Here is a 72089-nt window from a genome sequence, read left to right as displayed (position 1 = left end):
TCTAATTTCATACTTTTACATGTACCTGTCCAGTTTTCCCTGCACCACTTATTGAAGAGGCTGTCTTTTCTCCACTGTATATGCTTGCCTCCTTTATCAAAGATAAGGTGACCATATATGCATGGGTTTATCTCTGGGCTTTCTATCCTGTTCCATTGATCTATGTTTCTATTTTTGTGTCAGTACCAAACTGTCTTGATTACTGTAGCTTTGTGATATAGTCTGAAGTTAGGGAGCCTGATTCCTCCAGCTCCATTTTTCGTCCTCAAGATTGCTTTGGCTATTCGGGGTCCTTTGTGTTTCCATACAAATTGTGAAATTTTTTGTTCTAGTTCTATGAAAAATGCCAGTGGTAGTTTGATAGAGATTGCACTGAATCTGTAGATTGCTTTGGGTAGTAGAGTCATTTTCAAAATGTTGATTCTTCCAATCCAAGGACATGGTATATCTCTCCATCTATTTGTATCATCTTTAATTTCTTTCATCAGTGTCTTATAATTTTCTGCATACAGGTGTTTTCTCTCCTTAGATAGGTTTATTCCTAGATATTTTATTCTTTTTGTTGCAATGGTAAACGGGAGTGTTTTCTTAATTTCACTTTCAGATTTTTCATCCTTAGTGTATAGGAATGCAAGAGATTTCTGTGCATTAATTTTGTATCCTGCTACTTTACCAAATTCATTGATTAGCTCTAGGAGTTTTCTCGTAGCATCTTTAGGATTCTCTATGTATAGTATCATGTCATCTGCAAAGAGTGACAGCTTTACTTCTTCTTTTCCGATTTGGATTCCTTTTATTTCTTTTTCTTCTCTGATTGCTGTGGCTAACACTTCCAAAACTATGTTGAATAATAGTGGTGAGAGTGTGCAACCTTGTCTTGTTCCTGATATTAGTGGAAATGGTTTCAGTTTTTCACCATTGAGGACAATGTTGCCTGTGGGTTTGTCATATATGGCCTTTATTATGTTGAGAAAAGTTTCCTCTATGCCTACTTTCTGCAGGGCTTTTATCATAAATTGGTGTTGAATTTTGTCAAAAGCTTTCTCTACATCTATTGAGATGATCATATGGTTTTTCTCCTTCAATTTGTTAATATGGCATATCACGTTGTTTGATTTGTGTATATTGAAGAATCCTTGCATTCCTGGAATGAACCCCACTTGATCATGGTGTATGATCCTTTTAATGTGCTGTTGGATTCTGTTTGCTAGGATTTTTTTGAGAATTTTTGCATCTATGTTCATCAGTGTTATTGGCCTGTAGTTTTCTTTCTTTGTGACATCTTTGTCTGGTTTTGGGATCAGGGTAATGGTGGCCTCATAGTATGAGTTTGGGAGTGTTCCTCCCCCTCCTATATTTTGGAAGAGTTTGAGAAGGATAGGTGTTAGCTCTTCTCTAAATGTTGGATAGAATTCACCTGTGAAGCCATCTGGTCCTGGGCTTTGGTTTGTTGGAAGATTTTTAATCAGGGTTTCAATTTCAGTGCTTGTGATTGGTCTGTTCATATTTTCTATTTCTTCCTGGTTCAGCCTCGGCAGGTTGTGCATTTCTAAGAATTTGTCCATTTCTTCCAGGTTGTCCATTTTATTGGCATAGAGTTGCTTGTAGTAATCTCTCATGATCGTTTGTATTTCTGCAGTGTCAGTGGTTACTTCTCCTTTTTCATTTCTAATTCTATTGATTTGAGTCTTCTCCCTTTTTCTCTTGATGAGTCTGGCTAATGGTTTATCAATTTTGTTTATCTTCTCAAAAAACCAGCTTTAGTTTTATTGATGTTTGTTATTGTCTCCTTCATTTCTTTTTCATTTATTTCTGATCTGATCTTTATGATTTATTTCCTTCTGTTAGCTTTGGGGTTTTTTTGTTCTTCTTTCTCTAATTGATTACTGTGCAAGGTTAGGTTGTTTATTCGAGATGTTTCCTGTTTCTTGATGTAGGCTTGTATTGCTATAAACTTCCCTCTTAGCACTGCTTTTGCTGCATCCCATAGGTTTAGGGTCGTCGTGTCTCCATTGTCATTTGTTTCTAGGTATTTTTGATTTCCCCTTTGATTTCTTCTGTGATCACTTCGTTATTAAGTAGTGTATTGTGTAGCCTCCTTGTGTTTGTATTTTTTAGAGATCTTTTCCTGTAATTGATATCTAGTCTCATAACATTGTGGTTGGAAAAGATACTTGACATGATTTCAATGTTCTTAAATTTACCAAGGCTTGATTTGTAACCCAAGATATGATCTATCCTGGAGAATGTTCCATGAGCACTTGAGAAAAATGTGTATTCTGTTGTTTCTGGGTGGAATGTCTTATAAATATCAATTAAGTCCATCATGTTTAATGTATTGTTTAAAGCTTGTGTTTCCTTATTTATTTTCATTTTGGATGATCTGTCCATTGATGAAAGTGAGTTGTTAAAGTCCCCTACTATGACAGTTTTAATGTCGATTTCCCCTTTTATGGCTGTTAGTATTTGCCTTATGTATTGAGGTGCTCCTATGTTGGGTGCATAAATATTTACAATTGTTATACCTTCTTCTTGGGTCAATCCCTTGATCATTATATAGTGTCCTTCTTTGTCTCTTGTAATAGTCTTTGTTTTAAAGTGTATTTTGTCTGATATGAGAATTGCTACTCCAGCTTTCTTTTGATCTCCATTTGCATGGAATATCTTTTTCCATCCCCTCACTTTCAGTCTGTATGTGTCCCTAGGTCTGAAGTGGCTCTCTTGTAGACAGCATATATATAGGTCTTGTTTTTGTATCCATTCAGCCAGTCTGTGTCTTTTGGTGGGAGCATTTAATCCATTTACATTTAAGGTAATTATCGATATGTATGTTCCTATTCCCATTTTCTTAAATGTTTTGGGTTTGTTATTGTAGGTGTTTTCCTTCTCTTGTGTTTCTTGCCTAGAGAAGTTGCTTTAGCATTTGTTGTAAAGCTGGTTTGTTGGTGCTGAACTCTCTCAGCTTTTGCTTGTCTGTAAAGGTTTTAATTTCTCCATCAAATCTGAATGAAATCCTTGCTGGCTAGAGTAATCTTGGTTGTAGGTTTTTCTGCTTCATCACTTTAAGTATATCCTGCCATATCCCTTCTGGCTTGCAGAGTTTCTGCTGAAAGATCAGCTGTTAACCTTATGGGTATTCCCTTGTGTGTTATTTGTTGTTTTTCCCATGCTGCTTTTAATATGTTTTCTTTATATTTAATTTTTGATAGTTTGATTAATATGTGTTTTGGCGTGTTTCTCCTTGGATTTATCCTGTATGGGACTCTCTGTGCTTCCAGGACTTGATTAACTATTTCCTTTCCCATATTAGGGAAGTTTTCAACTATAATCTCTTCAAATATTTTCTCAGTCCCTTTCTTTTTCTCTTCTTCTTCTGGGACCCCTATAATTCGAATGTTGGTGCATTTAATGTTGTCCCAGAGGTCTCTGAGACTGTCCTCAGTTCTTTTCATTCTTTTTTGTTTATTCTGCTCTGCAGTAGTTATTTCCACTATTTTATCTTCCAGGTCACTTACCTGTTCTTCTGCCTCAGTTATTCTGCTATTGATCCATTCTAGAGTATTTTTAATTTCATTTATTGTGTTTTTCATCATTGCTTGGTTCCTCTTTAGTTCTTCTACATCCTTGTTAAATGTTTCTTGCATTTTGTCTATTCTATTTCCAAGATTTTGGATCATCTTTACTATCATTATTCTGAATTCTTTTTCAGGTAGACTGCCTATTTCCTCTTCATTTGTTAGGTCTGGTGTGTTTTGACCCTGCTCCTTCATCTGCTGTGTGTTTTTCTGTCTTCTCATTTTGCTTATCTTACTGTGTTTGGGGTCTCCTCTTCACAGCCTGGAGGTTCGTAGTTCCCATTGTTTTTAGTATCTGTCCCCAGTGGCTAAGGTTGTGTCAGTGGGTTGTGTAGGCTTCCTGGTGGAGGGGACTAGTGCCTGTGTTCTGGTGGATGAGGCTGGATCTTGTCTTTCTGGTGGGCACATCCACGTCTGGTGGTGTGTTTTGGGGTGTCTGTGGCCTTATTATGATTTTAGGCAGCCTCTCTGCTAATGGACGGGGCTGTGTTCCTGTCTTGCTAGTTGTTTGGCATAGGGTGTCCAGCACTCTAGCTTGCTGGTCATTGAGTGAAGCTGGGTCTTGATGTTGAGATGGAGATCTCTGAGGAATTTTTACCGTTTGGTATTACGTGGAGCTGGGAGGTCTCTTGTGGACCAGTGTCTTGAAGTTGGCTCTCCCACTTCAGAGGCACAGCCCTGATGCCTGGCTGGAGCACCAAGAGCCTTTCATCCACACGGCTCAGAATAAAAGGGAGAAAAAATAGAAAACAGAAAGAAAGAGGATAAAATAAAATAAAATAAAGCTGTTATAATAAAAAATAAGAAAAAAAAATATTAAGAAAATATGTATTAAGAAAAAAAATTTTTTTAATTTTAAATAAAAAAATTATTAAGAAAAAAATTCTTTAATTTTTTAAAATAAAAAAATAAGGAAAAAATTATTAAGAAAAAATTTATTAGGAAAAAAATTGTTTAAGTAAAAAAACAAACAAACAAAAAAACCGGACGGACTGAACCCTAGGACAAATGGTGAAAGCAAAGCTATACAGAAAAAATCTCACCCAGAAGCATACACCTATACACTCACAAAAAAAGGAAAAGGGGAAAAATTAATATATCTTGCTCCCAAAGTCCACCTCCTGAATTTGGGATGATTCGTTGTCTATTCAGGTATTCAACAGATGCAGGTACATCAAGTTGTTTGTGGAGCTTTAATCTGCTGCTTATGAGGCTGTTGGGAGAAATTTCCCTTTCTCTTTGTTCATACAGCTCCCAGGGTTCAGCTTTGGATTTGGCCCTGCCTCTGCGTTTAGGTCGCCTGAGGACGTCTACTCTTCACTCAGACAGGGCAGGGTTAAAGGAGCAGCTGCTTCGGGGGCTCTGGCTCACTCAGGCGGTGGGGAGGGGGAGGGAAGGGTACGGATTTGGGGCGAGCCTGCGGCGGCGGAGGCCAGTGTAACGTTGCCGCAGCCTGAGGCGCACTGTGCATTCTCCCGGGGAAGTTGTCCCTGGATCACGGGAGCCTGGCAGTGGAGGGCTGCACAGGCTCCTGGGAGGGGAGGTGTGGATAGTGACCTGTGCTTGCACACAGGCTTCTCGGTGGCGGTAGCAGCAGCCTTAGTGTCTCATGCCCATCTCTGGGGTCCGCGCTGATAACCGCGGCTCGTGCCCGTCTCTGGAGCTCGTTTAGGCGGCGCTCTGAATCCCCTCTCCCTGCGCACCGTGAAACAAAGAGGCAAGAAAAAGTCTCTTGCCTCTTCAGCAGCTGCAGACTTTTCCCCGGACTCCCTCCCGGCTAGCTGTGGTGCGCTAACCCCTTCAGGCTGTGTTCACGCCGCCAACCTCAGTCCTCTCCCTGCAATCCGACCAAGCCCGAGCCTTAGCTCTCAGCCCCCGCCCGCCCTAGCGGGTGAGCAGACAAGCCTCTCGGGCTGGTGAGTGCTGCTCGGCAAGGATCCTCTGTGTGGGAATCTCTCCGCTTTGCCCTCCGCACTCCTGTGGCTGTGCTCTCCTCCGTGGTTCTGAAACTCCCCCCTCTGCTACCCGCAGTCTCCGCCCACAAAAGGGCTTCCTAGTGTGTGGAAACCTTTCCTCCTTCACAGCTCCCTCCCACTGGTGCAGGTCTCGTCCCAATTCCAGATATCTATATTCAGACCACATTCTATGCTTCCAAGCAGCACTGCACTTCATTCTGAAAAACATATTCATCCTACCTTCTCAGAAAAAAAAGTCTCCTTTCTATCTTTATTCACAACATGACCCTTTGGGTCTTCAACAATTTGTTACTAACTTCACACTCACCTCCACTAATGTTCTCCTCTACCCCCTTCCCACCTGAGCAGGTTCTCTAGCCATCTACTGGATACATCTAAAGCATTATTTTGATTTTAGAAGTTGATTCTAGTCTTTTATATCATTTCTTGTCTCTGATTTTCTAATATAATAGCCAGATTAAATTGTTCTAATGATTATAAAATTTCCATTATGAGTTTCACCTTTACGTGGAAACTCTTTATTTAATTCCCATATCTTTAAATAATTGTAGGCAGATTCCTCTTTTCAAAGGCTATATATTAAAATTAATATATTTTTGTTTTAAAAAAAATTTGGTTGTGCTATCAGTTACTGAAAGAGGGATTATGGATTTGTCAATTTCTCCCTTTATTTCTCATGAGTTTTGTTTTATATATTTGGAGGCTACATTATTATTTGCATGCAAATTTAGAATTGTTGTAACTTTTTTTTTAACATCTTTATTGGAGTATAATTGCTTTACAATGGTGTGTTAGTTTCTGCTTTATAATAAAGTGAATCAGTTATACATATACATATGTTCCCATATCTCTTCCCTCTTGCATCTCCCTATCCCACCCCTCTAGGTGTTCACAAAGCACAGAGCTGATCTCCCTGTGCTATGCGGTTGCTAGCCACTAGCTATTTTACGTTTGGTAGTGTATATATGTCCATGCCACTCTCTCACTTTGTCACAGCTTCCCCTTCCCCCTCCCCATATCCTCAAGTCCATTCTCCAGTAGGTCTGTGTCTTTATTCTCGTCTTGCCACTAGGTTCTTCATGACATTTTTTTTTTTCCTTAGATTCCATATATATGTGTTAGCATACTGTATTTGTTTTTCTCTTTCTGAGTTACTTCACTCTGTATGACAGACTCTAACTCCATCCACCTCACTACAAATAACTCAATTTCGTTTATTTTTATGGCTCAGTAATATTCCATTGTATATATGTGTCACATTTTCTTTATCCATTCATCCGATGATGGACACTTAGGTTGCTTCCATGTCCTGGCTATTGTAAATAGAGCTGCAATGAACATTTTGGTACATGACTCTTTTTGAATTATGGTTTTCTCAGGGTAAATGCCCAGTAGTGGGATTGCTGGGTCGTATAGTAGTTCTATTTTTAGTTTTTTAAGGAGCCTCCATACTGTTCTCCATAGTGGCTGTATCAATTTACAATCCCACCAACAGTGCAAGAGTGTTCCCTTTTCTCCACACCCTCTCCAGCATTTATTGTTTCTAGATTTTTTGATGATGGCCATTCTGACCGGTGTGAGGGGATACCTCATTGTAGTTTTGATTTGCGTTTCTCTAATGATTAGTGATTTTGAGCATCCTTTCATGTGTTTGTTGGCAATCTGTATATCTTCTTTGGAGAAATGTCTTTTTAGGTCTTCTGCCCATTTCTGGATTGGGTTGTTTGTTTTTTTTTTGATATTGAGTTGCATGAGTTGCTTGTATCATTTGGAGATTAATTCTTTGGCAGTTGCTTCATTTGCAAATATTTCTCCCATTCTGAGGTTTGTCTTTTCATCTTGTTTATGGTTTCCTTTGCTGTGCAAAAGCTTTTAAGTTTCATTAGGTCCCATTTGTTTATTTTGGTTTTTCTTTCCATTTCTCTAGGAGGTGGGTCAAAAAGGATCTTGCTGTTATTTATGTCATAGAGTGTTCTGCATATGTTTTCCTCTAAGAGTTTTATAGGGTATGGCCTTACATTTAGGTCTTTAATCCATTTTCAGTTTATTTTTGTGTATGATGTTAGGGAGTGTTCTAATTTCATTCTTTTACATGTAGTTATCCACTTTTCCCAGTACCACTTATTGAAGAGCAAGTCTTTTCTCCATTGTATATTCTTGCCTCCTTTATCAAAGATAGGATGACCATACGTGCATGGGTTTGTCTCTGGGCTTTCTATCCTGTTCCATTGATTGATATTTCTGTTTCTGTTCCAGTACCATATTATCTTATCTTGATTACTGTAGCTTTGTAGTATAGTCTGAAGTCAGGGAGCCTGATTCCTCCAGCTCGGTTTTTGTTTCTCAAGATTGCTTTGGCTCTTTGGGGTCTTTTCTGTTTCCATACAAATAGTGAAATTTTTTGTTCTAGTTCTGTGAAAAATGCCATTGGTTGTTTGATAGGGATTGCCTTGAATCTGTAGATTACTTTCAGTATTATAGTCATTTTCACAATGTTGATTCTTCCAATTCAAGGACATGGTATATCTCTCCATCTGTTTGTATCATCTTTAATTTCTTTCATCCGTGTCTGATAGACTTCTGCATACAAGTCTTTGGTCACCTTACGTTGGTTTATTCCTAGGTATTTTATTATTTTTGTTGCAATGGTAAATGGAGTATTTACTTAATTTCTCTTTCAGATATTTCATCGCTATTGTATAGGAATGCAAGAGATTTCTGTGCATTAATTTTGTATCCTACTACTTTACCAAATTCGTTGATTAGCTCTAGTAGTTTTCTAGTAACATCTTTAGGATTCTCTATGTATAGTATCATGTCATCTACAAACAGTGACAGCTTTACTTCTTCTTTTCCGATTTGGATTCCTTTTATTTCTTTTTGTTCTCTGATTGCTGTGACTAAAACGTCCAAAACTATGTTGAATAATAGCGGTGATAGTGGGCAAACTTGACTTGTTCCTGATCTTAGAGGAAATGGTTTCAGTTTTTCACCATTGAGAATGATGTTGGCTGTGGGTTTGTCATATATGGCCTCTGTTACATTGAAGTAGGTTCCTTCTATGCCTACTTTCTGGAGGGTTTTTATCATAAATGGGTGTTGAATTTTGTCAATAGCTTTCTCTGCATCTATTGAGATGATCATATGGTTTTTCTCCTTCAGTTTGTTAATATGGTTTATCACATTGATTGATTTGCATATGTTGAAGAATCCTTGCATTCCTGGGATAAACCCCAATTGATCTTAGTGTATGATCCTTTTAATGTGCTGTTGGATTCTGTTTGCTAGTATTTTGTTGAGGATTTCTGCATCTATGTTCATCAGTGATATTGGTCTGTAGTTTTCTTTTTTTTGACATCTTTGGTTTTGGTATCAGGGAGATGGTGACCTCATTGAATGACTTTGGGAGTGTTCCTTCCTCTGCTATATTTTGGAAGAGTTTGAGGACAGGTGTTAGCTCTTCTCTAAATGTTTGATAGAATTCTCTTGTGAAGCCATCTGGTCCTGGGCTTTTATTTGTTGGAAGACTTTTAATCAAGTCTCAATTTCAGTGCTTGTGATTGGTCTGCTCATATTTTCTTTTTTTTCCTGGTTCAGTCTCAAAAGGTTGTGCTTTTCTAGCAATTTGTCCATTTCTTCCAGGTTGTCCATTTTATTGGCATAGAGTTGCTTGTAATAATCTCTCTTGGTCCTTTGTATTTCTGCAGTGTCAGATGTTACTTCTCCTTTTTCATTTCTAATACTGGTGATTTGTGTGTTCTCCCTTTTTTTCTTGTTGAGTGTGGATAATGGTTTATCAATTTGTTTATCTTCTCAAAGAACCACCTTTTAGTTTTATTTTTCTTTGCTATTGTTTCCTTCATTTCTTTTTCACTTATTTCTGAGCTGATCCTTTCGATTTCTTTCCTTCTTCTAACTTTGAGATTTTTTTGTTCTTCTTTCTCTAATTGCTTTAAGTGTATGATTAGGTTGTTTATTTGAGATTTTTCTTGTTTTTTGAGCTGGGATTGTATTGCTATAAACTTCCCTCTTAGAAATGCTTTTGCTGCACCGCATAGGTTTTGGGTCATCGTGTTTTCATTGTCATTTTTTCTAGGTATTTTTTGATTTCCGATTTGATTTCTTTAGTGGTCTCTTGGTTATTTAGTAGTGTATTGTTTAGCCTCCATGTGTTTGTATTTTTTACTCTTTTTTTCCTATAATTGATATCTAGTCTCATAACATTGTGGTCGGAAAAGATACTTGATATGATTTAAATTTTCTTAAATTTACCAAGGCTTGATTTGTGACCCAAGATATGATCTATCCTAGAGAATGTTCCATGAGCACTTGAGAAGAAAGTGTATTCTGTTTTTTTTTTTTGGATGGAATGTCTTATAAACATCAATTAAGTCCATCTTGTCTAATGTGTCATTTAAAGCTTGTGTTTCCTTATTTATTTTCATTTTGGATGATTTGTCCATTGATGAAAGTGGGGTGTTAAAGTCCCCTGCTATGACTGTGTTACTGTCGATTTCCCCTTTTATGGCTGTTAGTATTTGCCTTATGTATTGAGGTGCTCCTATGTTGGGTGCATAAATATTTACAATTGTTATATCTTCTTCTCGGATTGATCCCTCGATCATTATGAATAGTCCTTCTTTGTCTCCTGTAATAATCTTTATTTTAAAGTCTATTTTTTCTAATATGAGAATTGCTCCTCCAGCTTTCTTTTGCTTTCCATTTGCATGGAATATCTTTGTCCATCCCCTCACTTTCAGTCTATGTGTGTCCTTAGGTCTGAAGTGGGTCTCTTGTGGACAGCATATGTATGAGTCTTGTTTTTGTATCCATTCAGCCATTCTATGTCTTTTGGTTGGAGCATTTAATCCCTTTACATTGATCCATTATTGATATGTATGTTCCTATTCCCATTTTATTAATTGTTTTGGATTTGTTTTTGTATGTCTTTTCCTTCTTTTGTGTTTCCTGCCTAGAGAAGTTCCTTTAACATTTGCTGTAAAGCTGGTTTGGTGGTGCTGATTTATCTTAACCTTTGCCTGTCTGTAAAGGTTTTAATTTCTCTGTCGAATCTGAATGAGATCCTTGTTGGGTAGAGTAATCTTTGTTGTAGGTTTTTCCCTTTCATCACTTTAAATTTGTCTTACCACTCACTTCTGGCTTGCAGAATTTCTGCTGAAAGATCAGCTGTTAACCTTATGGGGATTCCCTTGTATGTTATTTGTTGCTCTTCCCTTGCTGCTTTTAATATATTTTCTTTGTATTTAATTTCTGATAGTTTGATTGATATGTGTCTTGGCATGTTTCTTCTTGGATTTTTTCTGTATGGGACTCTCTGTGCTTCCTGGAGTTGATTGACTATTTCTTTTCCCATGTTTGGGAAGTTTTCAACTATAATCTTTCCAAATATTTTCTCATACCCTTTCTTTTCTCTTCTTCTTCTGGGGCCCCTATATTTCAAATATTGGTGCATTTAATGTTATCCCAGAGGTCTCTGAGACTGTCCTCATTCTTTTCATTCTTTTTTCTTTATCCTGCTCTGTGGTAGTTATTTCCACTATTTTATCTTCCATGTCACTTATCCATTCTTCTGCCTCAGTTATTCTGCTATTGATTCCGTCTAGAGAACTTTTAATTTCATTTATTGTGTTGTTCATCATTGTTTGTTTGCTCTTTAGTTCTTCTAGGTCCTTGTTAAGCATTTCTTGCATTTTCTCCATTCTACTTCCAAGATTTTGGATCATCTTTACTACCATTACTCTGAATTCTTTTTCAGGTAGACTGCCTATTTCCTCTTCATTTGTTTGGTCTGGTGGGTTTTTACCTTGCTACTTCATCTGCTGTGTATTTCTCTGTCTTCTCATTTTGTTTAAATTACTGTGTTTGGGGTCTCCTTTTCCCAGGCTGCAGGTCCTGTTGTTTTTGGAGTCTGCCCCCAGGGGGTGAAGTTGGTTCACTGGGTTGTGTAGTCTTCCTGGTGGAGGTGACTGGTGCCTGTATTCTCATGGATGGGACTGGATCTTGCCTTTCTAGTGTGCAGGGCCACATCTGGTGGTGTTTTGTGTGGTGTCTGTGACCTTATTATGATTTTAGGCAGCCTCTCTGCTAATGGGTCAATTGTGTTTCTGTATTGCTAGTTTTTGGCATGGGGCCTCCAGTACTGGAGGTTTCTGGCCATTGGGTGGATCTGTGTCTAAGAGATGATATGGAGATCTCTGGGAGAGCTCTTGCTGATTGATATTACATGGGGCTGGGAGTTCTCTGGTGGTCCAATGTCCTCAACTTGGCTCTCCCACCTCTGAGGCTCAGGCCTGACACCAGGTTGAAGCACCAAGACCTTGCCAGCCACACGGCTCAGAAGAAAAGTGAGAAAAAAAGAAAGAAAAAAAATTTTTATAGAAAATTAAAATAAAAATAAAAGTTATTACAATAAAAAAATTAAAAATTAAAAAATTAATAAAATAAAATTTAAAAAAAGAGAAGAGAGCAATCAAACCAATAAACAAAACCATCAATGATAACAAAGAGTAAACACTAAACTAAGATAAACATAAAAGTCAGAGACAAATCAGTCACAGACAGCAAACCCCAAGTGCACAGTTGGTCCCAAAGTCCACAGCCTCAATTTTGGGATGATTCATTGTCTATTCAGGTATTCCACAGATGCAGGGTACATCAAGTTGATTGTGAGGACTTAATCCACTGCTCCTGATGCTGCATGGAGGTATTTCCCTTTCTTTTCTTTGTTCCCACAGCTCCTTGGGTTCAGCTTTGGTTTTGGCCCCACCTCAGGCATCTGTTCCCCACCCAGACAGGAGGGAGTTAAAGCAGCGGCTGATTTGAGCACTCTTGCTCACTCAGGCAGGGGGGGAGGGAGGGGTACGGTAGTCATAATTCGAATGCAGGGTGAGCCTGCAGTGGCAGAGGCTCTCATGGTATTGCAACAGCCTGAGGCGCACTGTGTGTTCTCTCAGGGAAGTTGTCCCTGGATCATGGGACCCTGGCAGTGGCGGGCTGCACAGGCTCCCGTGGGGGCTGTGGATAGTGACCTGTGCTCGCACACAAGATTCTTGGTGGCAGCAGCAGCAGTGTTAGCATTCATGCCTGTCTCTGTGGTCTGAGCTGATAGACGCTGCTCACTCCCGTCTCTGGAGCTTGCTTAGGTGGTGCTCTGCCTTCTGCGGGCAGATGGGGAAGGAATCCCCTCTCTTCCTGCACCCCAAAACAATGGTCTCTTGCCTCTTTGGCAGGTCCATACTTTTTCTCGGACTCCCTCCCAGCTAACTGTGGCTCACTAGTCCCCTCAGGCTGTCTTCACACAGCCAACTCCATTTGTCTCCCTGGGATCTGACCTCCGGAGCTGAGCCTCAGCTCCCAGCCCACACCCACCCTGGTAGGTGAGCAGACAAGCCTCTCCGGCTGGTGAGTGCTGGTTGGCACCATTCCTCTGTGAGGGAATCTCTCTGCTTTGCCCTCTGCACCCTTGTTGCTGTGCTCTCCTCTGTGGCTCTGAAGCTTCACCCCCACCAACCCCCTGTCTCCACCAGTGAAGGGGCTTCTTAGTGTGTGGAAGGTTTTCCTCCTTCACAGCTCCCTCCCAGAGGTGCAGGTCCCATACCTATTCTTTTGTCTCTGTTTTTTCTTTTCTTTTTTCTTTTTTTGCTCTACCCAGGTACATGGGGATTTTCTTGCCTTTTGGAAAGTCTGAGGTCTTCTGCCAGCGTTCAGTAGGTGTTCTGCAGGAGCTGTTCCACATGTAGATGTATTTTTGATGTATTTGTGGGGAGGAAGGTGATCTCCACATCTTACTCCTCTGCCTCTTGAAGGTCCTCCAGGATAGGCTTTCTATTTTCTGTGATTGTGGGGGCTTGGTGAATCCAAAATCTGATGTAGTAAGCCAGCAGGCAGGAGACTCTGAGAAGAGTTGCAGACCAAATGAAGGCTGCTGGCAGAATCCCCTCCCTTATAGTTTCTTTGTATTTTGTTGCTCAAGAAGACATTTGTCCAGGTGCAAACACTGCAGCAAAATGTCCCAGGTCCCAAGTCCAGCCTTTCTCAATTCTATGATGACACATGAGCCCATGTGTTCCCACTAGAGTGACTGAATTGACCACACCCTTTGGTATCCTGCTCTATGTTACTCCCCTAACAATCACTGACCTCACTAAGTAGAACAGTGCCTCTGGTCCTCATGAGCTCTCTCCCAAGAAACTCTACTGGCACTCTGCAATTTTTTTTCAGTCCTTATACTTAGGTCATATGTTCCCAGGCCCTGTAGACCCTGTATTTGCTATGGCATTAGCTCATGGCCCTAACTATTGCTGAGACCTAATTTTAGTAATTACTAACACTTGCAATAAAAAAACACTCACAGATTATAAGAAAACTTAACTAAGGCTGCCATGTTGCATAACTCCATGGCATGTATGTACTAGAGGAATCAGTCCCTGTGGAGTTAGACAACGTTGTAGCCCTGCCAAAGCAGTGGCCAGAATATGTTATTTTTAACTGTTTGAATTCTCAGTTAAGTCTGGATGAAGCCCTTAACAAATTCTTTTTTTTTTTCTTTCTTTGCATATGGCCAGGCTCAACTAACTAGCCAGGCTTTTCCAACTGTCTACTTAGTTATCCCTTCAACTTGACTAGGAAAGTAAAGTCTCAACTAATGTTTCTGTCCACAGATTAAGAAAATATATTAATTTATTAATAAAGGAGCTGATCTAGTTATATACAGTTAAATGAAATTGATGATTGAGGGTTGATTATTTTCATAATCTGGATGCATTCATGGTAACAAAGAAAATTAAATTCTATGCCATTACTACGTATAAACTTTCATATATATACCATTTCATATGTTTCTTAGTCTCACAAATACATAGGATGCCAAATCTAAAGTTGCTGGACTCCATTACCTCTTTTTTCTGAAATGAATAGCTTTTCAGAAAGAGAAAAAAAGTTGGCTCCTATGTGAATCTTGTGTAGTATTTTGTCCCCATAGTAACAGAGATTTGGATCCTGACATCAGGCTCTAACAGACCACAGAGCTATAGAGCATTTCAATTTGTGTTAAGAAAAAAAAAAAAAAAAAAAGACAAATGCTCAGTCCTGAAAAGATACCATAAAAATGACTGAGGTCCTATGGGTGTAGATAAGAAATACAGTAATAATCTATACTGGTATGCTTTCACATTTCACTTATTGGCCTTTCCATGTGGGCTAATATATTCTTGTAGATCAAGTGACCATCTGTATGTCTTCTATTGAACTGTACTGTTCAAAAAACATCATATCAATACATTTTAGCATGCTTTGAGAATAATTGTAAAATGTGTGATTTCAAGATTTACTGAACAATTTCTCTAATGGATACTTAATTTTGTTCCAAGTTAGTGGAAGGAAAGGGTAGCCAGAGCAAGAATGTAAGGTTGACACCAGGAATCTAGTCTCTACTTTCTTTTTAATGACTGTGTTTTGAGTAGAAACATATTTTTTCCCTCATTATGGTGTCCATGAGGAAGAATTTGTCTTTAAACCCATTTCAGGCCAGTCTCTTCATCCTTTTTCTTATGTGGTTGATGAAGAGGTAGGTTAACTTTAACTAGCAAATTTGGAAAAGAATAACTTAGACTGCAAAGCTGAATTCTACCCTGCTCATTCTTATGTGCAGCATAAATTCTTAGTTTCCCTATGCTGCAAATTATGCAAGGGACTATCTTACAATACTCTCCAGGGTGTCCAAAGTAACGTAGTATAGAAGTGATGAGAATAGGCATCTTGTCATGTTCTGGACTTTAAAGTGAGTATTTTAAGCATTTTTAATTGAATTTGATACTTGCTATAGGTCTTTGGTGGATACATGAAAGTCCCTTTCTATTTATAACTTGCTAAGAGGTAATTTTAAATAATAAAATAATACTGATTTTTTTATCAAGTGATTTTCTGCATCTAATTAGATCATCATCTTTTTTTTTCCATTTTTCAATATAAACTAACATGTCTACATTCATAGATTTTTTTTTTTTTTTTACTTAATTTAAAACTTACATAACATGCTTGGAATAATCCCGGATTTGTCATGATATCCTCCATTTTGGGGGATTTGCATTGATAGCTTACATTATTTTAGTAAATTTTCAATTTATTTTGTGAGTAAGATTAGTCTATTATTTTCTTTCTCATTTGTTTTGGCTGTTTTTTAGATTATCTATTCCTTTAAAGGTATCTTATTATTCTTGTCTAAATACATGATATTTTCCATTAGAATTTATTCTTACATATATAGATAAGATATTAATAAAAATATATACATATATAATCTGTTTATTATAAACTTTACTTACTATGTCTTATTGGTAAGACATAGACATTCGTATTGAATCCTTTTATCAATATGTGATCATTCTCTTTTTCTCTGGTTTTAACTTATTTCTTAAAGTGTATTGCTTCTCTTGCTATTACTACAACCTTTTGTTTTTGTTTGTATTTGCCTAAGAAATTTTATAAATTTGCTTTTTGTGCATGTGTGTAATTGTGTTTCACTTAGAAATATTTTTTTAAAAGTTGGATTGTGTTTTAATTGAGTCTAAAAAACTTTACCTCTGGAAAAGTTTACCATTTTCACTGAATGTGACTGCTAATATATTTAGACTCATTTTATCTTTGCTTTATGCTTCTCAGAATTCGTTTTTTTTTTTTGTATGTGGTCAGCATCATTCTTCTTTTTGAATATTTTTCAGAAGTTCCTGTAGTAAAGTTTTAATTGTAGTACATTCTCTGTTTTTAACTTTTGAAAAAAAAAAATTTTGTCCTCTTTTTTTTTTTAATTAATTTATTTATTTTTGGCTGTGTTGGGTCTTCGTTTCTGTGCGAAGGCTTTCTCTAGTTGCGGCGAGCGGGGGCCTCTCACTATCGCGGCCTCTCTTGTTGCGGAGCACAGGCTCCAGATGCACAGGCTCAGTAGTTGTGGCTCACGGGCCCAGTTGCTCCGCGGCATGTGGGATCTTCCCAGACCAGGGCTCGAACCCGTGTCCCCTGCATTGGCAGGCGGATTCTCAACCACTGCACCACCAGGGAAGCCCTTGTCCTCTTTTTAATGCAGACTTTGCCCTGCATATACTTTTTGGTTGATAATTATGTTATAATAGTAATTTGAAGTTTTATTTCACTGTCTTATGGCTTTTGTAATTTTTATAATTTTTTCTACATACTTATAATTTTTTGGTAGTTACATCATTCTATGTTGACTAAAGGATTTCTCTTTATGGTTACTGCTCTGCAATGTCATAAGCAGTGATTGAAATTCATTGTGATATCCAAGGATCTACATCTTTCATCCTTCTGTTTTTATATCTAGAAGTTATATTTTTTTCATATTTATACAATCCTTTCATTCTCTGGTTACCTTATTATATTTTGTTACCATTTTTCATAATTTTAAACCTATTAATATGTTAGTTTATATCCTCTTGTTATTTAATATTTACTAATGATGTGGGCTTCTGGGATCTGATTCTTGTTGATTCTGCTGACTCTAGTTCACAGAGTGAGGATTTTTTCTGCATGTGTTTCTCATAATGGTTTACTACAAATCTGTATTTATTGGAATTTTATCTATAGAAAGTTATGAAGTTTGGTTCTAAAGTGCATTCCGGCAGAGAGGATTCATGTTTTCCTTCTCTTAGATATTTGGGGACATAACCAATCTGGACCACGTTGTTTTCTCTTATGGGGGTATGTGGCAAATATGGAGTGAAATGTTGCCAACATCAGGTGAATGCATATGGTTAGAAATTTTCTGAGTTTTTTTCTTCTCCTTTTATTTGCTCTATCCATAGCCAAACTTGAGACAGTCAAGTAACCACCCCTCATCACCCTAAGGGATGTTTTATTCTTTTTCCTTCATCTAGAGAGCTTCAGATCAGATTTTCTATCCTGCTTGTTACTCAACCTTCACATTGTCATTTGAATCTATTTAAACCTGGAATCTAAGATAACAGACATCTCCAGAGACCGCTGAGGACACTAGAGCTTCAGTGATTGCCTTGTTTCTGGATTCTTGCTTTATTTTTGTCCCTCACCCCCAATAATTTTCTTTAATTTCTCCCCAAGTCAATTGCACATTTAATTTTTATTTTATCTTTTCATCATACATTTTATGTATCCCATAATGGGAAGTTTTGCTTGGACAATAATCTGACAAGTTATTAGAAAGAATCTAGTCAATAATATTCATTCTCCTGGAAATCTTGTGTGTGGGGTCTCACTAGATCAGTGTTTGTGCAGAACTTGTGGCCTTTAAAAAATCTGCATGAGTTATCATAATATTTAGTTTGAATGATATGGAATTGGCATTTTTGAGTTCACAAAAAGTTGAATATCGGCATTTTGTATCATTTAATTAAATACAAATTTTTATATATACTAAATGCAATAGCATTCAATCAGTTGTATTAGACAGTGTTAAAATAATAAATCTATTGTTTGTTCTGTTATGCATTGTAGTGTATTTAAAAAGTCAGACAGAGAGAGATGAATATGCTGTGGTGTCACTTATGTGTGGGTCTAAAAGAATGATCCAAATAAACTTATTTACAAGGCAGAGGTAGACTCACAGAGGTAGAGAACAAACTTGTGGTTGCCAGGGGTGGGCGGGAGGAAGGAGCAGAGGGAGAGATAAATTAGGAGTGAATTTAACTGAACCACTTTGCTGTACACCTGAAACTATCACAACATTGTAAATCAACTATACTTCAATTTTTTAAAACTACATAAATTTATTAATGTGATCTAATTAGATTATAGATTTTTTTTCAACATGTTCCTCTTTTACTACTGTCTCTCCTTTTAAACACTGTTACCCCAGGAGATGTATGTTGACTACTTAACAGGCATGCCTCCATTTTTCTCTGTGCTCATAGAATCATACATATATACACTCATACATGTGTATGCAGGTACACACATATGTAACATATTTTTGACTAAGTCACAGAAAGCATATATGATTTTCTACATTTTCTTATTTAATACTTCATAACTATCTATACAAGTCACCAATATAGTTTCACTTCTGTACTGTGGAACCTAATTTTCCATAGTATTAAAGTAACATACTGTGTTCAATTATTATGTTAATCATGGGTATTTCTTGATAAATTACTGTGTTTCAAACATAGTTTTGTTGAGGACAACCACCATTATATACTGGGATTAAGAGAATTAAAGCTACAATAATATAACCCCAAATATAGTTCTCTAAGATATTTGTCAAAGTCTGAAGTTTTGAAAATAAAGTTCCTGTTATTTATTGTCATTTCAAAATTTGGCTCGAGTATGTTTTCTATAGCTTCTGAGGCAAGAACAACCACCCAACTCACATGGATTTATGATTTCTTGATATTGTTACTTAGAGGATTTTCAAAATCACTTCTAAAATTGTCTGAACAAATACTTTTTTTATTTCTTTCTTCCTCTTTTTTGTTTTTTTTGGTTAAATCAGACTATGTTTTTCAAGGTATAATTTTATAAGTTTGAAATGTGTCTTATCTCTGTAGTAATATCCCGATCGGCACACAGTACAAAAATTGGAGATTTATTTATGATTTAAAAAATCTATTAATAGATTTATTGAAGTACAATTAACATTCAAATAATTATGTATGTTTAAAGTATATAATTAGATAAACTTTGACATATTTATGCACTTGTAAAAACATCAGCATAATCAAAATCGTGGACATATTCTTCATCCCCAAAAGTTTTCTTACACTCTTACGTAATCTCTCTATTCTGCCCTTTTGACCTACTCTCTTCTCTCTCTCCCAGGCAACCAATGATCTGCTTTGGATCACTGTAGATTAACATACATATACTGAATTCTTCAAGTAAATTCTAAGGTATGTATTTTTTTTTTGTCTAGCTTCTTCCACTCAGCATAATAATTTTGAGGTTTATCTATATTGTTGAATTCATCAATAGTTCATTCCTTTTTATAGCTCATTAGCTTTCCATTGTATAGATATACCACAATGTTCTTAGCACTTTACTTCCTGGTGAACATTTGGGTTGTTTCCAGTTTAGTGATATTACAAATCAAACAGCTGTAAATAGTTGCATATATGTCTTGATATGGGTATAAGTTCTCTTTTTTTGTTTTGTTTTTAGCCCCACTGTGCAGTATGTGGGATTTTAGTTCCCTGACCAGGGATTGAACCCACACCCCCTGCAGTGGAAGCATGGAATCTTAACCAATGGACTGCTAGGAAAGTGCCTTTTTTAAAATTTATTTTTATTTTTTGGTATAAGTTCTCCTTTGTCTTAGGTAAATACCTAGGAATGGAATGACTGGGCCCTATGTTCATGCTATTTACCTTTTTAAGAAACTATAAAGTTGATTGCCGAAGTGACTGTGCCATATTGCATTCCCACATGCAATTTAGAGAGCTCAAGTTGTACCATATCCTAATCAACACTTGGTATGGTCAACATTTTTACTTTAGCCGTTCTAATAGGTATGCTTTATCACACTATGGTTTTCATTTGCATTTCTCTAATGACTCATCATGTTGCATGTTTTTTTAATATCTTCATTTGGATAAAGAATATTATCTTTGGTAAAGTGTCTTCCAAACTTTGGCTCATTTTTTTATTAGATTATTTTCTTTCTTAATGTTGCATTATAGGAGCTCTTCATGCATTCTATATATAAATCCTTTATCAGATATATGATTTGCAAATAATTTCTCCCTGTTACGGTTTGTCTTTTTCTGTCTTAGCAGTATCTTTCTTAATTTCGATAACATCAAATTAATGGATTTGTGTCTTTTATGGATTTTGCTTTTAGTATATTTATGAAATGTTTGCATTACCAAGGTCAAAAAATGTTCTTCTAAGTATTATTTAGAAGTTTTATAGTTTTGTGAAACACATTATGTTTAAAGTTCATTTTGAGTTAATTTTTGTATGTGGAAAAAAGCATGGGTTTAAGTTCATTTTGTGCAATTGTTCCAACAAAATTTGTTGAAAAGATTTACAGATTCTCCACTGAATTGTCTTTGCATATTTGTTTAAAATCAATTGAATAAATGTAAGTGGGCCTTGATTGTCACTTTCTATTCTATTTCAGTGATCCTTGACATAAATATTATTCAGGCATGATTACTGAAGCTTTACAATAAGTCTTAATGTTAGGTGATATGTCTTTTAAGTTTGTTCTTCTTTTTCCAAAGTTGTTATTACTACTCTAGGTCCTTTGATTTATATATCAGTTTTAGAATCATCTTGTCAATAACTAATAACAAAAAACCTGCTGAGATTTTGATAGAAATCATATGGAATTTATAGATCAATTTAGGGAGAATTGCCATCTTAGCTGTACTGAGCCTTCTAAGCCCTAAAAGAAATAAAATTCTCCACTTTTTCAGGTCTTCTTTAATGCCTTTCAGCACTGATTTGAGTGTACAAGTGTTGCATATCTTTAGTTGGATTTATTCCTAATATTCCAAACTTTGGGTGGTATTGTATTTTAATTTTAATTTCTTTATTTTTTATGTATAGAAATATAGTTGATATTTCTATAATAAACTGGCACCCTACAAAAATGCTGAACCTAACTTCTTTGTTTTGAGTTATTTCTTTTTTTATTTATTTTTTAGATTCAGCAGATTTTTCTACTTAGAAAATCATGCAAATTCTAAATGCCTTTGCTTCTCCGGTCTCCAATCTCCACCTCCTCAACTCAGAAAGTTCACCAGTCTGTGCCCTTCTATTCCCTCACTGTGTTGTTCCTGAAATATTTCTCTGCTTAGTAACATGGGACAGCAGAAAATTCTCTTGTCTGTTTCACTTCTCTCAAAAAATACTGTCCTTTTTGCATAATATTTAAAGTCATCTTCAGAATTGTTGTTTCATATATTTTGCCCAGTTTCTTAGTTGTTTGAGGGAAGATAAATCTGTCCCCTGTTATTCCAGTCTAGCCAGAATCAGAAATATGTAAAGTGTGTCTCAATCTATACAAGTATCGACCTCTTGTCCTCACATTTTTTTTATTAATATATGATTCATATACCATAAAATCCACTGTATCAAAGTGTACAGTTGAATGATTTTTAGAATATTCACTTAATTATTCAATAACCACCATTATCTAATTCCAGAACATTTTATCAACTCAAAAAAGAAGCCCTTCCAACCCCTAATCTACTTTCTATCTTTATGGAGTTTTCTATACTGGGCATTTCATGTAGATAAAATTATGCACTATGTGGCCTTTGTGTCTGACTTCTTTCAATAGGCAGAATATTTTCAAGGCTTATCAATGTTATAGGATGAATTGGTAACATTTTTATGGCTAAATAATGTTGTGTTATATGGATATACCACATTTTATTTATTCTTTAATCAATTGATGGATATTTGGGTGGTTTGCACTTTTTGGTTATTACAAGTAATGCTGCTGTTAACATTCATGTACATATTTTTGGGTTGATATAACTTTTCAGTTAGTTTGAATATATGCCTGGGATGGTAACTGCTGAATCATATGTTTAATTTTGGATAAACTGCCAAACTATTTTACAAAGTGACCTTGTTTTCCCTCTGCATTGTAGCCTAAAATCTTCCTTCACTCAGTAAGCTGGAGCCAAGTTTTGTAGCAAACAATAACACAAGGTTCACATGGCTATATACAGATGGCACTCCACAGTGTGCATGGAAATAGGAGAAAAAAGAAAACAGTGACACTAAATAAATTTCAGATTTTTGTAAAAAAAGGAAAATCTTTGCCAGCACAAAGTAGAGCATACTCTGGCATTGCACGGCTTTGCCTTGGTACTCAGGTGGAAAAAAGCAATGTGAACACTTAGCTGGTGAGTTTAGTTTGTAATAATATTCTTCTCTAGAGACAAAGAAACTAATAAAATATCTTCTTTGTAAACTACATGAAAGCTTTTCTGTGGTAAAATGATTCAGTTGGGCCTATAGTTAGGATAATAGATTTTAAGTATCCTCACCAATAAATAAATAGTAACTATCTGAGGTGATAGATATGTCAGTTAGTTGTATTATGGTAATCATTTCATATGTATACATCAAAAGAGCATGTTGTACACCATAAATATACGAATCTTCCTCAACTTATCAACTTATGATGGGGTTACATCCCAATAAACCCATCATAAATTGAAAATATCAAAATGCATTTAATACACCTAACCTACCAAACATCATAACTTAGCCTAATTGACCTTAAACATGCTCAGAATACTTACATTAGCCTACAGTTGGGAAAAATCATCTAATACAAAACCTATTTTATACTAAATTGTTAAATATCTCATGTAATTTATTGAATTCTGCACTCAAAGTGAAAACAGGATGATTGTATGGATACAGAGTGGTTGTAAGTGTATTGGTTGTTCACCCTTGTGATCACCTGGCTGATTGGGAGCTGCAGCTCTGTGCCACTGCTCAGCTGTGGCTCTGTGCCTGCTGCATTTCGTTAGTCTTGGGATATTCAAAATTTGGAGTACACTTTGCACTGAATGCATGTTACTTTTGCACCATTGTAAATTTGAAAAATTATGAGTGGGACCATTCTAAGTCAGGGACTGTCTGTATACAATTTTTATTTATCAGTCATACCTCGATGAAACTGGAAAAAAAGGGGGATGGGCCTAGAACCTCTTGTTGCAAGAAATCAAGGGCACTTTAAAAAATGCCTGGGTTAAGCCTTTGAAAAGGAAAAGAAAATCTCATTGGCTTAATTGTGATTAATAAAACAGTGATTATACTATTTTGTTGAAACAAGTTGAGTAAATTAAAAGAATCATACACCATTGACATTGACAGTGAAACTCCTTCAAATAGAAAGAGTGCTAAAAAGTGGTGGTAAAACATATATAATTTTCCCAAAATTTCATCAATAATGCTATACGTTGATCAGTGCAGGTTTGTGAGTCTTATGTTGAAGTTAATCTAATTATAAACCATGGGTTAGCTTTTTGTTATACTCCAACGTAATATCTGGAAGAACATATGTGTTTGTAGAATGTTAAATTGTTAGAATATTCAGAAGGAAAATATTTGTTCTTGAAGAGGGAAAGGGATCCATGTTATATTGTTGAAATAGAATGTGAAATTCAGTGGATTCAAGGTAATTTCAGGGAATTTCCCTGGTTTGCAAAGAAATGGAAAATGCTGAAAATTTTTCAGAATTAAAAAGAATGAGCTAACACAAGAATATAGTAAGAGTTTATTGAAGCAGAATTATGATCTCACTAAAGGTAGAAACTGCTTGTCCATTCCCTTAATAAGAAGTCCCCCTTTATGGTAATAGCATTGTAATGGGAAAACCCATGTGCAATGGAAAAATGCATTCATTCTAGAGGCACTCATTTGGTTTGGATAGCCTCACATTCAGGAACGGTTCAAGGAGAAAACTGGGAGAGGTTGTAACATAAAAAAAAAAAAAAAAGGGAAAAAATGCCTTGAGGAAAATATATTGAATTTTTATATAAAAGAATTTAACATCACCAATACACTAAAAGGAATTTGGGGGTATGTTGTATATATCAGTCAGAATCTTTGCAAGTATAAATCATTTGATTGTGTGTTCACATTATAATCACTTGTTTGTACTTCATTATCTCCATCTTTTGACTTAGAAAGAGTAGAAGCCTATGCCATCAACACAGAGTATTTTACATTGGAAATCTTCTCCAAATCGAGCTATTATGGCATGAATTCCTTGAATGCAGACACCAATTTTGTACAATTACTTATGGTATACATAATGTTGCACAAGGCAATGTACTAAGTGTATTATTTTACACATAGGAAGTGTAAAATAATAATTTCTGAAGGATAAAAAAATAGATAAATTTTCGGGACATTTAAATTTTACATGCAGAAAGCTGAATTTCATACTAACGCAAGTAACATTAATATACATATTATCACATTTTATAATCAGACAAATTAATTAAAATAATGCAGTGTAGCTTGAATCAAAAATATATCTTCTTACAAGTTACCATATCAATTTGAGCATAGAGCTTGCCAATGTCATATTCAAACCACTTTAAAAATCAGTTTTTCTCTTTTTTTTTTTTCAAAATACAATATATAGAATTTTACATTGAAGGGGAAAAAAAATAGCTGACACATAGGGGAAAGAAATGATTGGCTTTCTCCACCTAATGTCTGTCTGGATGGGCAGAGAAAAGCATGACATTTCTGGACAGGTGACGACATCTAAAATGATGTGTCAGAGTGCTTACTTTGGAAGCACATATACTAAAATTGGACTGATACAGAGAAGATTAACATGGTCCCTGCACAGGATGACTTGCAAATTTGTGAAGCGTTCCATATTTTTAAAGCAGTTCAAAGAGGGAAGATTATAGCAATACAACTCTACCTCAAGAAACAAGTAAACTCTCAAATAAACAGTCTAACCATACACCTAAAGGAACTAGAGAAAGAAGAACAAACAAAACTCAAAGTTAGTAGAAGGAAAGAAATCATAAACATCAGAGCAGAAATAAATGAAACAGAAACAAAGAAAACAATAGCAAAGATCAATAAAACTAAAAGTTGCTTCTTTGAGAAAATAAACAAAATTGAGAAACCTTTACCCAGATTCATCAAGAAAAAGAGAGGACTCAAATCAATAAAATTAGAAAAAAAAAAAAAAGGAGAAGTTACAAGAGAAATGGCAGAAATACAAAGCATCCTAAGAGACTACTACAAGCAACTCTATGCCAATAAAATGGACAACCTGGAAGAAACAGAGAAATTTTTAGAAAGGTATAACCTTCCAAAACTGAACCAGGAAGAAAGAGAAAATATGAACAGACCAATCACAAGTAATGAAATTGAAACTGTGATTAAAAATCTTCCAACAAACAAAAGTCCAGGACCAGAGGGATTCACAGGTGAATTCTATCAAACATTTAGAGAAGAGCTAACACCCATCCTTCTCAAACTCTTCAGAAAAATTGCAGAGGAAGGAACACTCCCAAACTCATTCTATGAGGCCATGATCACCCTGATACCAAAACCAGACAAAGATACTACAAAAAAAGAAAATTACAGACCAATATCACTAATGAACATAGATGCAAAAATCCTCAACAAAATACTAGCAAACAGAATCCAACAACACATTAAAAGGATCATACACCATGATCAAGTGGGACTTATCCCAGGGATGCAAGGATTCTTCAATATACGCAAATCAATCAATGCGATACACCATATTAAGAAGAAGAAAAACCATATGATCATCTCAATAGATGCAGAAAAATCTTTTGACAAAATTCAACACCCATTAATGATAAAAACTCTCCAGAAAGTGGGCACAGAGGGAAACACCCTCAACATAATAAAGGCCATATACGACAAACCCACAGCAAACATCATCCTCAATGGTGAAAAACTGAAAGCATTTCATCTAAGATCAGGAACAAGACAAGGATGTCCACTCTCACGACTATTATTCAACATAGTTTTGGAAGTCCTAGCCACAGCAATCAGAGAAGAAAAATAAATAAAAGGAATACAAATTGGAAAAGAAGAAGTAAAATTGTCACTGTTTGCAGATGACATGATACTATACATAAAGAATCCTAAAGATGCCACCAGAAAACTACTAGAGCTAATCAATGAATTTGGTAAAGTTGCAGGATACAAAATTAATGCACAGAAATCTCTTGCATTCCTATACACTAATGATGAAAAATCTGAAAGAGAAATTAAGGAAACACTCCCATTTACCATTGCAACAAAAAGAATAAAATACCTAGGAATAAACCTACCTAAGGAGACAAAATACCTGTATGTGGAAAACTATAAGACACTGATGAAAGAAATTAAAGATGGTACAAACAGGTGGAGAGATATACCATGTGCTTGGATTGGAAGAATCAGTATTGTGAAAATGACTACACTACTCAAAGCAATCTACAGATTCAATGCAATCCCTGTCAAATTACCAATGGCATTTTTTTTTTACAGAACTAGAACAAAAAAAATCGTAAAATTTGTATGGAGACACTAAAGACCCTGAATAACAAAAACCATGTTGAGGGAACAAAACAGAGCTGGAGGAATCTGACTCCCTGACTTCAGAGTATACTACAAAGCTACAGTAATCAAACCAATATGGTACTGGCACAAAAACAGAAATATAGATCAATGGAACAGGATAGTAAACTCAGAGATAAACCCATGCACCTGTGGTCAACTAATCTATGACAAAGGAGGCAAGGATATACAATGGAGAAAAGACAGTGTCTTCAATAAGTGGTGCTGTCTGGATGGGCAGAGAAAAGCATGACATTCCTGGACAGGTGATGACATCTAAAATGATGTCTCAAAGTGCTTGTTTGGCAGCACATATACTAAAACTGGACTGATACAGAGAAGATTAGCATGGTCTATGGTAATCAGTTATACTCAAATGAGGAAAACTGGACAGCTACATGTAAAAGAATGAAATTCGAACACTTCCTAACACCATACACAAAAATAAACACAAAATGGATTAGAGACCTAAATGTAAGACTGGACGCTATAAAACTCTTAGGGGGAAACATAGGAAGAACACTCTGACATAAATCACAGCAAGATCTTTTTTGATCCCCCTCCTAGAGTAATGGAAATAAAAACAAAAATAAACAAATGGGACCTAATGAAACTTAAAAGTGTTTGCAAAGCAAAGGAAACTACAAACAAGACGAAAAGACAACCCTCAGAATGGGAAAAAATATTTGCAAACAAACCAACGGACAAAGGATTAATCTCCAAAATATATAAACAGCTCATGCAGCTCACTATTTAAAAAAACAAATAACTCAATCCAAAAATGGGCAGAAGACTTAATTAGATATTTCTCCAAAGAAGACATACAGAAGGCCACGAAGCACATGAAAAGCTGCTCAACATCAGTAATTATTAGAGAAATGCAAATCAAAACTACAATGAAGTATCACCTTTCACCAGTTAGAATGGGCATCATCAGAAAATCTACAAACAACAAATGCTGGAGAGGGTGTGGAGAAAAGGGAACCCTCTTGCACTGTTGGTGGGAATGTAAATTGATACAGCCACTATGGAGAACAGTATGGAGGTTCCTTAAAAAACTAAAAATATAAATACCATATGACCCAGCAATCCCAGTACTGGGCATATACCCAGAGAAAACCATAATTCAAACAGACACATGCACCCCAATGTTCATTGCAGCACTATTTACAATAGCCAGGTCATGGAAACAAACTAAATGCCCATCAGCAGACAAATGGATAAAGAAGTTGTGGTACATATATACAATGGAACATTTCTCAGCCATAAAAAGGAACGAAATTGGGTCATTTGCAGAGTCATGGATGGATCTAGAGACTGCCATACAGAGTGAAGTAAGTCAGAAAGAGAAAAACAAATATTGTATATTAACGCACATATGTGGAACCTAGAAAAATGGTACAGATTAACCGGTTTGCAGGGTAGAAATAGAGACACAGATGTAGAGAATTAACATATGGACACCAAGGGGGGAAAGTGGTGGGGGTGGAGGGTGGTGGTGGGATGAATTGGAGATTGGGATTGACTTATATACACTAATGTGTATGAAATGGATAACTAATAAGAACCTGCTGTATAAAAAATAAATAAAATAAAATTCAAAATTTCAAAAATAAAATAAAATAAAATGATGTGTCACAGCGTTCAAACAAATGAGAAATGAATATGCGATTCAATTTTCTTCTAAATACATGCAATAAAATATTTCATTTAAATATATTTCATTGCTTCTATAATTCATTTATTGTTTCTTTTTCATTTTTTCTTTCTTTTTCTTTTTTAGTATCAGTATTTTGTGCTCTCTATATTAAATCATAACCGTAGCAATACCTGAGATATCTCATAGATGGATAGGAAATTGCTAACAATGCAAGGCAACTTAAAAAGGAAATAATAGGATAGGCCATGACCATGACTGTCACAGCATATGTTGCCCAGGGCTTTGTCCTGCCATCTCAAGAAACTTCTGCTAATAGGAGAAGAGCTGTCAGGGAAGGCCGTGGTATCAATTGTCTCATTTTACTTTAATGCTACTGTCTCAGAACTTCTGCTTTATAAAGGATATTTCAGGATTGACTCAGGTATGTTTATAATATTAGCAGATGTGAAGGTAAATATGTCGACTAGGAAATTAGTCCTACAAATTGTTTGAGAAACAAGAGTTAAGGTTTCAGATCATGGCAGTTTTTCATAATAAATTTACATTCTGTGATAAAAGTGTAGTCTAAAGAACCAAGGAGAAAATAACTCCATTAGACAGGTTCATTTTGAATAGGGATTCCACATAATTATAGTAGAATATATAACCTCATTTGAGTATAACTGATTACAAGTATTCATGCTGATGGGAATCAGGAATATTGTGTTAATCATGGTAATGCTTTTCTAACTCACTGATGGTTACTCACTTATCTATCAGGAACAGTCTTTAGATCTGCTAATCACTTTCTTTTTATCTTTTTTTAAATGGAAGTATAATTGCCTTACAACGTTATACCAGTTTCAGGTGTACAACACAGAGATTTGATATTTTTGTATATTTCAAAATGACCACAACAATGTCTAGTTATCATTTGTCACCCATACAAAGATATTAAAATATTATTGAATATATTCTCTATGCAGTACATTAAATCCCTGTGACTTATTTCTTTCATAACTGAAATAATCTCCCTCACCTAGTTCACTCATCTCCCCATTCTCCTCTCCTCTGTCAACCACCTGTTTGTCCGCTGCATTTATGAGTCTGCTTCAATTTTGTTATGTTTGTTCATTTGTTTTGGTTTTTAGATTCCACATATAAGTTAAATCATATGGTATTTGTTTTTCTCTATATGACTTAATTTCACTTAGCATAATATCCTCTAGGCCCAGACATGTCGTTGCAAATGGAAAGATTTCATTTTTCATGGCTTAATAATGTTCCATTGTGTGTGCCTGTGTGTGTGTGTGTGTACATATATACATATATAAATATATCACATATATATGTATATGTAGATATGTGTGTGTATATATATGTATGTGTATATATATATATATACACATCACATCTTCTTTAGCCATTCAGCTGTTGGTGGACACTTAGGATGCTTCCATATCTTGGCTATTGTAAATAATGCTACAATGAACCTATATAGATAGGGGTGCAAATGTCTTTTCAAATTACTATTTTTTGTTTTCTTTGGGAAAAAACCTAGAAGTGGAATTGTTGAATCATATGGTTGTTCTATTTTTAAATTTTTGAGGAACCTCCATACTATTTTCCATTGTGCCTGTCCCAGTTTACATTCTCACCAAATATGCACAAATGTCCCCTTTTTTCCACATCCTTGCCAACACTTATTTGTTGCCTTTGTGATAATAGTCATTCTGACAGATATGAGGTGATATCTCACTGTGGTTTTGATTTGCATTTCCCTGAGTGTTGGTGAAGTTGAGCATTTTTTCATGTGTCTATTGGCTCTGTGTATGTCTTATTTGGAAAAAAAATGTCTATTCATGTCTTCTGCCCATGTATTAATTGAGGTGTTTGGTCTTTTTGATATTGAGTTGTTTGAGTTCCTCGTATGTTTTGGATATTAGCACATTATCAGGTATATCTTTTCCAAATACGTTCTTCCATTCAGTAGGCTACCTTTTCCTTTAGTTGACAGTTTCCTTCATTGTGCAAAAACTGTTTAGTTTGATGTATTCCCATTTGTTTTCACAGATGAAGTTTATATAGATAGGTATAAATTAGTAAAACATGTGTTAGAAACCCCAGATAAAAGGTAAGAGTGGAGATTAGGAATTTTTTAAATTATTTAACAAATATGTATTGAGTTCATTCTATGTTCAGACACTGTTATAGGCACTTGAAATACATTAAATGATGTCTGTCCTCATAGAGATTACATTCAAGTAAGTCATGTCCACCATATAGTTAGTTCCCTTGCTTATGAATTTAGATAATAATTGTTCTTGTGGTTGAAAACTATAAGATTTTATTAGTTTTCTAACAACATATTTATATTTAAGGTATTCACAAGAAGAAACAATATTTTGTTTAGGCTATCCGTCTATTGACTGGTAACATACATTTATTTGAGCAGCATAATGGCAGCAAGCCCAGCGATGATATTTATCTTTGCCAAACATTTTTCATTCTGTTTAATTCTAAGAATAATTTAAAAATCTCAAATGAAATAAAGAATTAGGGAACAAACCTAAGTTCATATTCATATGTAGTTGTGGTTAATTCCTAAGTTTTTCTTTAGCTGTTAAAATCAAAGTCAAAATCAAAATTAGTATTTATTTTTCAGTATCTACCAGTAGAGGTGCATTAATTTTGCTTAATTTTAGTTATTTTCAGGGAAATGAATTTAGTCTTCGAAAGAGGAAAACATACCACAGGTAGCATTTTCCACTGACTAGAGTCAATGTTTCTTCACGGCCAACCAAATATTTTATTATTATTTTCTATATTTTCATTGCTTAGCTCTTAACTTAAAATACATTATTGGTAGTGGTTGATCTATTTTCACCATATATTATGGTCCTGCAAGGTTTTCTTTCATTTTTTCTGGTTATTATTTTCATAATCAGTCTCAAGTTTTCTTCCAAGAAAAATATGCATATTCATTTATTTTACTCTCAATTTAAAAACAAATGAAAAATAGGAGAAGACAATTTTGTAATAAAAAACGATCGTTGCTCTTTTCTGCTGACAATGCATTCCTAGGAAAGGTTAAGCTTTACTCTAATAAATGCAAGAGTTTATTCAGATCCAGCACATGCACATACATTATGAAGATATGTAAAATATTTGTCAAAATGTATTTTCCTGCTTGACTTTCTTCACCTCTGCTCTCAGCTACAGTTTACCGTTACTTATTCTTCTTGCAGGTCCATCTGAGGTATATTTTGACAATCAGTCAAACTTGTTAGTTTGCAAAAGCCTGTTTTCTTAATGTGGGTAAGATAATAATGCAGAAGGATGATACACTCAGCTTTGTGGCACACAAAGCATAGTATTGCACGAGATTAATAATCTGGAAACTAATAATTGGGAGATATAATGCAGTAATTTATAATCATGAATTGATGCTCTAGTTCAGATTAGTTTACTTAATTACCATCCCTTAGAATCTGAACAAATGGACCATGTGACAGATGAACTTCTATAGGGATAGAAGGGGGAAATTTTTTTTAATCAGCTAGAGGACAGCATAAATCCCTGAAAATCTGAGTTGAGAATATTAAGAAATCTGAATATGGAAACCATGACATGAGAAATGATAGAATATGAAGACAAGCTCCACCTGCTTAAAAATTTGATCTGGATCAAGTTTAATTTGTATGGTTTGACAGGCAGTGCAAGTGCCTGTTTGCTGATCATATTCTTAGGCATAATTGTCAAAAATTTTGATCAAAGAAAAATGGAAAGGGGCAAACATTTCTAGAACTTTATTTTGAAATAATGACCCCCTTTCCTCTTCTCATTAATTTTAAACCATCACCACCACAAAGAAGCAGAGACTCCATTTATCTGTAGTCTGGTGGCTGGTAATTTATATTTCTCTGTATGTTCATCAATTTTAAGCCTTCGCAGTAAACAAAGGACCTCTGCTTGACTTTAGTAGATAGTCTTGACATATATTAAGTTACTCCAATTACCAAAATAAGGTATTCTGACAATATCTTCACTCCTACAAATACCTTTCCTGTATTCTCACCTAGCAAACTGCACCCAGTAGGTATTAAAACTATTGATTCAAACAGTGACTGAATTAAAAAATTAATAGAATATGTTAAATGTGACACAAAAGTATGAGTTTATGTAATTTCTTTTGAAAAAAAGTAACAATAGCTATTTAAGAAGTCTAGATACTATCTACTTGACCCAGAAATTCCATTACTGGACATCTGTTTTCCAGATACACTTGTACATGTGTGCAAAGACAAATGTAGTAGGATGCACAATCGAATTTCTTGTAATACCAAACGATTAAACACATTGTAAATGTCCTTCAGTAAGAGACAGGTTAAAAACATGTTACATCCACAAAATGGAAACCGTGCAGCCATTTAAAAGAAATATGTTTATATTACAGTGTGTATATATGTGTGTGTAAGTGTGTGTACACACACACATATATATATATAATCTATGTATGTATCATGTTTATTTATGTGTATATAGTACAGATATATACCATACACATATATTTATTGTACATATAACATATATACAACACACACAAATATGAAAAGATCTCCAAGATATGTAAATTTTAAAATAGAACATAAAGAACAGCACTATATACTATACACAAGTGCCAATCCTAGAAACAATTCAAATTTCTGTCCACCAAGAAATGGATAAAGAAATTGTATTCTGTTGATATAATAGAACACCATACATCAAAGAAAATTAATGAGCTATAGCTACACACAATATGTTTGAATCTGAAATACATAATATTGAACTAACAAAAGTTAGACACCAAAGAATACCTTTAATAAAATTAGAAAACAGGCAACACTAAGCTATAGATTTTAGTTATCATATAATGATGATAAGATAAAGGAAAAAATAAAGGAGAAAATATCTTAAAATTCAGCTTTGTTTTACCAATAGAGAGAGGAGAATTACCATTTATTTGCAAGCACTCTGTGTGTGTGTTTGTGTGTGTGTATTGGCAATGTTGTATTTATTAAACTTGGAGGTGATTATATTGTAGCACAGGTTATAATAATTCATTACATCTACATTAATGTTTTATACACATTTTATTTATGGTATATTTAATGAATAACAAGATATTAATATGAAATGTAAGATGCTAATCAATATGTACCTTATGTTTATATTTGTGGTAAGAGGTGAGTGTGGTATATTTACAAATGTGTATATATATGTATATATATAATTTTCTGATGGACAACCAAAAAGTTGAAAGGGTAGTTACATTGGAGAAAAGACGTAATAAAGTAAAAATTGTGCCCAGAATGTCATCAGGAAAAATACTAGCTTGTTGAGTTTTTTTTCCTTGAAGAACTGCTTTTTAGCTGTTTGACAGAAGGGCTAAGCTTTTGAAAATAATGTTTTTCTTTTTTTGTTAGAGCAGCAAAATGCCAGGTATGCCTGGCTTTTCTCAATTGTGTTAAATTCCAACAATTTTAGCTTGTGCAAAATATCTGAAGTCTAGTCTAAAGAAATTTTCATTTAGCGCCTTTGAAATATAGTATTTGTTATTAGCCAAGTTCTACTACATAAACTTTTGTAATGTGTTGCCTCACTGAAAATAGCAAATTGACCTAAGAGCACAATAAGATGGATTAACCAAATAAATTGAATTTATTCATGTCTAATTGTATCCAAGTTACATTTATTAGTTTATTAAGGGGAAATGATAGCAGAACAAATAGCAAAAAAAAATTGTAAAAAATAAAATACTGTTTTTCTAATAAACATATACAGTTACTTGTAAACTGGACACATTTTTGCAGCTACAGAAGACATTTGTAAATACAATGACAGTATTATAAATATACTTTTTTGGCATTAGAGAGGATAATCCACCTTCTCTCTTACTTGGCTGTAACTTCTGTATTGCTTCAGTACAAGGTGAGAGGTGATCCACCTGAATTTTCATCCCTGCTTTCAGATTTCAGTGAAATCGGAAGATGTCTCCTGAAATCCAAAGTCTGTTCTAAACTTGTTTTATGAGAGCTACACACACTAAGTAATGATGAATGAGTTTCTCCTTGTGGTCATGAACTTTTGCAGGAATACTCCATTAAGTTTAAATCTTTTGAAAATATGTGCCTCAAAGAGGTGCCAGCGAAGATTGAAAGTAATCCTGTATTTCTTAAGGTGATGCTTCAGCCTTACAGTATGTGGTAAGAATTTGAAAACTTTCTTTAGCTTTAATCTGTATAGCTATATCTTCCTTAAGAATGCAATGTGATGAAGAGTCAATATTCTGCAATGATTCCACCTAAAAATGCAACAGCAAAAATCAATACAGGGATATTTTACTCTGAATAAATGAGGACTATTCTACTACCTCCAGTCTCACAGAAATATTTTAATTTGCAAGATATGCTGTAAATTATGTTTAAAGTGATTTACCATGGTCCACATTGCTGATTAAGATTGAATAAGCAGTTGAAGTAAAAGAAACAAGAAGAGGGGATGAAAATATGGCTTAGATACAAACCCAAGATTGCTGCAAGTGGTCCAATTGTTTTCATAGTCAAATGTTTTTTATAAAGCTTCAGTAGAATAATCAATTCTTTCACCTTTGAAATTGCACTCCTTTGGTTCTCTGGTCATTTGATTCTAGACTCCCCAGGAATGGAGCCTGGGAGAAGAAAAATGACAACAAGGGAGTGTATGCCTGTGTCCTTCTCCTTTTTGTTTTGTTTTGTTTTGTTTTAATACCTTACTCTGCATAAAAGAGAGATTCCCATTTTGTTTAATACTCTTTTAGAGGTTGTAGATGGAGGTTATGAACTTAGGAAAACTTGTATATAAATCCTAAAAGAACCCCTTTGTACTTTGTGACCTTGGACATTGTTTTAAATTTTTTATTGCCTCATTTTCTATAAAATGGAGATGATCATACTTACAAGTTTGATTTTTTAATTAAAACAATTTATGTGCTACAGCATATAGTCAAATGCTATAAGAATGTTCCTCTTTAAATATTGATCTAAAGGCAAAACATTTGTGAAAAAGTTGTGTAGTAATTATTATGGTCAAATATTAAGAACTATTTTTCCATAGAGTTTAGCAAAAGAGCAAGATATACCTTAGTTCTCACATTAAAACAATCAACATTTTTCCTATTCAACAGACATACAGATTTTAATTATAATATTAAACATAAAAGCAACATGCCTATATGTACAAAGCAAAATACCTATATGTACCAAAGTGCAAGCTAAGTAAGAAATGTGCAGTATTCTTACTAATAAAACTATAAATTTTTGATGTACATGAAGGAAATCTGAATAAATGGAAAGCTACAAAGGTGTATGAATGAAACAAGTCAATCATGTAAAACTTTCAATTCTTTCCCCCCAACAAATTTAATGTAATCTCCAAATTCTGGAGCTTGACAAAATCATCCTAAAATTTCTAAAATTCAAGAGGAATTTTACATGAGGAAGAATAAGCATAAGCAAAAAAATATTGAAATATAATTATAAAGAAGGGAAAGGCTCATCTTACCAGATAATACAATATAAAGACCTAATTTAAAAATAGCATAATATTCCTATTGGCATAACTAGACCTATGGACCAATGGAACAGAGATTTCTAAAACAGAGCCATATATATACTTGAATTTGAATTTGAAAAATGTGATGTCTTTAATAAACGGGTTTGGAATTCCAGTATCAAATCACTGACATACACACATGTGCAAAAAATATCCAAGTTAGTGAAAAACCTAAATGAAAAAAGATACAACTAAAATTATAGTTATAGAAGAATTTGTTTATGTATTTGGAGTATTAAAAGTGTATTGAACAAATCATGAAGAAATAAACTGGTAAATTTGACTGAACAAAATTTTAAACTATTTAAAAATAATGCTATAATTATATTTAAAATGTGCACAAAAGCATGTAATAAAATATTTGCAACATGAATAACATATAATCAATAACATTAGTCCCAAGCATATATAAAGCCAAATTTAGCCATATCTGCTATGTTTCAACTTGTATAAAGAAAATATACTCAAATTGTATACTAAAAAATTAATAAAATAATAAAATTTGGCGTAAGACAGATCAGGCCAGGTCAGGTGTGCATCGTGAAGGATTTCAGAACAAGCCACCCCAAATGTTACCATTTTGCCATATGGATTATTCTGAGCTATAGGCAAATGAGACTCTGTGGTCTCAATAGAAAGTTCTGCCCTTCTTTTAACTACCTGGAAGAATTGAAATGGGGAGCCTTTCCCAGTATGAGAATTATTACCAGAGATAAATTTCATCTGAGTGAACCATCTATATGGCAGGGCAAATATCTAGTCACCCAAAATTTGCTCTTCTTCTTATTGTCCTGTGAATTAACCTCCTGTCCTTGGGAGCCCCAGGCCCCTATCACATTCCTTAGCTCAAAATGGCATATATACCTCATTTTTCCTTTCTGTCTTTGAACCTCTCATGTATGCGGTGCTCCCAAAAGTACAAAATTAAATGTGGGTGCGTTTTTTTTTTTTTTCCTGTTAATCTGTCTCATGTTGATTTGATTAGTAGACAGCTGAAAGAACCTTTGAAGGGTAAAGGAAAATTCTTTCTCTACAACAATTGTATGACAGACTTAACTCTAACTATAATGAGAAGTTATGAACAATTTCAAACAAAGAAGCAAATAATCTGATTAACATTTTAGGATAAAAGACCTTGGGTGTTCTTTGTTTTGTTTTGGTTTGTTTTTTTTTGAGAATATTTTAGAATGTCTAGTGTAGAAACTTGAAGACTAGTTAGGAGACAAGTTATTGCCCTAATGCAGGTAAAAGATGATGGTGATTTGGACTTTCGAGGTGACAAGGAAAAAAAATGACAAACCGATAATGATACCTAGGTTTTTTTGTCTTGAGCAACTGGATAGTTGCATCTGACACTTACTAAAATGGAGAATCCTGGTAGGGGGACCATGTGGAATAAACTGCATTAGAGGGAAGTTATTGTAACAGAGAAGAACAAACCTGACTCCATATTGGAAATATTCCTTTAGATCTAAGGTTTTGTGCTCTGTTGCCTATGCTTAGTCATGTTGGCTCTGCACCTTTGTCTAGTCAATCAGTGAAAGAATGTTGCCTATAGTCTGAAATATACATAGTAGCCCTTTCTCAAGGCTCTGCCTCCCAGGCTTAACCTTTAAAGCCATAACACTTTTCATTCATATAGAGATAAAAGGTTGCAGAAGAGAAAATAACATTTGTCTTGTTGAGGTTTATAGAAACATTCTGACCAGACCTACATGGACAGCTGCAAGAACAAAAGATTACCACATCCCCTATGGGATCTGGTTGGCACCAAGAAGTCTGCAACATCTAGCCAAAACCCCTTCCCTTTTAGTGTAAAAAGAAGCCTGAATTCTAACTTGGTTAAGATGGTTCTTTGGGACACTAGTCCACCATCTTCTGCCCCAACACCTCATCTCCTGATTTCATTGTGCGATGAGCATATGAGTTTGGACGCTGTAACATTATTACTTCCTAAAGTAATCTATTTCATCAGTAATCCTGTAACTGAAACTTAATCTAAATATTTGCTGTTTATAAAAATATATATTTTACCTTAGTACCAAAAATGTAAAAATTCTTATTAAAAGGATGACAGAGTTGATTAGATATTGCATACACTTGTTTGTCACAGATACTGAGAAATAAACTAAATTAAAATGTTATATATAATGAACAAGCAGTGTCCTGTTTATGCATCTTGCCTCCCATTCTAGATTGAAAGTTTTTTGTAAAGATTAAGACATAGACTCACATCATCCTGTAAATCTTCTAATATATGGCAGAATAGACTTTGTCAATGTATATTTGATGAATGTATAGATGATTGCCTATGATATGTACATGTATATGTTGTACTAGAGTGATAGTGTATAAAGAAATAACTCCAGGGATGTAAAATAACACATTTGAAACTGAATTACTAATTAGTAAGTTACTACATTTCAGAAATTATTAAAAGTTTCCTAAACTTGCACTCTACCAGGACCAACATATACAACACAAACTATTTTTTTTTTAAATTTGTACGTATTAGGTGTACCAATGTATTAGGAAATGGAAGAAGCCCTATCCTAGCTGTTATTATTTTTTTATAGACAAAAATTTTATTCTAGCTCTATTTTCATATGCATCTTCTTCAACTTCCATGGAGCCCACAACCTGTGGATTTAGAAATTGACATCTTTTGCACAATTTTATTTCCTCTCCAAAGATGGCTTAGGCTTTTTATCTACATTTGGCTCTTAGGCGTCTCTTCTAATATATTATTCTAATCAGCTCAGAAATTATAAGATGTGTTAAATTAAGGAAAGGCAATTGCTGTTTATTTTTAGTCTCTGCGCTTCAGTTTCCTTATTTTAAATAATTATTATTAAACAAGGAAAAATTCCCAGAAACAGACATGTGCATACATATGTACATAGATTAGGCACTCAAAGCAGTGGCAATTATTATAAAGTTTAAATTCTAAAAAATTGGGGAGTGCTCGGTCTTTATACATTTATGAATTGAACAATGAAAATTTGAGAAGCAAAGAACCCTCATTTCCTCATTACTGTTCTCTTCGTGCTGCAGAACTAGGCTGCACAGTTTATTCTATCTTGTGGAAACAGTATTTGGCTTTACTCTTAATTTCAATCTTTTATTTCTCAGAATTGGCCTCCACATTCATAGCTGCCATGTTCATGTTTCACTTTGACATTGAAAAAATTTCAGAGGCTATACACTTCTTGTTTTACAAATGAAGTTGTTTTATGAAAAACAATCCTGCTCTTTCTTGGAATTTAGTTACGATTTACACTTCTGAAATTTTTTTTTAATGTTTTGACCCCCTTCATCCATTTCTCCCACCTCCTCTCCCCACTTTCTGCCTCTGGAAACCACCAATCTGTTTTATCTATGAACTTGTATTTTGTTGCTGTTGTTTGTTTATGGCTTTGTTTTGTTTTTAGATTCCACATATAAGAGAAATCATATGGTATTTATCTTTTCCTACCTGACTTATTTCAGTCAGCATAATGCCCTCAAGGTTCAGCCATGTTGTTGCAAATGGCAAGAGTTTATTCTTTTTTATGGCTCAGTGATATTCCATTATATATATATATATATCACATGCTTAGTTGATTAGACAGTAGGTTTTCATGTCAGACAACAAGTTATACAATCCACTTCCATTATTGACAATTTTGGCAATTTGGGCAAGTTACTTAATTTTCTGAGCTTCATCATAGGTTTGTTAATAGTTATTTTATTACAGACTTTAAAGAAACTTAAAGGATTTAAAGAGGTAGTATATACAAATAATTTTGACAATATTTAGCCCATAGTAGGCACTTGATAAATATTATTGGTTTTTAGTATTAATCTATACTCTCTTTGTGTTTTTTTATCAGTGGTAAATGAATTTGGCAAGAGTAATAGAAAACATGATAAACATTGATCTAAATAAATCCTGTATTTATCCCACCCAAAAAAATCCTGAGATAGATTCTAAAGAGATGGCAGAGAAATTCAGTAAAATACTCAGGGACTCATGTTCATTCCACTTTTCCCTTCAATAACTCTTATGTGTAGGCCTACAGCTGCTTTCTTGTGGCTTCATTGGTTTAAAGGTGGATACTGCATCTTCAGTATCATGGTCTCTTCTTAATCAGGGGAAGAATGATGGATGAAAACCTTTATACTTGAGTAAAGTTTCCTTTTAATTTGGGAAATGATATCTTCCCCAGGGATTTTTATCTAGATGACGTTGGACAGTACTATGTCATATATCCAACCTTAGCAGCAGGGGATGTTGGACAACTGAGCTTTCTATCTGTAATATAAGAAGGCCAGTAATAAGGGGGAAGTCAGTGGCCATTGTGCAGCTGTTGTATGGTGACTGCCATGTCTTCCATGACAAAGGGTAACTCTGGCTTTATTTCTTGCTCTCCAAGTGCAGCTTCTCTGAATCTTTTGCTCTATCTTCACTCATCTTGAGTTCTTCTGAAATCTGATTACAGTTATTTTGAACAGTAATTAAAGATCTATAAAACCTAGTTTATAAATTAATAATCAACTTATATTTTAGACAATTGCATTGCAAATGGTAAACTCACTTCATCTCTCACCACTCTTTATATGGCTTGATGCTCCAGGGGTTCATAATTTTCTAGTTCCTCTCCCAGATCAAACCTCAACAGTAATGAATGATATGAGAAATATTTAGGGCATACATCTTTAGGAAAATAACACAGCCTAATCTAGCTAAGGCGAACACAGGAAACAGACCTATATGAAAGTGAGAGTTACTTCTTTAGAAAACTAGGCCATGCTAGTTCTCTGGTTGTCAGTTGATGCTAGTTTTCTGGTTTTCATTTATTCTTGCTTTCTCTTTTATGTTCTGGTTCCCAGAACATCATCTCTGGGTACCATTAATGATTGAAAATGTGTATCTATTTTGATAATGGAGAGAATATGATATTTGTGGTCAGAAGTTTTAGTTTTGGGCTTCACCTTCACCAAATTTGAGTACCATGGCCTTGACTCATTTTCTTATCTTTGAATGACAGCTTCTTCACCTATAAAGTTATGAGGAGGGTGAGGTCACTCATGGAGTTAGTGCAGATAACAAAAGTGGTAAAACCTTGCACATAGAAGGGACTAAACAAATCTTCATTGGTGTTACATCAATCAAATAATACATTGTTTCTATAAACAGAATTTTAGCATGTAGATTTTAAAGCAATATATAATACACTTGAACTAGAACTTTGAATTTTTATTATTTCTATAAAAACATTAGTAAGTTATCATGTTCATCTTTTACAAAATGACAAATGATTTTAACTTATTGGAACACTGTGTTTCAAAATTTCAAAATTTTACATTTTCCATGCTCAACAGAGGGAAGATGTTTCCTATACCGAGTTGGTAATAGAGAGGAAAGCAGAAAAATGATATGTGGCCTCCTCAAAGATGAATAAAACATTTATTCCAGATCCTACTATCATCAATTATGACTCTGTTTTGGAAGTATGTTAATTAGTTCAGTTGTTTTACTTAATTTATTACCATGTTCTGTGTGTTTGTGATTCTTAATTGTATGATGTGGTTTATATTCACTGCTTTTATGTGATGGGAATGCCACAATGTGCCTTTGGTATTTTTATGCTTAAAAAATAAAAAAGTAAAATCACGAGGAAAAAAATATATATAACTGATTATACTACGCTGGAGTACTATCACACCTGTTGAGATGTTAACAAATGATATCTCGTATGAAGACAAAAGGAAATTGTAGGCAATGTAGCAATCTTTAAGATGAACACGAAGAAAACTGCTGTGAATTTTGAGAGAATGATGAAGAAATAAGTTGTTTTCTCATTCAAGCTCACCCCCAGCAGCATCCGCAAATAACTTAATTTCTTAAAACCTGAGCCTATGACTGATGGTTTAACACTTTTATTTTTTCAAATATACTGCTGTTAAAAAGTCAGGCAAATTACTCTTTGGTTCTTTTATAATGTAGAAAGTGTGGACAATAAAAAAATATTTCACCCTCTGTATTTTGCTTAATATTCCTCATCTGAAATGTTCTCCTGCTTTCTTTTTAACACATTTTTTTTTTTCTAGGCTCATATAAAGCCATGCCTCTTCTGTTGAGTATGGCATGCTTCCTTTTGAAATCAAGTACTTTCAACTCTTCTCTGATATTTGGAATTGCACTGACCAAATTAGCACCTAGAACATGCCAGCTTAGATTTTTCACTGATGTTTTGAAACTGTTAATCTTATCTATTTTCATCTCACATTCTGCACAATTCTGCTAACCTTATTCCTTTTAATAATCAGTGTTCTCTCTTACTAACTGGTATTTGTTCACGTGGTTCACTTCTAACTGGAATGGTCTTTTCCTCCTGTTGGCATAGCTAACACCTATTCAGTCTTTACATTTTAGTCAAAAGGTTATAGTTTCCAGAAGGTATTCTTTGACCTTCCACACTACTTAGGTCTCCTGAAATATGTGTTCCTGAAGCTCTATGCACTTCATCTATCATAATACTAATCAAAAGTGGTCATAAGTATGAATTTAAATATCTGTCCTTTCCACAAGTTCAGTGGAGGCAGAGACTGGCTCTGTGTTATTCGTTGTTTCAAATATGCCATTGTACTGTGTCTGGCAGAGAGATGATTCTTAACACTTATTGAACCAAACATAATTGGATTTTTTAAATTTAAGCATAGTTTTTATTTTATATCACTCTGGATCATACACAAAAGGGAAATATAAGTGAAAATAATTGGTTAAGCAATTCCTAAATCCTCTTTAGATTCATAGACTAACTCTTTTAATAAATTTTCCAACACAATATCATCATAAACATAATTGGATGATTAAGCTCCTTAGGAGCATAGATTACAGACTCTACTTCCTCTACACCCTCCATATGGCATTGCGCAAAATTTTGGAGTATATTAGAAGTCTTCAACACTTATTAAGTGCATTCTAAGAATCCTAGAGCTAGAGGGTGTTTTATAAACAGTCTGATGTAAAATCTTCAACTTAATAATAAGTTGCAGAAACAAAGGACCAAAGGCCAAAAAGCTGATGATTTTAATAAATACCACACTGAGACCCAGATCTTCTAACTTCTGGATAAAAATGTTGGCAACATACCAGGTTACCATATTGTTAGATCTAATTTCAGAGTTGAGCTGAATTTTGTAACCACCAAAAGGTTACCACACCTATCATAAACAAATGTCATTTACACGTTCTTATTTCCTTAGCTGTCAGGAATAATGAATCATATTGGATACAAAGCCATTGTATAAACTCTTATAGAAGATTGCTAGATTTTAGAAGTTTGTGAAGATTTTCTCTGTTCTGATGTCATTGGCACATGCTAAAACACTTTCAAAAATCTAATTTCTTGTTTCCATCTACTCCACATAAACACGCATGTACATGCGCAGACACATATACATGTAAACATCCCTCTACCTTTCAACTATGCTTGTTTCAATTTAGAGAAAAAATTTGAGACAGTAAGATTTGGATAATTTTCTAGTACACATAGTAATGGTCAATTTCCTGTAATGCCTAGTTATTCCCTTGGCTTTCAGTTAAATATTGAGAGCAATGAATTTAACCTTTGAGGGAACAGAGGATCTATAAGGCACTCTTATCTCTCATCTATGAAAGTTATCTGAAAACGTTAAAGTTTCCTTAAAGGATTTACATACCAAAATGTTTAATTGGATTCATTACATAAGAAAAACAGATATTTGCCATATACACTTTCTTCTTTAAGAATGAAACCACAGAACTTGACATTTCCTATGTTAATTAAAATTTTGACTATTTTTCCTAAGTTAAAATGCTGAATTCTTTCACAGAAGCATAGTGCAATTTCACACATCCCTTTGTTATTTTATGCCAGACAAATGATATGAGGTAAATGCTAAGGAGAAAACAAGTCCTCTGCTTTTTTGTTATGCCAAAAGTGGCCTATATATGTATTTTTCTAATGTTTTCAAACCCACAATTGTGGTCATAGTAAGAAGTTAACTCACCAGGATACCTCATATTAGGCATAAACCTTATTGCAATATGTTGGTAAACAGATAAATATTACCATAAGATATATGCCAACTTCAAGACTGAAGAAGTTGTAGGCATATAAAAGGAGTGATATATTTCTTCCATTCATGAGCAGAGAGGTAACTCAGTTTCCAAGTTACTGTTCTCGAGTTTGTAAAAAATGATGACAAAATGTGACTTTGCATAATTAATAATTTTATCAGCAATTACAATTTAGACATGTTTAGGACCTAAAAAAGGCAAATGATTTGTTTTAATACTGGATAGCTCATGGCAATTAAAAAAGTCATTGGTAGATATCTGAATTTGACATTTTATGCTGATCGCACTTCAAAAAGTATATCTAAATGTAACATGACTTTCCAATTGTATGTTTACGTATTTGTGTGTTTGTGTGTTTAGTCAAGAAATAATAGATCTTCTCCTTCCAAAATCCGGAACATCTCCATCACAAAAGCATTAAATTGGAGGAAGAGAGGTTAGATCAGCAGCAGAAAAAGAATGGCATAATTTTTAAAATAAATGTGTAGTTTTTAATCCTTTACACTCACTTAATGAACTTGTGATGGTAAGGTAGGTATAATTAGAGCTGTCAAAATTGAATTCCAAATGTTCACTGCATGATGAATTTAATTTAAATTTCTCTATCCCTACCTTTCCCTTCCCATCACCACTGGGAGAAAATGAAGCGCTTGACTGCTGCTGTGGCAAATTGGATCCTAATAAGTAGGATGCTTTACTGCTTCTTGTTTTTGCTAAGATACAACTGCACTATTTCAGAAGAACTCACCTGGGCATTAATTCAGCAAGAAATGTTGGTAGGAGCATTATATTTTCCACGTTTTGATATCTCAGTGAATGACTTGCATATTAAGAGGTCTGGCAGCTGGTTTATCATTCACTGATGTGCTTGTCATTTTAGCCTCAGGTTCAGCTGACTCATCTCTGGGGGCTTGGAAATTATATCCCTCTCAGTGTTTCATATTATGTGAGATTACCATTTTTTTTCAATCTGAAAGTAAAGCATAATGTAACCGATTAATATGCTTAAATATTAAGGAGTTGATTTAAGAAGGTATCTTAAAAACTATCAGCAATATCACAAGTCATGATGAGACAAAGTCCATGAAATATTTTATATAGAGACATTCAAATGTGATATGAAATATATCAAGTGCTGGTGAGAATTGGAGCATCTAGAACTCTCATACACTGCAGGTAAGCATGTAAATCGGGACAACTACTTTGGAAGAGTTTGGTACTTGCTATTAAATCTAAATGTGTCTGTGACTGCACCAGAAATACTGACAGATGTGGTCCTTATATATGGACACATCTAAGCAGCACTATTCATACAATAAGCCAAACTGGAAAAATGAAGTTTTCATTAACAGCAGAATGGACAAATAAATTGTAGAATAGATCTAAAATGCAACATGATTCAGCAATGAGAATGAACAAATAACTGCCACATGGATTGTTATGAAGTAATCTCACAAATGCAATTTTAAATGCAATAAACCAGGGGAAAGAAGAGTCCTAACTGGGCAATTACATTATGTTGAGTTCAGAAAGAGTAAAATCTAGTCTAAGGAAATAGAAGTCATCTTAGTGGTTTCCTCTGAGGGAGACTCTGCATGCTGATGGTGTTCTGTTTCTGGAGGTGAGTGGTAATTCCTACAATGTTTCGTTTTGTAAAAATTCCCTGAGCTGCATGCTTATCATTTGCACACTTTTCTGTAGGTATCCAGATTTCAATTTTTAAAATTATTTTAAAAGGGCGGATATGAAATGCAACAAAAAATGAGAAATCCCCATGAAAGAATAGGTCTTTAATTTTTTTTCTTTCTTGTCCTCCATAGTCATTTGTATATATTTTTATTTCAGCATGTAATCATTTTTATTATATTTTATTTTTATCTCACTATATTATACGATTGTTAAGTCTGAGACTATGCATTACTATTCTTATACACCAGGATCTATCACAGTTTCTACCACATGTTAGGTTTATTCATGATAATAATTTTAAAAACTAACATATGTTGTGTGCTTACCATGTGTCAGTCTTGTAATTTATGTGTATTACTTGTTTTACAACAATTATTTGATTTAGTTAATATGATCTCTGTTTTCCAGATGAGGAAGCTGAAGTAGTTGGTGGTGCAGTAATTTGCCCAAGGATACACAGTCTGCAAGCAGTGAATCCAGACTCCATAGTTCAATTTCTAAACTACTAGGATATGAAGGGCAGAACATTAATTATGTAATAATGCAGATTTGGCATACAGTAAGTGCTCAACAAATGTGAGCTATGAATGCAATATGCAACTTAAAGAATCATACAACATAGTAATTGTTCTCCTTTGGAAGAACAGAAGCTAGATATAGCTGGATACATTTATTTACATACACACACTATGGTAGGAACTAAAGATACAATGGATTAAAACATCAGATTCAGTCCGAAGATTGAAGTTCAGTAGGAAAGACAGGAATTAACAAAATTATCACATTTGTTATAAATATTGTTAAGGAAGCCTATTGGATTCATATACATAACTAACAAGGGTGCCAGATGCATGGAAGAAACTAAAAGGAGGCATGGGACATGACCACAGAAGGCCAAAGGTGACTTTTTGAGAGGAAAGTGACAGGAAGGCAGGGCCATATAGTGCAGTTACATGGGTAAAGAACCTGAAAGATTTGTGATTATAAAGACTTAGGGGGGTGACGTTGCAGCAGCCTGAGGTGTGCCGTGCGTTCTCCCGGTAAATTCTATAAAAGAACTCCCTGGAGTGAAAAACTATGAAGTGGTTTATCCCAGAAGACTTCATCCACTACATAAAAGAGAGGTCAAGGATCCAGGTCAACAGGAAAAATTTGAAACTGAATTGAAGTATGAAATGACAGTTAATGGAAAAATCGCAGTGCTTTACTTGAAGAAAAACAAGGGTCTCCTTGCACCAGGCTACACGGAAACATATTATAATTCCACTGGAAAGGAGGTCACCACGAGCCCACAGATCATGGATGACTGTTACTACCAAGGACACATCATTAATGAAAAACTTTCTGATGCTAGTATCAGCACATGTAGGGGTCTAAGGGGTTACTTCAGTCAGGGAGATCAAAAGTACTTCATTGAACCTTTAAGTCCCACAAATCAGGATGAACAGGAACATGCACTCTTCAAGCACGATCCTGATGAACAGAAGACTAACAGCAACTGTGGGATGGATGACATGTTATGGGTACCTGAAATTCATCAGAATGCAGTCCCATTGGCCACCAGTCTTGTGAAGTCCAAAGACCAGCAGCCTTGGGAACAAAATAAATACATAGAATATTTTTTGGTCCTGGATAATGGTGAGTTTAAAAAGTACAATCAAGATCAAGAGGAAATAAGAAAGAGGGTGTTTGAGATGGTCAATTACATCAACATGCTTTATAAAAAGCTCAATACTCATGTTGCCTTAATTGGGATGGAAATCTGGAATGACAAGGATAAGATAAAGATATCCCCCAATGCAAGCCTCACCTTGGAAAATTTTGCTGAATGGAGGGGGGGTGTCCTCCTAAGAAGAAAGCGTCATGATGTTGCTCAGTTAATCACGGCAAGTGAATTTTCTGGAACAACTGTGGGCCTTGCTTTCACGTCTACAATGTGCTCTCCGTATCATTCTGTTGGCATTGTTCAGGACCACAGTCACAACATGCTTAGCATTGCAGGGACCATGGCCCATGAAATGGGCCATAACTTCGGAATGTTTCATGACACCTATGCTTGCAAGGGCCCTTCTACAGTATGTGTGATGGACAGAGCACTAAGCTTCTACATACCTACGGACTTCAGTTCTTGCAGCCGTGTCAGCTATGAAAAATTCTTGGAAGATAAATTATACAATTGCCTCTTTAACGTTCCGCTGCCTACAGATATCATATCCACCCCGATCTGTGGGAACCAGTTGATAGAAATGGGAGAAGACTGTGACTGTGGGACCCCCGAGGAATGTACCAACGTTTGCTGTGATGCAAAAACATGTAAAATCAAAGCAAATTTTCAATGTGCAGTAGGGAAATGCTGTGAAAAATGCCGGTTTAAAAAGGCTGGTGAGGTGTGCAGACCAGCAAAAGATGAGTGTGACCTGCTCGAAATGTGTGATGGCAAATCTGGTCTTTGCCCCGATGATCGATTCCAAGTCAATGGCTTCCCTTGCCAAAATGGGAAGGGCTACTGCTTGATGGGGATGTGCCCCACCCTGGAGGAGCAGTGCACCGAGCTATGGGGACCAGATTCCTACTTAAATGGCTGAAGGACTATTTTTAATAGGGAAAATACATATTCCTAAAAATATTTGAAGAAGGTTATCATATGCTGGAAACTTTCCATAATTCCTGAAAATATACATAAGACAAGATGAAAGAAAGCAACAAAAATCACTGATTGACAATACACCCAGAAAAAAAGAAACCTGGGAAATAAATGAACAGGAACCTAGAAAAAACCCTGAATGAAAGCCTCTGTATCAGACTAGGGTGAGCTGAGACACAATTTGAGGAGAAAGCTTGATACCATTGGCGCATCAGGAAGTGCTCTGATGGTCTGGAATTCGGTTCTGGCTCTCCTCCAGTTTATAGGTAATGCAGATGGACGTGCTAAGTTACAGGTGCAAGCAAAGATGGCTTTGCTGGTTAAAGAACTTGTACTTCCTTGGCTAACTTCAGTACATGGCAGAAACCTGGGGAAAGGGAATCTTCAGCACAGAGATGAAGCTCTGAACATCTCCTTTGTTACTTGGCTATAAATCACTGCGATAAAAACTATTACTTTTCTTCTTTTTGCCTGACCCTTCAATATCGCTTCCCTTACAAATCTGTAACTTTTCTAGTACCTAGACACTGTTTTGTTCATAGTTGTTATTCCCAGTGTATCCTAGCACAGGGCCTGACTTTAGTAAATGTTCCAAGTGATCTATTGAATTAATGTTGAATATATTTATCCGATATTGGAAGAGAGAAGAACTTTTAAATCATATATTTAAAGGTGGCCTTTATAAAAGACCAGAAGAATAGATCTGCCTAAATAAAATTTCAAATTTTACAGTTCAAAAAAAAAAAAAAAAGACTTAGGGGATGATGATGTTATGTATAAAGTTCAACATGGCGAGATGATCTTGAGTAGACTAAGTTCTATGTTTTTAAGAAAATGTTAGCAAAGTTAATTTAATAAAAAAAGACTGAATTATCAAAGTCACAAAGATGGGATGAAGTGAAAAATACAGACCAAGGTTAAACCTCTCATTCTGGATGAGTTTCTTCACTATTTTTAATTTTTTTAAATTAAAGTATAGTTGATTTACAATATAGTTTTAGTTTCAGGTGTACAGCACAGTACATTTATAATATATATTATATATATGTGTGTGTATATATATATATCTATATATATTCTTCTTCAGATTCTCTTCCCTTGTAGGTTTACAGTACATCCTGGTTGGTTATCTATTTAATATATAATAATGTGTGTATGTTAACCCCAAACTCCTAATTTATCCCACCCTCACCCCTCTTTTCCTTTTGGTAACCATAATTTTGTTTTCTATGTCTGTGAATCTCTTTCTGTTTTGGAAATAAGTTAATTTATATCTTTCTCTTTTAGATTCCACATATAAGCAGTATCATATGATATTTATCTTTGTCTGGCTTACTTCACTTAGTATGAGTTTCTTCACTGTTTGAAGCCTATCACAAATGCTTGTTTTAATGAATGAAAGTATGGTGAAATAAACAATCTTGCCGGTTTTTTTCTATACACAAACTCATGATGATTCAGTCTGAGTATTAGCTTATTTTCTTACTGTCTTTCAGCGAATCCTAGAAACACAAACTTTAGATTACTCTGTTACTACCACTGCCCAAGTCGAAAGTTGGTAGATGTGGCTGAATAGTGACAAGGTTGGTGTTGCTGTGATTCTGAAAGCATCTCTCCTAAGCTGGATGGAACAATGACATTGCCTTTAGAACATTTTGACATTCATCACTTTTTGTCATATCTCAGAAATAAAATCCCTGGTGCTTGGGGATCTGACACATCAACATCCAATCATCATTGCAGGACTCGCCAACCACCTTAGTAAATCCAGGGTGACATTGTGTGGCTAGACATCACTGCCGAGATACTGAAGTGACAAGCAAAGTTTCGATGTGGGGTTCGGTTTTTTTAAACATTTTGTTAAGTTCTATAGTATTTGAAAACTCTGAGATATAAAGTTTATGTTTATAAACAGGTTTGTCAAACAATGCAAGTTTATTTTAAGTTAACCTATGCTCTATCTCCTTTATATAGACTTAGAGCAAGAGGTAGAACTAGTAACTATGACAGGCAGTAACTATGACAGTAACTAAGAAAGAAGTTTTGGAAAGTAGAGTTGGAATGAAATGCACAGTCTTGTGAAATAGTCGACATCATTGTCCTAGAGGTGATCTAGCAGAGGTTGAAAGGAAATGGCAGGAGGCAGACACCAGCAGGGAAAGTTGTAAAGAGGATGTCTGTTTTGGATAAGAGTCTATGATTACTCTATAATTACTCCTTACAAACCACACTCTTAAGGTTTTCAAATAATTATAATTGTTATTAATTAGCACTTAATATATGCTGGAACTATTTTAAGAATTGAAAACGTCATCTCATTCAATCATTAAGACAAACATGATGTAATTATTGTTACTCCCATTTTACAAACAAAGAACTTAAGGTCTAAAGAGGTCTAATGGCTTAATGTTAGCTTATAAGAGGAAATACTGGAGCTCAAAACCAAGTCTGTTTGCCTTTTTATATGGTGATTCAAAGTAGAAGTTTATGGCACATTATTATAAAGTAGTAAATAATTGGATAATTTGGATTGAAGCAAGACAATTGTTACTCAGTCTTTCTGGAGACAATTACCCCTGAAGTAAACTCTCCATGTTGTGTTTTGTCATCTCCTCTTCCCTCATCAGTTCATTATGACTCTCTAGGTTTTTCATGTGCTTATGTTTACTAAACTCCAGAAAAATTAGGTCAATAAAAATGGTAGTCCCTGAAGTATCTGAAACTAACTTTTAAAACATTTGAATTTTAATGGTAAGAGTGAAGTTCATTAAAAAAGATTTCCTTTCTGTAGTCCTACCATGAATCCACAGAGGAATATTCCAGATTTTTTATTTTAAATGTTGAGCAAAAACAAAAACCAAGAAACACTATTGCAGAAAGAAACTTTATAAGGGCAAAACTTTTGTGTTTTGTTTACTTATCAGAATTCTTATGTAAAGAATTTGCAGAAAAGTTGATTGATACCAAAATAGAAGAATTTTGTTTTGTTTTGTCTTAATTAACACGGCACTCCACAGTTTTGTCTATTGTTAAATTTTACTTTGGCTGATTTAGACCATGCAAAACTGCATTACTTGTGTGTATATTTTATACAAAATCTTTGAGAAATTAAGTATTTTTAAAAGGCACTGTGGGTCAAAAGTGATAGCGATGATCAAAATGCTCATAGTATTCCCCTTAGCTTGACCACACTGAAGACAGGCTTCTTACTGACTCGAGACCCCTGAACTTTTTTCCTCAGATAATTTAATTTAGAACACTTGAAATTTTTTTCTCTATCTTTGTAGATATTTTTCAAAGCCTCTTGCCCATCCTACAACCCAGTAATGACTTTCTCAAGGTTCTGGGAGCCATCCTTTAAAATGTAATCATCAAGGAAGATAGCACCCCTATCTCCCAGTCTCTGTGGGAAGGTAGGAGCCTAACTTACAACTTTGTCTTTCTCTAAGTTGTAAAACTGCCTCCTTTCATAAAGCTACTAGAAGTTTATTTTTTCTTTGTATATAGTGCATAAGACAAATACAGATGGCCTACAATTCCCCCATTCTAGCTCTTCAAACTCTTACGCCTTTTGTTTTAGTGGAGTTGAGTTCAATCTCTCTCTTAAATTGCAATAGTCTTAAATAAAGTCTTCCTTTCCTGTTTAACTTTGTCTGGTACAACTTTTGCTTTGACAGCAATCGATTGCATGGCTAAGAAGATTGATAGGATGTCCCTAACCAATCATTATGTTTCATTAAGCAAAGTGCAAAGATAATAAAGCAGACATCAATCCTGCTCCATAATATAGGATGTGGACAAAGGAGGCACTACAGAATAGTAGACTACAGTATAGTGTATGGGAGTTTGGAGGTAGAAAATCTAGAATTCTATTTATGCCACCAACTGCCCAGTCAATAAATGGCACAATGTAGGGTTTCAGTTTGTAGCTCTGAGATCTTTTACTCCATATCAGTGTTTGGTATATTCAGCAGAGGTTGAGCAAGAATGTTAATGACAAAAATATACAATTAATTCATTTAAATTCTATGTGAACAATAGAAAGAAAACACCTATAAACAGTCGCAGAATATAATTATTTCAGCTATTGATGATATTTGATGAACATATATTTTAGATCCCTCCGAATGACCCTTTAGCAGCCTATGGTTATAGATCTGATAATGTAGAAATCACCAAGCAAAGGAAACGTCTTTATTCTTTGTAGGCACATTTTTTCATTCTAGATTATATGTTTCTTAAAGTCTCTTTGCACTCTAAATTTTAGTATTATTAAACTTAGATGACTATTATTAATATCCAACTAGCAAATTAATATTTATATTAAATCTATTTGATCTTCAGTTTTTTGGGGTCAAAAAAGCTGTATGTTAACAAAATAAACATAGGATGTTGCATTCAATTTCTATTGCTCTGTAACATATCACCACAAACTTAGCAATTTAAAATGTTACATTTATTAACTCACAGTTTCTTTGAGTAGGAAGTCTGAGTGAGCTCAACTGGGTAATCTGTTTCAGGTATTACAAGATTGAAATCAATATATTGACTGAATGAGGTTTGTATCTAGAGTCCCTGGGAAGAATTTGCTTCCAAATTCACGCAGGTTGTTGGTAGAGTCCATTTCCATGCAGTTGTAGGACTGAGGTCCCTGTTTCCTGGCTGGCTGTCAGCTAGAATCTACTTTCTACCCTTAGACTCTGCCCATCTTCCTTCTTACACGGCTCTTCCATCTCCAAAGCAGCAAGGGCATACTGAGCTCTTCTCACACTTCAAATTTTTCTTACTGCTTCAGAAGAAGCTGCCAGAAGAAGCTCTCTGCTTTGGGGGATTCTTGTAATTACATTTGACCTACTCATATAACCCAGTATAATTATCTTATCTTAAAGTCAACAAACCCATATAACATAACATGATCACAGGAGTGATAACTCATCATATTTACACATTTTGAAAATAATGTCTGTGTACCTTTTCAGGGACCATTTTGGTATTTCTGCCTATCACACGTGGTTATAAAGCATTTTATTTATACTGAAAAACTATTTAGTATCAATTAAAAATTTTATAACAAGAAATTCTATTTTAAAAACGGACACAAAATAATGATTAAAATAATGCCTTAAGTGATTACAATGTGTTTACACATTACACATTACAAAGTGATTACAGTGAGTTTGCTACTCTGCATAGTGATTTAAATAAATTATTTAATTTAATTCTCACATAGAAAAGACACTGTGGTGAATAGCCATCATTCTCTAGTTTTTGGTAAGAAAACCAAGAAAAAGAGATATTAAGAACTTAAACCTAAAGTCACACAGCTGGGGATAGTTCAAGCTTTCAACAAAAAAGATGAAAAAGATAAACTCATCCAAAATCAATAGATCTGCTAAAAGTCCCTGTAATATCTTAGTAATCATTCCATGCCAGTTTCTGTATCTTATTTACTACCTTTAACCAAAATTTGAGTCTATGCTAATTCAAAATTCTGTTTGAAAGAGTGGGAAGTTGAACTCTAAGTTTTTTTGAATTTTTCAAAACATTGTGACAGTCAAACAATTTTATGTACAATAGTGAGACCAAAGTTCCTATGTACACCAGGAATTATACATTATATGTTACCCTTTGTGGATTCACCCTTAGTTGAAATAAGTTTCTTTGCACTACATAATAATTCTTCTTCTATATAGTTATACCCAGTGGTCTAACCAACCAAAATAAGGCGAGGCTTTAAAAAGCAGAGGGAATAAAATTAGTGTCTAAATCTTTCTTCTGTGGCTCATTTGCTGTAGGATGTGATAAATTATTGACTCTTCTGTGTTGGTTTTCTCATTGGTGAAATAATAATAAAGACCCACTTAAAGTCATGAATGAAAAAAAAAAAACTGATAAAGAATTGAAAACTACTTCAGAGACTTCAAGTGTTCTAACAATTAGTAATGATAGTAATAATAATTTTCATCTGCCAACTTGGCAATTGTATTTCTTATTGCTCTGCCTGCTCATCTTTTAGGTCACACACTTTTAGATATTGAGTTTGTGCCATCTTTTGGCATCCAAGGCTGTGTTTAATAACACTATTCAAGGTACTCTTATACTGCTAATCCTATTGCTTATTTAAAATGACTAAGTTCCCTTAGAATTTTAAAAGCATCTCATGGAGTAGGAAAACAAGGGTTCTTATTCTGGGAAGGTCTTTTAAAAGATAAAATAATATGAAACATAAAAATAAAAACAACGGAGATCAAATATTCTAGATAATTACTTCATTACTTTGTTTGCTTTTAATATGATTCAGACTGCTACTTTGTCACCTACAGGTAAAATATTTAGAAGAATTATAGAATCTTCAGAGCAGAAAGGAAAGAAGATATATTCAGATGTTATTTGTTGAAAGAAAAACAAATGAATAAATGCATGCCTGCCCACATGCAATAATCTATTCCAACTTTCATCCTAACCTAGGAATCTCATTCACCTTGTGTCTGGTTGACACTTTGTTTGCAGAGAACCCAATATTTTGTTTTACCTACATTTATTAGTGGCCTTAAATAAAACTAAAAATTGCTACTCCCTAATTCCCATCCATTTATGTAAAAACTCAATTATTTTATATAAAATCTACTTTCTCTTTTACAGATGTAAAATTACTTGATGAGATTTATTAAGACAACATTTAATGTCACCATTTAAAACATTTCTCAAGTTTTTGTGTTCTTTTGTTTTTCCTCATATTGTAAAACATTACCTTCTGTAGCACTCTCCTCTGGACAAACCTCAGATTATCAATATCTCACTAAAAACATAGTGCCAACATAGAAAAAAAAGCCAGTTAGGGTGCTCTATTTTCCTAGATCCTAGAGTAAAGTCCCATAATTACACATTACATATCTTTTGGTCTCAGAGCTCCACAAAATTTGGCCCTACAGACAATATACCATTGAAGTCATTATAATTATATCATTGGGAATGGTAGTTTTCTCAACTGGAGTATTTTTGCCACGGAATTTAAATGGATGTGGAAAGGTATCTTTACCTTTTAAGCTGATATTTTTTGAAGTTAAACATTTTTTGTGTGTGGAATTCTCAGCACTTATTTCCAAGTTGAACTTAAAAACACATGAATAGTATTTCCCTGTTTATTAAAAATTTTACATTATGCATCAAAATAGCAAAGGCTATTCAGCTATTCTGTTTTTTAAGTCTAAGTTTTCTGACAATGTGTGCAATTTAGCCCAATAAAGCTCCCTTTCAACATATACAACAAATTCATAATAAAAAGCCTTATTCAGTTTCATTTACACCATACTCTACAATATTCAGATATTAATTTTAATGTCCAAATTATTTCCTAAAACTGAAATATCTAGGTAGTTTCAAAGCATGAAACATTCTTTTGTTAGACTTTGGTAAATTTCATTGTCCTTTAACATATTTCTCAGTTAGACTGTCCAAAACAGAACTAAACATTCTGTCATGCATTGGGATTATGTGTTCTTCCTCTGAAATTCTTACCTTCTAAAATTTGTTGGTTGTTTTTCTGAGCCAAGTTTTCTTCTCAATTTTTGTTGTTATGTGACTTTGTTATATTCTTGAAGATTATTCAGTGCTTTATAGAACCAATCCTTAGGGAGGTATCTGTAAACAGGAGGCTTGCTGAATATCTGAAGAAATATTTGATATGTTGCCATTTATCTGAGAAACATAACTGATTTGAAATTGTCTTAGAGCTATGAAACGATCATCCAAGGTAAATAGTTCTTTTGGAACAAAAAGCTTACATTTGGGAAAAATGTTAATTTTATAACACTAGGTTTTATGCATTGTGACAGTTTTGGCAGAAGGAGATTAAAACAACTAAGTTACTCATATCTTAAAAACATCAAATTCAGAAAAAGAAAGTTTGACTTGTGTTCTTTACAGTGCTGTTTTGTAAGAATAAAAATATGAAATTGAAAATTCCTTAAAAATACAAAATATGCAATTCAAATGCACAAATAACTGGAGAAATTTTGAAAATGTGGAATCTCAGGTTTTTTGAAGATTACATAATAGTAAAAATTAACTCAAACCATTAGATCATTTTCTTAATAATTGAGATACTCTAAAGCACAGAAAATTAATCATTAGCTCAAATATTTTAATCAACATTCAGACTATACAATAATGACACTGTTGATGATCATAATAACAGCAACAATAATAGGGGCATTTATCAAATGATGGCTAAATGACAGATATTTTTTGAAGATATTTAATAGAGAGAGAATACATGTACATATTCATGTATAAGTTATTGTTTATTATCATTTAACTATATGATGGTTACCTTTAGTATTTCCATTTATCAGATTAGGAAACTGAGATGTAGAGATATTACTAAGTTGTCTAGGCATGATTAGGTAATGTTAGAAGAAATATTTCAGTTAAACTTGCAGCCCAAACAAGAAATAGAAATTCCATAGAAAACAAAATCTTGCTAGAAAAATTTAAGTCAAAATTCAATGATATTTTCTAAGGGATGCTTCTATCAAAAATATTTAGATAAATAATAGAGCAAAAACTAAAACTTTCTAAAGTTCTTTACACACAAATGCATAACTAAACACAGGTAAGTTTTTTAAACAAATATTTAGCAACATTTCTATCAATGATCATTAAAAAGAAACATTAAAGACCTATGGAATCAATACTTTGTACCACTTAAAGGGTACTCAGAGAAAAATTCATAACATTGAATTAAAAATTTAAATAAAATATAGCAGATATCTAACTCTAAAAGACAGAAAAACAATTATAATTTAAACCAAAAGAAAACAAGAAAAAGAACTTGGTAAAAATAGGATTTAATTAGAAAAAACCCCACAAGAACAAAATTTTTAAAAATTCTTTTTTTAAATTAATTAAACATATCTAACAAAAGTCAAGAAAATAAAAATAATGAAAATTAACAAAATATAAAGAAAGATATATAGGAAAAGGAGATATATAGATATATCTTCATATTATGCAATTCTATAAAAATATAATTTTAAAACCCAATGAAATCATAAGTTTTAAAAAAAATACATTTTATCAAAATTATTCCAACTTCTATGAAATATATTAAAAAGACACACCTCCTGCCCCCAACCAGTGCCACAAGCTCAGGAACTCCCACAAAGAAATTCAGCAACACCATCAACCAGAATAGTTAATTTAGTGTTACTTAATTGTTTCAGAAGGTATAAAAAAGAAAAAATCTCATAAATGATTTTTAGGAAAGTAAGTGAAACTTTGGAAATAAAGAATAATGAAGCATCTGTAATTAAAGAAAATCAAATAGAATGATGTTAATTTATAAATATCAATGCAGTGATCTGAAATAAAACATGAGTAAACTATACAGAAGCACATTCAAGAATGGTGCAGCATAGCCATGTATATTTCACACTTGTATGAATGCTTTTAATATTAGTTAATTAGTAAAATTTTTCATATTAATAAACCTAACAAGCAGCAAGGGAAAAGCAACAAGTAACATACAGGGACTCCCATAAGTCTATCAGCTGACTTTCCAGCAGAAGCCCTACAGGCCAGAGACAGTGGCACAATATATTTAAAGTGATGAAAGGGAAAAACCTACAAATAAGGCAAAGCTTTCATTCAGATTTGATGGAGAGATCAAAACATTTACAGACAAGCAAAAGCTAAAATAGTTCAACCCCACTAAACCAGCTTTACAAAAAATGATAAAGAGACTTCCCTAGGAAAAAAGAAAAAGGTGACAACTAGAAATGTGAATATTACAAAAAGAAAATATCACTGGTAAAGGCAAATATATAGTAAAGGTATAAATCGACCATGTATAAGGTTAGTAGGAAGATTAAAACACCAAAGTAATAAAGTCATCTATAGCCACAATACGTACTTAAGGGATACACAAAACAAAAAGAAGTAAAATATTATGTCTAAAACAGTAAATGTGGAAAGGGGGGATTTAATATATATATTTCATTTGGTGTAAGGATCAACCTATAGTCTCAAATGTCTAATATTATTTCTGAACACAATTATAGAATGGATAGTTCACGTGAGAGCTTATAAATAACTAGATGAGGATACGTTGATTAGTAAATTATGAAATATTTCACCTGATTATATGTTAAGTTGACCTAATTTCTATTTATTGGTGGTGTTAGTAGCTCCAGGAAATATGATTTTGAGAATCTGGACCTCAAAAAAATCATATACTGTTGCTTCATGTCAATGGAATACTATGATCTAAATATAAAAATGATCAAGTGGATTAGTAATATGAGGAATGAATATATTTAAAGAGTTTTGATCAATAGATCAATATCAGCTTAGAGCCTCAGGTGGCAGTCCATAATTGGGTTGTGAAAGTGTTTTGATAGAGATGGTATATTCCTTCTATGACACCTCCATTGTAGGACTCTACTTCTCTCCATGATGTTGGGCTTAGTCACATGGTTTCCTTTGGGTTCATGGTGAGTGAAATATATCTCCACCAATGAGACCAATGAGATGACAGCAGATAAAAAACAAGCAAAGTCATTGAAACATGCTTTGTGCAGTTGGGCTTTCCTATTTACGTTTCTGACACTACTATGAGAAGAATGTACCTAGGTTACTCCCCTTTTCTATTGAACATGTATTTTGTGTATTTTTCTTTTGTTATGAATAGAACACGCCCAGTTTAACCCACTGGTCTAAGAAGGTACAGAGGCACGTGGAGCTGATTAGACCCATCACAGAGCTTGGAATCAAGCCCAGCTAAGCCCAAGCACATCAACAGAATCCTAAGTGATCCATAGATATACGAGTAGGGAAAAATGAAATTTGAGGGTGTTTTCTCACATAGCACTGGCTAAATAACAGTGTAAGCAACAATCAGTAATTTACACAAAATGAAAGAGAATAAATCAAAACAGAAAATATCAGAATGGTTACTTCATAGTAGGAAAAATTCAACTATTAAACTTAATTTGATATTTAAATATCCTGGGTTACAATAAAAAATTTAGTTCTTACTGTGTTTCATGATCTTAAAAAAACTAAAAATTGCTGACCCAAATGACATTCCTGAAGTGTGCCACAGTACTCAGTTATTAACCCTGCTTATTCAACATTTTAGTGACTCAGTAAGATGCGAATTACATACTCATCAAACTTGTAAATCACTGAAACCTGCGTGGAAGGAATAATAAATAGTTTAGATAAAGGATACAAGATTCCAATAAATCTTCTATAATCTCCAAGTAAAAAAAGACTTAGTTAATAGTAAACTGAGTATAGGTCAATAATGCACTATGACCAACACAATAGCCAATTGTGTCACACAATCCATCATTAGAAATATATGTCAGAGGTGAAGGATGGGATAGATTAATTCTACTCTGGGGGTAAACTATACTGGACACACTACATTCAAGGATATATTACATTTAAGACACCAAAGTGTCTGTATTGCTTTGAAAATCCCTACCTAACACTAAAAGAGTTTGGTTAAATGTATCATTAGAGAAGTGGCTTTAAAAGAGATAATATCAAGAATGTCATAAAGAACTAGAGAAGTTTTGCTGAAAGTATAAGAAAATCACTGGGTAAGTGTATAAAAGATGGTTTTCACGTGGAAGGTGAATGAGACTTCTTTTTTATGGCAATAAGGTAGTGTGATATAGCTTGCTTAGCACAAAGTTTAATTATGTGGAATGATAAGAGAAAAGTTTAATGGGGTGTTAAATCAAAAGAGAAACATACTAGTGACGAGTCATCAGCATTTTCAGTTTGATGGAGAAGACATTTTTTGGGTGATGTAATTTCAAAAGTTATTTTAATTATTGATCTAAGAGGAATACCAACCTGTAGGAAAGGTAGAATAGAGAAAACATAGGAAGTAAAGTGTTGGGAAAACAGCATATTGACTTAAAGAAAAAGAACTGTAGATTAATTAGAAGATGAAAGAGTGGAAGCTTTGGGAAATAAAGATAAACAGCCCTCAGAGAAGGTGAGTGAAGAGAACAAAAGTCTTGAACTGTAAGAAATCACCAGATCCTCTATGGAGAGGCTGCAAGGCTGTACCTTTTGAATAATGGATGAACTCAAGCAAAGCTGGGGGCATGGAATCTGATAAAAAGTTTGGAACATCAAAAGCCTTTCAAAAATTCAGAGTATTGCTCATTTTATTTTTCAAATACTCATTGTGAACATACACATTCTTCAGTGTGAATTCAACATTTAGAAATGTGCTAAAGGTGAACATTTATGATGTTTGCAATTTTTGGACCTTTGCCAGCAACTTTGCCTGACTTCTTAATAAAGAGATCATAAATTTAAAATGGCATAAGATCAGTTTTGCTAGTTACTTATTTATCTGTTCATTTATCTTGAATGGGGACTATTTGCTTTGCTGAAAACTTTTGAGGCACATACTATAAGATGTATCCATTGTAACAGTTTCTTACAATGCTCCTTTACATTCTTGGGGTTACTGAGTATCTTGGAGTTAGAATGGGCCTTGAAGGTCAGTTGGTGTAACTGTCCTCCAAAATCAGAACGCCACCTATACTCCTCATATGTGTTCTTCATCCATCCTCTGCTTGAATAGTGTCATCAACTCAGTTGAAATTAGAACCTACTGTCACATAATTATATCGATGAGATTTATTCTTTCATTTTATAAATAAGTATCATTTAAAAGCAGCTCATATATATATATTTTTTTACTAAATCAATCTGCCAATTCACTAAAATGTATCCCAGGAGTGAAAAGTAAAGTCAATAGATTCTACTAATAATTGAAACTTACAATTTAGAGTTTTCTTACTTGCATTCTTTTTTTTTTTTTTTTTTTTAAATCTTCATCGCGGTGCGGGGACCGCTCTTCATCGCGGTGCGGGGACCGCTCTTCATCGCGGTGCGTGGGTCTTTTACTATCGCGGCCCCTCCCGTTGCGGGGCACAGGCTCCAGACACGCAGGCTCAGTAGTTGTGGCTCACGGGCCCAGCTGCTCCGTGGCATGTGGGATCTTCCCAGACCAGGGCTCGAACCCGTGTTCCCTGCATTAGCAGGCAGATTCTCAACCACTGTGCCACCAGGGAAGCCCTCTTACTTGCATTCTTGATGTATTTTGCTCCTAAAGAGAATTTCTCTATTCTGTCTCCTGACAGCAAGGTTTATTCTCACAGAACAGTGGTTCTCAATCTTTGTAATGTTTTTGAACCATTGTAAATTTCATAATTTAAAAACGTTGAAAATTCTGAGCCTTTATCGCAGAGAAAATGGCCATGAGATTAAGATTTACATATACTATCGGTATGATGGCAAATTAACCAAACACATTTGTGAATGTGGAGTTAAGAACTCCTAATCTGGATATACATGGAGTTGAATTTTCCCCACTGGATCAGTTTAGAGAGAAAGATTGATCTCCCTGCTTACTAGGCCATTTATAATTTCTCTCCTATGTCATCCTTTGGTTCCTATGTATTTACATTTTCAAGATAGTGATGATCTTTATCAAAATGAACATTTGAGAAAGTACAATATTGTTACCCATTCTAGATCACTTTTCCATAAACTTATTCATGCAAGAGAGTTTTTCTCTTGTTCTTAATGTGGAGATTTGAAAATTCAAAGTGGGGCAGAAATAAGGCAGAATTGAATTATCATCCAGATGTTAATATGTAAATCTATCTTAATTTCTCATCAATAATTACAAAACTGATCATAGATCTGAATATAAGCTTTTTGTTGTTTGAGAAAAATGTAAAATAAAAACAAAAGAGTGGAATGTAAATAATGACAAAACTAAATTTTTATTTAAAAACAATTAACTGTGGCCATCTGTGCTTTTTAAAAGGAAAGGCCGTCAACCATCTCTATAATCCTCTCTTTCCTTTGCAGAAATTGTGGAGAAACAGTGAGACCTGGAGCACATTTCCCATTGCTTAGGGAGCAAAGGATAAGTGTTATTTTGTTTTGATATGTTTTGCTTTTAATATGCAGAGTCCCAGATCTTGAGAAGTGGTGGTAGAAAGAGTTGATTTTTTTTCTCTACTACAGGATGAGAATATTTTAATTTTTATTTTCTACTTTTGTCTTTGGAGTTCTAGCAGGCATAGACCAGGAAGGAGAGTTAAAAAAAGAAAAAGAGAACTTCCCTGGTGGTGCAGTGGTTAGGAATCCGCCTGCTAATGCAGGGGACATGGGTTCAATCCTTGGTCCGGGAAGATCCCACATGCCGTGGAGCAACTAAGACCGCAAGCCACAGCTACTGAGCCCGCATGCTGCAACTACTGAAGCCTGTGCATCTAGAGTCCCTGCTCCACAACAAGAGAAGCCACCACAGTGAGAAGCCCATGCACCACAGCAAAGAGTAGCCACCCGCTTGCCGCAATTAGAGAAAGTCCACACGCAGCAATGGAGACCCAACACAAACAAAAATAATAAAAATTAAATAAGATAAAATTAAATTAAATTAAAAACAAATAAGTTTTTTTTAAAGAAAAAGATTTAGTAACACACAAGTAAAGCACAACTAAAGTACAAGTAAAGCAGAAGTAAAACTAAATGGTTTACAGCCTGGTAAATCTTCAATTTTAAGTTTTCATGATTGTAATGTGAACTCTCTTTACCTCCCCAGTGCCTGATGTGAATGGAACTTTATAAAACCAAGGGCCAAGGATAGCATAATCTCTCTGGATTAACAAGATGTATAGAAAAGGTAACAGTTTTTTTGAAGAGTGTGATCAGATCAAGAAGGATACATCATGAAAGGAGGAACTTTGAAGCCAAAATTACCATGAGAAAGTTAACATCGGAAATTAAATAGTAATCTTAGAACAGGATTAGAGGATCTGTATTAACAACTGTGACCTTGGATTACATATAGATAAAAATGATAAATGATATTAATTAATCCATCATAACTATCCCTTTTTCTAAAATCATTCAACTTGAGTATTGTAATCTTCCACAAAAAATTCAAAAATTCAGTAATCTTATTGAAATGCTAAGCTATCTGTCGTGAAAATTTGTCTTCAAGAAAAAGGCAGTAATTATAAAAATAGTATACTCTTTAAACTCAACCAATAAACAAAGTAGGAAACATTACTCAGAAAAATGTTTCATTCTTCAAGACTTCAAATGTAATAACTAATATTCTGAATTATACCCAAAAGGGAAAAATAAATAAATGGAAGTTTATATCTATTTATCTATCTATAATCATAATATAATCAATCCCTCTAGTCTTTGGAATTTTCTGGAAATTACTTGTATATAACAAGCTTTTTATCTAACAATAAGCATATGAAAATATGGCCAATGTCATTTGTCATTAGAGAAATGGAAATCAATACCAAAACGAGATACCACTCTAACCCAGAAACATGACTAAAATAAAAAGGCTGACTATAACAAGTGTTGGAGAGAGTGTGAAGAAATTGGAACATTCATACATTGTGGATAGAATCATAAAATAGTGCAGCTGCTTTGGAAAAGTTTAGCAGTTTCTCAAAATGTTAAACACACACTAATCATATGACTCAGCAATTCCACTCCTGGGTATATACCCAAGAGAAATAAAAACATAGGTCCACACAAAAACCATTCACATCAATGTTCATAGAAACATTCAGCTAAAAACTGGGATTAACACAAATGTCCATCAATAGATGAGTGGATAAACATAATGTGGTATATCCATCCAATGGAATATTATTCAGTTTAAAAAGGAGTGAAGTATTGAAACGTGCTTCGACATGGATGAACCTTGAAAACATTATACTAAGTAAAATAATACAATCACAAAAGACCATCTATTATATGATTCCTTGTAAATTAAATATCCAGAACGGGCAAATTTAAAGAGTCTGAAGGTAACTGTTTGTCTCCAAGGCCAGGTGAGAAGGGCAAATGCTGGATTGACTACTAATGGATGTAGGGTTTCTTTTGAGGGTGATGAAAATGTTCTAAAACTAGATAATAGTGATGGTTGCACAGCTTTATGAATCTACTAAAAACCATTTAATTATAAACTTTAAAGGAAGAATTTTATGGTATGTGAGTTATATCTCAATACGGGTACTATAAAAAATTAAATGAATGTCAGTGATATCAAAGACAAGGTGAAATCCTTCAATCCGCTAACATCAGACATCTCATGACCACTTATTCCATCAACAAACATTGCTGTGATTATGAATGTCATGCTCTGTGCTCACCACCAAATAAAACATTTAACATTTAGATTCTAATCTATAATAAATACAATAAGGTGAAAACATATTTGTAATGACAGAGAGATGAAAAACCTGAGAGATGAATACTTCTAAATATACTTTTACTATTCTTCAGAGTTTGGCCTCGATAGCTGTTTAATATATTTTCTTTGAAGTGCAAAGTTAATGCATGTAAACCTCAAAGAGTTCAGCATAAGACTGGCTTGTACTTCTTAACAACTTTTTAAATGTGTAGATCTCTAGGGAAGTGTTTGCATGCATGCTGATCTAATTGTGCATGTTAGCTATGTACTCTACAAGATAGTTAAAATTTATACAGAGTGTGCTCAGAATGGCATTTGCAAATGGTTAGAACTTTAATAAAAATATGTATGTTTCAACCTGGTCATCTTGTCTTCAACAAATTATCACTTGTATTATAATTGTTGTTCTTCTGTTCTTATTTTTTTGATGAGAAGAGTATTTTAACAGTGGTAATTATAATTTTTTAATTTCAATCTGTGTTTAAGTGACTTTCTTTGTACAATATGTAGGGATCTTGGCAGAGAAAAGAATGAATAACAAAAATACTTCTATATATTAGTTTACCTACCACAAAGCCTTAAAGTGTTCTGAAATAGTGGCTGGATGGGTCAAAGACCAGAAAAACAAGATGGATTTTGCATCTCTTTCTAAATAATATACTTTGGACATACTTCCTTTAGGACTATAACATAACCATCAACTAAGACGAGATGATAGGAGACATGTTCTCATTAGCATTAAACAGACTACTGAAGGTGTAATTACATATATATGTGGGTTTTGTATTTTTTTATTTTATAACATCTATATGAGATATTATGCAGTTTTAGAAGGATATTAGGGATATAGTCACTGTATTTTCCCTATTTGGCCAAGTGACAAAGGCAATATTTGGAATCACACAAGTCTCACATTTGACAGATCATAGGCCCACCTTCTGAAATGCAGCATCCTAAAAGGATAAGTCCTGGAAATATCTTTCATAGTCTCCATATTCAGAAAGCAGGAATTTTCTTTTCAAGATGTGTTAACTGAAGGCCAAGTCCATTACCCACCTGCCAAAATACACAACAATTTTCCACTCGGGGTGTCTTGCACCATGAAAATTCCATTTAAAATAAGATAAAATATACAACATGGTTACATATATAAAATAGGTATTCCCAAATGTTTTAATTTTTCATTTTAGCTTTTGGCATTATGAACATTAAATGTCTTGTTTAAAAGTGATAAGATTTTCCTCCATCATAAAAGCCATACACACACCTACATGCACACAGACACACATAATAATATACACCTGCACACACATACATGCGTACGCATTCATGAAAACATAGCTAGATGCCCTGCACACATGTGCACAGGCACCACTCTTGCACTCATGTCCTGGATTTTTAATTAAGACTACCTCAAAGTCAAGAGAATGCTTTAGTCTTACAGGACCTTGGCCTTTGAATGGATGTTTCCAGGTTCTAAACGTAGCACTATCTCTAACTAGTCCCAGTTTCCCAAATTGGGGCCCAACATACTTTAGCTTTTTTAAGCTTCAACAGTAATAAGATAAATATATTCTTCTCTAATATATATCTGTGTTAATACCTCGATTATACTACCACTTCTCTGTGCCTAACCAAATTCTATCCACCATTCAGGATCAGCTCAAGTGTGACTCATGAATTTGCTCTCATGCCCACATCCAAAAAGTTGAGAATGGGTCACATGACATACTCCATCATAGCTTACTGTCACACGACTTTCTAAGAATTTCATATTTTTTATTATTTTTTTCTTTAAAAGATAATTGCATCTCCCAGTTTATCCACTGTCCAAGCACAGACCTAGGTACACTGCTAGGGACTCAAAAGTGAACAAAGAGAATCCATGATTTAAGAACAGTCACTTTCCTAATTTGATGATTGCTCTTTAATGCAGCTAGCAGAAACTACTGAACAAAATTTGGTTATTTGAAGATTATAACTTTGAAAGTAAAGGAAGACTTTGTAACATATATATATATAGATAGAGAGAGAGAGAGAGAGAAAGTGGTTGATTCACACCTTTAAAAATTTTTGACAATTGAATTATTAAACAGAATTTCAGAAGTAATTTTTAATTTTTTTTGCAAAGGATTATGTTATTACTTCAATTAATTTATGCTTTCTTACTTTAAAAAGAGGTAATGAACAGAAAACAATGATCACAATATTTATCTCGGTAAACTTGAAGATTTAACTTCAGATGTTAGGTGTGTTTTTCAATACCTAGATCACATTAAAGGTTGACATGTTTTTTAGATATCTTATTAGAATTGTTGGACTTCTACAGTAAAGCTTTCAAAATATTTTTCATTTTATTTCTCTAGGTCCCTTTCTGGTTTTGGAAATAAAAAATAATATTAAGCTAAATGTTTCATCTCCTTTTTAACTATTAAGCAAATGTAGATACTACATTCAACCATTTTAATTTCAAGATTACCTAGCCTTTAGGAAATCTAAATTAACAGTAAAATTATTTGTTTTTAGGTAAGAGCCATTTTTTATAAACTAAAATCCTGATGAATTACGTATTTACTACTAGAGACAAGATTTCTTAGATATTACCGTAAAGTGGTGAAATATTGCTTTACTCTTTTCTCTCATTGAAACCAAAATAAAATATAACATACTTCTTTATCTAAGGTTTTTAGTGTCCTTGTCCACATATTGTAAAACTATCCTAGGAATGTCACTTTTTTCCATTTATTTTTACTGTTTGATTTCTTTTTATTTTGTATTAAAAGTCAATAATCTTTTAAAAAATATTTTATAAAAATCAGAAATGGAAACCCATATATTATTTTTAAAATATAATTGGTCACTATCAACATCTTAATATAGACTTAAAGACATATATAGTTGTGATTTATTCAATTATGTTAATATTAAAGACGATGTACAAATGTGTATTTCATTGTAATTTCCTTGTCCATATGTCTATTTAGCCTGTAATTCTCTTTTGAAAATGCAAAAAAAAAAAAAAAACTGAGTCATGTAGACGAGATAGTATTTTATAATCATTTATGTTCTCACTGATGACCCATTTAAATAAACTGTTAACTTCCTCTGGACTATGGTAGTATGCCTTATTAAAGCTATATTTTAATTATTTACCCTATTAGAGAGCATAGGAGAATATAGGTGATATGTTTTCACAGTTTTGTTCTTGGAGGAAAATAGTAATAAAATATCTCCTCACAACACACCTTGGCTATTAAATTTTGACTATAGTCTGGGTCAGGGAATGAAAAGTCATAGGTTAGTACAATTTTACCAGTTTGCTTTGGCTTTCTTTTCACTTAAACATTTTTTATGAATTTGAGTTTATAATCTAACAAGAAGCCAGACATCTGGAGATTTCTAAGGTATATAAAAGTGTTGGATGCTGAGTACAAATTACTGTGCTAGTTCCTCTGCAGCAGAAACTTCTAGATCCAGGACCCTTTCTTTCTTTTGAGCTGTACTTCTTTCCTGTGTGATCTCACCTGGTCTCTTAGATTTTTGTAACTTTAGGCTTATTATACACACAAACACACACACACAAATATATATACAACCATCCCTGTTATCCCTGGGGGGTTGGTTCCATATACCCACCAAAATCTGTGGATGCTCAAGTCCTTATATAAAATGGCACATTATTTGCATAAACCTAACACACATTCTCTTGTATACTTTAACTCATCTCTAGATTACTTATAATACCTAATGCAATGTAATTACTCTGTAAATAGTTGTAAATACACTGTAAATTCTATGTGAATCATTGATGGGTATATTGCAAATTCTAATTTTGCTTTTAGGAACTTTCAGGAATTTTTTTACTGAATAATTTTGATCTGTGGTTAGTTGAATCTGCAGATTCAGAACCCAAGATTAGAGAAGTCCAACTATACATTTTTCAGCCTTAAGTTCTAGGCTTCTTTAACCTATTTTCTGCCAGACCTTTATTTTGAATGTTGTAATGTATAAAAAGTGTCCACCTGTCTAAAATCTCTTCCCCCTAATTTCTAGAAAAATTATTCTTCTTTTACTTTTGGAAACCCCCTAAATAAGGTGGTACAGTAAACTTAATAACTCGCATTTGCCACCACAAAGGAGAAAAGGTGATCCAAACCAGGTTATACATAGTTCTTTTTGTGTGTAATCATCAATATCTATCTGTATTGTCATAGGTTTAAAAAAAAATCATTCTAGTATGACTTATCAATTATGCTAGTATTACACCTAATAGTGGTTACAGAGAATGGTCACATTAGATTAAAGTAATTTTAAAAATAAATCAATAGAATTGCAGTATAAATCAAAGGCCAAGCTTTAGTTTATTGTAGATTCCAGCACTCTCGAGAGCATATCAATATGCTTTGTTTCATACTGAAAGATTGGACTACCAGTGTTCCCATTGTGTTTTGTCTTTAAGTAATGCCCATCTTTTCCCCATCAGTAAAATCCTAGTAAGTTAAATAGCTTTCTAATCTCAACTTACTTACTACACTATTTGATGAACCTCTTTTGCCTTTATCCATGAGACTTAGGCAGTTAGAGAGCACCTGAGCATAATTTCCATTTAGAAATTTCCATAGACTTCATGAGGTGAAACGTAATTCTCCCATAAGTTTATTCCTTGTGCTTTCACAAGATCCTGCACCACTGTCCATGAGCTACATTAGCAAACTTCTGGAAGATCTTACTTATTAACTCCTCTTGGGTCAATGTGCATTCTCTGTTCCATCTTCCTTCTTTAGCTGAAGTTTAACTATTTGTGGTTTGTTTATTCATTATTTTAAACCATAGTATTTGCCCAGGATGATTGTCATGCTGTCTCTTTGTCCTGAAAGACCTTTCTAATTGTCCATTATAAGCCAATAAGTCTTTTTTCCTCAGTGTCTCTTATCATTAAAAGCAAATGTGGCTTTTATAGGACAACTAGGCCTGTGCCAATTTTTTCCAAATTGCTATTAAAACATTTTGACCAAAGTTGGTTTATTCAACAAATATGGTGTTATCATTGAATATTTATTGATTATATCTTGAGTATAAATTTTGGAGCACAAAATTGCCTTTGAAAATTTGAAGTTCCCTTAGAGGCACTCTGTGCTAGATTTCCTACGTTGTTTACAGAGGTATAGATTGGTGGTTCCTCCTGGTTCCTGGTTACACAGCTGGATCTAGTTATGCAATCAGAGACTCCAGTAAATTTGGGCCAGGGTGCCTGCTTGCCTGAAACTGAGATACGTCTCACCGATCTCAGTGGATCACAATCCAAAGACAAATAGCATCCTGTTGGGTTGAGAAAGGACTCTGGTTGGCAGTGTTTGGCAGTTTGTTGATTTCTCTCTAATTGCCTCCCCTCTCTTTCCTCTGCGGCGCTATACCCCTTACAGGTATTAAAGCCTTGCATAAGTAAAACATGTGCCCTTTCCATTATTGTACACTGAGTAAATGAGGTAAGACCTTTGGAGGTGACTGTTTTCAGTCATGGCTTAAACCAAGAACTAGAACATCTCTCTTGATCTTTCAAGTTTTACGGCAACTTCAGAAAAAAAGAAAAATTTTTTTCTCCATATTCTTACCCTATCTAAAAATGATTAGGATAATGTTGAATTCCCAGGATAGTGATATATGGATAGTAGACATCCACAATACTTGAATTTGAATATGCCAAAGAGCTTCCCATAGGTACCCTCACTGATCATTGTGACCTGTTTTAGATCACGTTTTCTTCTTCATGGTGGCCAATGCTGTCATTGTATTTACTGCCCCATGTGGTCTTGAGAAGTGTCCCAGAGTAAAAGAGGAATCCTTTTACTATAAATCAGGGAGAAGGCATGTTAAGTGGGAAGAAAAGAAAAACAAAAATAGAAAAATGCATAGCTGTTATAACATTCAAATGGCAAGGTCAAAATAAGAATGGGATATAAGGGCCTAGGACTATCAATGGTAACTATATTAGCCCATCATGTCATACCTAAACTGACATTGATTGACATTGGCTGAGAATTCTTTCCCTTCACTGTTATCCTGAATCCACAATAACTTGGTTTACAGCAGTTAGGAAATATGATATTATGATAACAATGGCTCACAACAAATATCTGGGCATGTTTCACAATAGACAGATCATCACTCAGATTAATAGTCACACAGTGGCCTGTTATTTCATTGATGAACAAAGTCTTTTGCATGTATTTGAGAAGCAACTGTTCCTGCATATTGCATCCCAAAAGGGTTCCCTATACTAGATGAAACCTGTAAAATGAGGACCAAAGGAAAAAAAGCAACATTGGAAGTACTCCAAGTGTTCATTCACAAGGAAATATTAATGTCATTGAGATACATCACATCAATAATTCCAGACTGAGGAGTTGTGAACCTTATTTGACTTGGTTTATAATAACTGCAAAGAATGGGTTTGATGAGTAACAATAAAATATGTTGAAAATTTGACAATGTTAGATTAGTTTTGGTAAATTTATTCATAAGATGGAAAAAAAAAAGACTGGTGAATAATATACTGCAAAATGTTACATGGGTGATATAAAAAAGAGGGAAATAAGAACATAATTTCTCTCTCTTAAAATAATAGTAAAATCATTGCTTTTTAAGGGAAGAGGTAGACCAAAAGTTCTATATCGTGGTGGGTCTAAAACCATTATCAATCCAAATAAATATTGATTATTATGTGAAATATATTTGGCCAGTAGAAATTAAGATTGATAAGGACTGTAAATAGAACAATTTAAATTAATTCTCTGTATAAATGACTTAGACAACTAAAAGCAAACACATAATTTTTTAAGTGCTTCTTATAGACACTAGGACCCATACTGGACATTCAGCTTCAAATAAAGGGAGCTTTCTGAAGGCCAGCAGCCTCACCCTTATCAATATCTGCAAAGATACTATATCATTTAATAAGGTACAAAGTATTGTTGGCTTTTCTCCCTTTGGTCTTATCCATTTATTGGATCCCTTTACATCAGTAATTACTTCCTGTTGTTTCTATTTATCATTAATTTTTACCTAGATCTCCTCTTCTAGGGTAGTACTGTAAGGTAAGAAGGAACACTGTCTATATAAGTGGCAGCAGTTTAACCTGGGCAAACTAGAAAAATGTTATCATAGGAAAAAAATGTAGGTAGTTTTATATGGGTTTCTGTCGCTTGCAACTAAAAGGGTCCTATCAAATAGAAATGTCCACTAAACTTAAACTTATCATAAAGAAAATTCTGGGTTTTCTCTATAAAATTCTGCCTTTCTCACCTCCCTAATCTCATTAAAAATATTATCCCCTAATTAGTTCTTCATGTCCCAAACCTATGAATTCTTTTTGATTCCTACTTTTCTTCAGGAACCACACCAAATATATTAGTAAAGCCTTTCAGTTCGGTCTCCAAGTATAATTAAAATTCACGTATTTTTCTT

At 34.2% G+C, this 72089-nt stretch overlaps 1 protein-coding gene and 1 non-coding gene across 2 annotated transcripts; both read left to right on the top strand.

Moving 5' to 3' along the window:
* The first annotated feature begins 24823 nt into the window (after positions 1–24823).
* LOC118884472 lies at positions 24824–24929 on the top strand. The gene has a single exon (XR_005017305.1). It is a non-coding gene; the product is annotated as a U6 spliceosomal RNA (small nuclear RNA).
* A 21822-nt stretch (positions 24930–46751) lies between these two features.
* On the top strand, positions 46752–48293 carry LOC118884423 (disintegrin and metalloproteinase domain-containing protein 28-like). The gene has a single exon (XM_036832069.1). It carries the CDS (start codon positions 46884–46886, stop codon positions 48291–48293), a length of 1410 nt encoding a protein of 469 aa, XP_036687964.1. The 5' UTR covers positions 46752–46883.
* The last annotated feature ends 23796 nt before the right edge of the window (positions 48294–72089 follow it).

Source organism: Balaenoptera musculus, chromosome 18 (genome assembly GCF_009873245.2).
Source record: "Balaenoptera musculus isolate JJ_BM4_2016_0621 chromosome 18, mBalMus1.pri.v3, whole genome shotgun sequence".
In the NCBI taxonomy this organism is placed as follows: domain Eukaryota; kingdom Metazoa; phylum Chordata; class Mammalia; order Artiodactyla; family Balaenopteridae; genus Balaenoptera; species Balaenoptera musculus.
The sequence above is the reverse complement of the archived record's forward strand: the minus strand, read 5'-3'. Positions and strand labels throughout refer to the sequence as shown.

Excerpts from the sequence above, each read along its gene's own strand:
- LOC118884423 (XM_036832069.1), top strand. The coding sequence starts at position 46,884 with ATGACAGTTAATGGAAAAATCGCAGTGCTTTACTTGAAGAAAAACAAG.